Source organism: Humulus lupulus, chromosome 7 (assembly GCF_963169125.1).
Source record: "Humulus lupulus chromosome 7, drHumLupu1.1, whole genome shotgun sequence".
Taxonomy (NCBI): Eukaryota; Viridiplantae; Streptophyta; class Magnoliopsida; order Rosales; family Cannabaceae; genus Humulus; species Humulus lupulus.
Window position 1 is genome coordinate 13,910,874 of NC_084799.1, and position 72,089 is coordinate 13,982,962.

The 72,089-nt window shown below is 39.6% G+C and overlaps 1 protein-coding gene, 1 long non-coding RNA gene and 1 pseudogene across 2 annotated transcripts; 1 reads left to right on the plus strand and 2 right to left on the minus strand.

The window, feature by feature from the left end:
- Window positions 1–11,695: 11,695 nt before the first annotated feature.
- Window positions 11,696–12,788, minus strand: LOC133789471 (uncharacterized). Its single transcript, XR_009873565.1, has 2 exons — window positions 12,660–12,788; window positions 11,696–11,954 (listed from the first exon to the last, which is right to left on the minus strand). It is a non-coding gene; the product is annotated as an uncharacterized LOC133789471 (long non-coding RNA).
- Window positions 12,789–50,304: 37,516 nt separating this feature from the next.
- On the plus strand, window positions 50,305–52,738 carry LOC133791399 (germin-like protein subfamily 1 member 15; annotated as a pseudogene).
- Window positions 52,739–55,584: 2,846 nt separating this feature from the next.
- Window positions 55,585–57,410, minus strand: LOC133789472 (zinc finger CCCH domain-containing protein 48-like). The gene is made up of 4 exons (XM_062227323.1): window positions 57,213–57,410; window positions 56,419–56,978; window positions 56,132–56,308; window positions 55,585–56,040 (listed from the first exon to the last, which is right to left on the minus strand). Exons 2-4 carry the CDS (start codon window positions 56,611–56,613, stop codon window positions 55,801–55,803), a joined length of 612 nt encoding a protein of 203 aa, XP_062083307.1. The 5' UTR covers window positions 56,614–56,978; window positions 57,213–57,410; the 3' UTR covers window positions 55,585–55,800.
- Between the last annotated feature and the right edge of the window lie 14,679 nt (window positions 57,411–72,089).

Consider the following 72,089-nt stretch of genomic DNA (forward strand, 5'->3'; position numbering starts at 1 on the left):
CCAAACAAATAATGAGATAAAACATATTGTCCAGAAAAAAAATATAAACACCTTATAATATGAGTTTATAGTCATGGATGAAAGACCAGTGTACACGTTATCAATTATTGTAGTTCTGCCACGGCTTAATGCGCTACAAATAACATATGATGATTAAAAGGGTCGACAAAATAAACATTTTTAGATCAATCCAACACGAAACAGTTTTTGCTTTCCAGCTTTCCAATCAGAGAGACAGATATATAAGAATAGAAGTATAATAGATCAGCAAGTAAACTAACTAATTTCACAAGTCCTCGTCAAAGCAGATTTCTTTTCTACGAAGAAAGGTACTAGAATTAGAATTACTTGACGTATAACGATATGACATGACACACATTTATAATCAAAACGTACATGAATGTATTAGCGTGGAATAGCACGTATATATTATTTTTGAGATATTTTACTCTAATAATTATTTAAAAAATATAAGATTATATATTTTATCACTTAAATAAAATTTAATTAAATTTAAACTTAATATTATATTAAATATATAATATATAATATTTTATTATCACTGTCAAATTAAAAAATTAAAATACATATAACTTAAACAAAGATAAATAAATAAATAAATTAATTAAAAATAATAATATTTTTATAATATTTTATGATAATTTAAATAATTAAATCATATTTATTTAAAAATAATAAATGCATATATCATTTTTTTTATCTTATAAATTTGCGTGATAGTTTGTATTAAGTGATTTGTGCTATTTTTTATCATCAAATTCACCAAAGGACTTTGTGAGATATATTAGAAATTAAAAATAGTTGATGCATGAATACTACTGTATACACTATGACTTTCTCTATTCTTATTTGATTTCTATTATTAATTTCTTTTTAAATATTATTGTATTTTATATATATGATATTGTAAAATACATTAGAACATTGTGAGATATATTAAAAACTAAAAATAGTTGATGCATGTATACTACTGTATACACTATGCATTTCTCTATTCTTATTTTATTTCTATTATTAATTTATTTTTAAATATTATTGTATTTTATATATATGTCATGTAGCCATGTAAATATATATTTATGTCAACGTTGTGTTTAGATGTCATATATGTAGAGATTATTGATATAAATATATATATATATATATACTATAAATTTTAATTCATTCTATTGTATATATATATTTAAAAAAAAAACAGTGAACTCGTTTTTATTAAAATTATAGACAATGTTTACAACTTTAAAATGAAGCAAACATACATTACATATTGCTTCTACGTAGTATATATATATATATGATATAATAATTGGAATGAAAAAAAAAAGAAAGACACTTATTTGTGAATTTCAGTTATTTTTGCAAGGAAGGTTCCTTTTCAAAATCCTATATTTTTTTTATGTGATTACTTCAAACCAAATGGCTTATAGGAAAAAAAAAGAGCATTATCACTACAAAAAACTGGACCTATACTGAGAACAAAAGTCGTCAGTAGAAGCCCGAATGTTCTCGGTACATTTTCTAACGAGAACATGTTATCGGTGGAAGGTTCTCGGTACATCCTCGTCGGTAGAGGAAAACTTCTACTGAGGACATTGAATATGTTCTCGCTATAGGTTGTATTGAAGATAATTGTTCTCGGTATAGAGTTGACAATATCGTCGGTGAAACTTGTCCAATTTTTTCATCTGGATGGGCTATACCGAGGACACTATCCTCGATATAGACGGAACTGATATTTTTTTTATATGTGCAATGCTTATTCATTTGTATATTATGTTACACCCAGATTTCAAGACCCGAGATTGTGACCTCGAAAGCTGGACTCAGCAAGTGTGAGCTCGAGATATCTAAAATGCATGTTCGTGGCCCAGATGTCGAACCCTCGAATCAAGATGACAACCTCGAAGACATTTAACCTCGAAGTTCTCTCTGAGATCAAAAGAACTTAGCATCGGGGTATATCCGTTGTTGGGTGTCTTCAAATCAAGTAGCCCAAGCTTAGCAGGAGTACAAGCTCGGAGAGTAACAACCTCGATGGTATCTACCCGCTCCGAGTTGGTCTTGGAGTAAGGCGGTTAGCTCGTAACCTATCTATAGACCTGAACCGACATGATGCTGACTGCCGACCTCAAAAGATTTAATGGGTCGTCTGATGTAACGCGTTCCATGCATTTACATATATTTATTGTTGTAACATCCCAACATTATTGGGATATTAACAAATCTGTTATTCGCCCCTGGTCTTCAGGGGACGTTTCCTTGTATATAGGAGTTACAATATTTAATATCATTATTTTAATTGATAAGCAGAAGTATCTTCCCGAAATATGTGTGAATGATTTCTGAAAACTCTCTATAAATAGAGAGTTCATGAACATTTGTAGAAGGCGGATCTTTGGATATACGGAGAGAAATTTTGGAGAATTCATCCCTGAAGGATTTCTAGAAAACTCCAAGTCTTAATAAAATAGACTCGTGGACTAGGCAGAGTTAACTGCTGAACCACGTAAAATTCTTATTGTTTTGCCATCTTATTTGTAATGCCCCAAATTTCCTAACAAGGGTTAGGACTTTGATTAGGAGGCCGAGAGGGCCATAATTGATTTATTATGGTATTTAATGATTATATGCATGTTTACGTGAATTATATTATTATATGATGGTAAATGCATGCATATGGGAGTATTTATTATTATAAGGGTATTTTGGTAATTTGGCCGATGTGGGCGTAATTGTGTATTTTGGGTGCATGGTGGTGATTAATTAATATAGCCATATTATAAGGTGGATTGGTTCGAGCTATTTGGCATGAGACGATCATGAGATGTAAGTATTCGGTCTAGTCATAACGGGTTTAAGTTCGAGGCTCGGGGTGAGTCTCGGGGTCATTTTGATGACTAGAACATTACCGGGAATTAAAGGGTAATGGGATATGATTTGTTGGTATTTGATAATTTTGAGATTAGCGGGAATTGGAGAGCGTTAATTATAATTAACGAGATAGGCAGGAAATGATGGTTTTGCCCTTGGGGTGGCTTTAGAAACCTTAAGTGACCTAAGGGCATTTAGGTCATTTGGCAAAGGATATGTATCATTTAGATGGCTGTAGAAAACAGAAAAAACAGGGCATCATCATCCTCATCCTTCTCTCTCTGCCGTACACCATTTCTCCTTCATCTTCCTTTCAATTTTTGAGAGCCATCTTGAGGTATCAAGCTAGGAGATCAAAGGTGGGGGCTTAGGACTTTGGTTCAATCATTGAACAGGACTCAAATCAAGCTTGAGGTAAGGAAATTCAGTCATGAAAATCTTATATACCCTGTTTTTCTATTAAGTTTTCAGTTGAGGATTTTGATGTGTTAGTTGAGAATTAATGGAAGTTCTTGAGTTTGGTAACTTGGGTTTTGATGAGGGTGAGTTGTTGATGATGTTTAGGGGTTGAATTGGGTGTTAGGTTGGTGTTTTGGATTGGTTTGAAGGGCTGGTTTCAAGGGAAAATGCAGGGGAAGTCGAGCTGGTGCGTGTTGGATTTTTGGCTGAATTGGGTAATGAGCTGTGGCATGGCTGTGGTGCGCCGCGGCCCATGGCGTTTGACAGGGAAGGCCACCTCTGTTTGAGGGGCGCGCCACGGCGCAGCTAGGGAGGGCCGCGGCCCTTGGTGGCTTTTTGGCCAGAATGGTGTTTTTAGCTTGGGGATGCTACCCTTAGGCCTCGGGGTCAATCCTACTACCCGGTTAAGAGTGGATTGATGTCCCGGAGGCTAGATATTGGTTTGGGAACCTATGTTAATCATTTTTATTGATGGTATCTTATATTTGGTTATGACTAGGTGATCGCCAAAGGATTAAAGGTTGATCGTTCTCAAGGGTCGTTCTTTAAATCATTCTAGCTCGAATCTGAGGTAAGAAAACTGCACCATGTGTAAATGTGACATGCATGACTATTATTGATGCATGTTGGTTGATTATTATATGTGACATGCATGGCTATTCTTGATGCATGTTGGTTGATTATTATATGTGACATGCATGGCTATTATTGATGCATGTTGGTTGATTATTATATGTGACATGCATGGCTATTCTTGATGCATGTTGGTTGATTATTAAACGTGACATGCATGGCTGTTATTGGTGCATGTTGGATTGTTGAATATTATGCATATGATGCATGAGAAACATGTGATTAGGACATGCTTTGTATACTGAGTGTGATATCGTTCAGAGCTTGAGCCTCTGTGTTTATGCATGATCCTAATTGTACTAGTACCTGTTTAGTAAGCATGTCGAATACCTTGTTTATGGATGTTGAATATGTGATATATGTTTGGTGGCATGGCTTACTTGTGTATGGCACTGACTAGTCAGGGATTCTGACCTAAGAGTCAGAAATGGCATGGCGTCATGAACGCGGGGCCAAATGAAGATTAGATCTAATCAATATCAACATTGAATGGCTCTATGGCATTAATGCTGGACCGACCCTAAAGTCGATGAACTTATAAGCGCTTGCCTGGTCTAAGACCAGATGTTCATAGCCAGGGCATATGGGCCCGGTGACTGTTTGTCACATGGCTAGGGGACACTGTCCATAGTTACGACTCTAGAATCGGGAGGAAGGTTATGTTGGTGACCAATCACCATGCACCTATCCTGCTAGAGCTAGTGAGATGCTCACTTATTTATTTAGCCTGGTGATCCTATCATCACATGGATAAAGGGTGTTGTGCCCAGGTTATGACTCTATGGTCATGAGGAAGGTTATGTTGGTGACCATTCACCATGCACCTATCCTGATCGAACTTATGAAAGGATAGCCTACCAGTTAAGCCCTGGTGACCCTATCGTCACATGGCTAAAGGGTGCTGTCCCCACATTTGTGACTCTTGAGTTAGTCACCTATTTGTTTGGACTGTTGGTCCTGAATAATCATTACAATTATTGTTGATATTATATCATGTTATATTGTGTTTTCTTGCTGGGCTTCGGCTCACGGGTGCTATGTGGTGCAGGTAAAGGCAAAAGGAAGCTGTACCATCCTTGAGTTGGAGAGCTTAGGTGATGACGTGTACATATGCAGCTACTCGTCCACCACGGCCGAGGTTTAAAGAGGAACTAGGGTTGAACCCTGTTTTGCCGCTTAGATCGGCCTGTTGTAAATATCTTTCTGTAATAGACTCTGAAATTATATTTTTGGGATCCCAATGTATATACTAAACGTTCTAGTGAAACGTTACATCTTAACCAAAATTCTTAATCCCTAAATCGCTAATCATACTTAGTTCACGATTTTTGCCAAGTGACTCGATTAGCGAGTTTAGCACTGTTTACAAGGCACATCGTAACGGTCCTTGGAGTTGGGGCGTTACATTATTTATCTGCGCCATAGTTCTTATTGTTTAATTGATCTACATTTTAAGTTGACAAAAAACGGCGTCAACAGTTTGGTGCTTTCATTGAGAGCCTTAAGCAGTACAATCCCTAATTAGCTATGGCCGCAAATGATCAGAATGTTCCTGGAAAAAACTATCCACGACGCCCTGAGAAGCAGCCAATGATGAATCCAGAACTAGAAGAGAGAAGTGAGTCCTCTCATTCTCGAGGACCTCCGGCAACTCTGGCTCCCAGGGATGATGAGGACATGTATTATAATCCCGAGCGGTACGTCCCCATTGTGGAACTCGAAAATTGACAGTTAAGAAAACAGTTGGCTGAGGCCAAAAAGCGGAATGAGGAGCTGGCCAGGTTAGCTGCGGAGGTGTAGGCTGCTCAGCCTCAACCTCCGCTTGAGAACCAAGCCCCACCTCCGCGGGACGTTCATGTTCCTCCCCACAGGCCTCGTGGGCGACCTCTCAAATACGCTGCCACAAGAAGAACGAAGCAACCTCCGCCACCGGCAGAGCAACCTGCTCTCTTGAGGCCCCGAAGAAACACTTGGCCTAGAGCTTCGGTTAACTCAACTGCTGAGTTACCAGCTGAAACTGGGAATAACCGAGCCCCTGTAGAGGCTCGAACTCATAATCCTGGTAACAGGCAGAATGTTATCGAGCCGGCATAGGCGAACTCGGGGCCATCCAGACCCCGAAATGGGTGGCAGCCACCGTCACCCATACGGTTCCCTCCATTGCCAATAAGATATCCCTCACCGCCTCGGAAGAACACACAACCGACTCAGGGTGATAGGGAAAGGCGGGCTGGATGAAAGCAGGGGAATGGAGAAGTGACTAGAGAATGGAGAGGCGCCCAGCCTACGAGAAGCCAAATGTCTCGGTCTCGCACTGCAGAGACGAGGCAGCCTGAAAGGAATCCATCTCGAAACAACCATGCGACGAGCTTCGCCAGTGACAACTCAGGGGACACCAGATCAGTCAGTATGTATGATCAATGACGTAGAAATACTGGGAGCCAAAGGAACCACCCTGACCTGCGGGAACACCTGAATCAGAATCGGGGTAGTGGTAATCCCTCAAACTCAGATATGAGAGATCGCCTAAATGGGCGCAAGGATCCCCTGCGAAGGTGTGAGCCTGGAATTGTGATAAATGATAACCAATTTTAGGAGAGACCCCCTGTAGACCCAGTTCAAGATAGAATTGACCAACTGGAAAGAGCATTTAAGATCTTACAGAATGAGCAAGGTCGGAATCGGGACGAAGATTCTGATGAGGAGCTCGAGCCATTCGCTCCCCACATTTCCAACACTCCGTTTTCTCAAGGGTTTTTGATTCCTCATGTCCCACCTTTTGAAGGGAAGTCCGACCTGTATAGTCATTTGAGTACATTTATATGTGCAATGCTTATTCATTTATATATTAATTTATTGATTTAATTTGAATTAAATATAAAACAATAGATTAAAATTAAAACACTTATATTAAACATATAAATAAAAACATAAGAGTATGTTTGCTCAATCAAAATAAAGAGTTGTCCTAAACATGAAAATATAATAGTCTATAGTAATAAAACTCATACATAAGTCCTACCGAATCGATGCTCCAACATCGGGACCATAAGGTGGTAGTGGGGCACATTGAGATCTCGAGGTGATATAATGAGTCCGGATGTGCTCCTCTAATTTTCGAACACGCTCTCTCATCTCAATCATCTCTAGTTTGTGGAGGATCAATAGTAAATGGAGTTCGGTCCCTCATGTTAAGGATACGTCCATATCCTTTCTGGTGGCCACGTCATTTTCCGAAGACAGTTTGTACCAAAGATAAGTCGTCATCTTCAGGTGTGGTGTGGAACTCTCATTATCAGTTGTCTGTGTCTGTTGTGTGTCGCGATATGCACACAATTCATCCTATGATACAATATATAATGTAATTATGTATTGTAAACAAATAATTACAAATTTGAAAAATGTTTAAAAAAACTTAACGTACCCAAGTTTTTTTTGCCTGTTTCTGTCACCCACCTTGTGCCTGATTTATGGTGAGTATCTATCCAGCTATCCAGGATCGGCTCAAGTTGCCCAGTCTCTAAATTGCGCTGTCACGTACATATTTAAAAAAAAAAAAAAATTAAACGTAAATAAGAAAAACAAACTTAAAAAGAATTAATTAACTAACTTTTTTATAGCGCAACGCTGAGATTGACCAAGAACCTCTGTAGCTAAGCTCTTTTAGTTCCTTCCTATTTTTCTTGTTGACCACAAAAGGTTTCTGTAAAAATTTTATGTTAGTAATTTATTTAATTAAGAGAGTTAAGTTTAGCAAGAAATTAATATCATAATTTTTGGGCATTGGAAAAATTAAATGACTTTTTGCCACTGCGTATCTGTGCAACTACCATAACGATTTTTTGGCCCATTAATTGTTAAATGTTCTTTAATATCGTACTTCCAATCAGAATAATTTTCAGCACATGATGTATCAATGCCTCTCAAGATCCCAGGCATGTGTTGTAACGCCCCAACTCCAGGGACCGCTACAGTGCACATTCCAAACAGTGCTAAACTCGCTAATTGAGTCGTTTGGCCATAAACGTGTAACTAAGTATGATTAGCGGTTTAGGGATTAAAAATTTTGGTTAAGATATAACGTTTCACTAGAACGTTTACTGTATATAATGGGATCCCATAAATATAATTTCAGAGTCTATTACAAGAGACTATTTACAACAGGCCGTTCTAAGTGGAAAAACAGGGTTTAACCCTAGTTCCTCTTTCAAACCTCGCCCAAGTATTGGTCGAGCAGCTGCATATGTACACGTCATCACCTAAGCTCTCCAACTCAAGGATGGTCCAGCTTCCTTTTGCCTTTACCTGCACCACAAAGCACCCATGAGCCGAAGCCCAACAAGAAAACTCATATGCTCATAAACAGTTATATCGTGATATCAAATCATATCTGGCATGCCTAGCAAACATAGCTTTATTCAAGCATGCAAATGAATTCAAACAATGCTGGGGCATCCAGGATAAGAAATCCTGCCCTTCTGATTGGATGACTGTCAAGTCAATCCTAATCAGATGAGTGTCTCAACACTTGAGGTTTTAGTAAACCATGCCGAGTGACCAACAAGCAAGTCACTACGGGGCTCAACACCCAAAGCCATGCATATGATGATCAAAATGATCATACAGAGCTCATAGCTCTGATCAGATGAGTGATTATCACTTGAGGTTCTGGTAAACCATACTGAGTGACTGACAAGCAGGTCACTAATTCAAATGGAAGAGTGGGTGTTGGGTAAGCCACTAGCCTTCAACAAATGAGAGACTGATGGGTAAGTCTCTATTTTAACAAATGAGTAACTGATGGGTAAGCCACACAAGTGCTTATAATATTCATCGAACTTGAGGTTGGTCCGGCATTAATGCTCTTTGAGTCATCTAATGTAGATTGTCGATTAGATCTAATCTTTGTTGGCTTGTGTTGAACACGCTAAGGCCGTCCTAACTAATGAGTCAGCACAATGTGACCAGTGCCCAGTACCACTGCCGAACCTGACTAATGAGTCACAGCTTCACAGTTGATACTAACACCTTTGCCAATTCTGACTAATGAGTCAATACCATGCACAAGTAAGCATTGCTACCAAACATATATCATATGTCACACATCCAAAGATGACATTTAACATGCTTACTTAACAATTGCGAGCATATCAATGATCATGCACAAACACAGAGACTCAAGCTCTGACCAATCTCATATTCATCATTCATGGCATGCCCTAATCACATGTTTCTCGTGCATCACATGCATCACGCTTAATCATCTAGCATGCCTCGGTAGTAATCATATGCAAATGAGCAAGATTGCTAAGCATTCAATATGCTATCAATGTTTACATTTAAACATCCAACATGCATCAAACATAACCATGCATGTCACATATGAGGTGCAGTTTTCTTACCTTCGGTCCAAGCATAGGTTACCAACAAATGAGCCACAAACACGACCTGATTCCAAGCCCTCTAGTGATAACCTCCGATTGAGTTGTTTCCAACTAAATCCTCCGACTAATAAGCTTCTAATTCTCCTTAGGATTGCTATGCCTCGATCCTAGCTTGATTCCGAGTCCTAGAACTCAAGTTATCTTTAAAAACGCGATCGGGAGACGAAAAGGAAACTTTTAGGGAGAAAGAACGTACTGAACGTTCTTTTTATTTTCTTAAAAGGTTACTTCAAGCTTAAGTAGCTTCCAATAAAACCTAATGCTCGGAGTCCCAAAAACACCCCTGGGGACATTATAGTCAAAACTTTCAGAATTTCCCCCTGATATTACTAACTCCCAATTTATTACCAAATAATAATTCTCATTACCCAATAACTCGGTAATGCTCTAAATACCCCTTGACTTACTCCAAGTCAAGCTTAAATCCCGTTGTGACTTTTCCACTAGCTTACCTCCTAGAATCGTCTTGTGCTGGGTAACCCTGGCATAACCAAATAATAACAAAGCACCACGCCTATTTCACATATATGCCAAAAATGCCCGAAATGGCCAAAATATGAAAATCGCCCAATTAATCACAAATGGGTTCACATGCATATTTAATACACCTAAACATGCATATTATCATTAAATAGCATAATAAAGCAATTATGACCCTCCCGGCCTCCTAATCAAGGTCTTAAACCTTATTAGGAAATTTGGGGCATTACATGTGCCCTTATCCATATCTGGTACGCCCGATATCAAACAAATCATTCTAAATTACAAACATTTATTAGTAAATATGATATATAATTAAATAGAATTAACATAAATACATAAATTACTTACCTCCAGATGTGCAAGTATTATTTGTTTCGAGGCATTTGGTACTTTTGACCATTGAGGACAATCTGGATCTGTGTACTGCCAAACAAGTAATCCTAGCTCTCTTGAGAAATTTGAGCTGTAATCTTCGATCTCTTTATATGTTCTCCCTCGCACGTCCCACTAGAGAGATAGAGGACGCCCCAACTCTTCCATTTTTTCTCGCGTGTTCAATCCTTTGTGGCGTCCACGCTTGTTTAGATGTGCTATTGTATGCAAATTTAATATTTTAAAATTAATATGTATTAACTGTTAAAATTTAAGGAGTGTATCACTGTGTAATGTATTACCTCGTTCACAATCAGTTGGGATATCTGACGGTCCACGTGGAGGATCGCATCCTCCACCATCACCCCCGTGAGATCGAGCAATAACGTCAGCCATATCTGTCAAATTAATCAATATTAAATTACATATCTTACTTATGCTTTATTGAATAGTTTTATTAATTTACACAAAAATTCTATGATTAGGTAAAAAATTATTTAATTAATTTTGGATTTATTACTGAAATGATTTAATTAATATTCAAGATTAATATTTATTTTTATTAAAATTTGGTTGCATAATGTTATTGTTAATTTTATTTAATCTTAATTAAAAATATATTATTTTACTGATCAATTCACTATTTATTAAATTAGAAATTTTATTGAGTACTTTTAATTCTATAAAATTTTTGGCAGCATAACAATTGTATTTTCATCTATTTCAAAATTTAAAAACCTGCAAATAATATATAAAAAAATATCCAGTCCCAATTCATACACAGAGCAATACATATACATTGCAAACAACTATATAATTTATAAATATTAGTCTTAATTTTATTAATTATTCAATATTATTTTATTCAAAATATCATAATTTTACTAAAAATTAACAACAAAAACAACAAAGTATCAATATTCATCAACACTAAGATTGAAAAAAAAAATAACAACAACAACAAAATTCAATTTAAAGAAACAAAATCCACTCTAATAATCAACTTTATTAACCCAATCTAATAATCTAACACTCAAATTATTTAACCCAATCTAAAAAATTAACACTTAAATATTATATTTCCATTAATAATTATTCAACACATTTTCAAACATACACACACATATATATATATATATATTATTTAACCTCAAATCTGACATTCATTATAATTATTTAATTAACAAAATACTATATATATACTAAGCATGTCACGACCCGAGCCCTAGGCCGTGGCAGATTTGTAATATCCATAACTTGGGTGGTCAAATGTCAAACTTTGACCCTCGGTGGAAAATAGTCTTTATAAATGATCCTTTAATTTATATTAAATATTACTATAATTATAAGTCGAAATAATGGAATAACTCCTATAATTATATATGAAAATATTACGGATAAAAGTAAGATCATTTATCTTAATACATAGAATAATAATATCCCCACAGTTATGTAGTCACCAAACAGTTAAATTTAATAAGTCATAAAATACCCAAAATAATACTTAGCATCCACCATTCCTCATTTCTAACTAGGACATAATTAATTTAGATGTACAGACCGATAGGTTCCAAATTAAATACATACAATGTTCAAAAGATAAGACTATGGCACTAAACACATTGGCTTCAACAATAATTCATACTTTTCCACGTTCGCGTCACTAGGCTCCTGGAATGGGAGAGATAGGGGTGAGCTTATAAAGCCCAGTAGGAAAGCAACTAACAACATATGACTCAAAAGTTCAATAAAAACCCCTGCATGGTTAGCTTTTTAAAACAAAACATACATCATCATGTATAAACCAAAATAGAGAGAAGCCACAAATAATCATAAGAGCATAGCTACCAGTGCACATCACACCGTCCACTAGACCCCTAGTTCCCGTTACCCACTATAGAAAATCCGACATCCTAAACCGGGTAGCCGGACCTGATAACCACCACAAGGGGAGGCTCAGAACACTTCCTGTATACAGATGCTAGGTCTTTACACCTATAGGTGAGTGGACACCTGATCTACCTATGATGACACAGAGACTAGGTCGTGAAACAACAACGTGCACCAATCATGATCACTATGGCTCTCATCGGTATAACCAAATGCAGGTAAACATGAAAAGAAAGAAACATATTCCCTTTATATTTTAGAAAATTGGGCAGCATAACAGCTACATTTGAATAAACCCAAAATCATAACCTGCATAAATAAGTGAACAAAAATATATATTTGGCACTCAGTGCCCTCAGAACAGATCAGAAAATATGCAGGTTAAGTTTTCAATTTTTCAAACATTTTATAAATATCAAAATTGGAATATGTTGAATGCAATTTAATACGAGTAAAATAAGTCTAATAGTCTAGTTGAGTCCCTACCTCTTTAGATACCTCCTTAGAATTTAATCCGAGCCCAAAGCAACGCTCCTAAGCTTATCGATGATCTTAGAATGATTTAGTTCGATTTTAATATCACGCTTTTCCTACGTGCACCAAATGAGCAAACGATTATCATCATAACATTCCTTATTAAAAATCGTGTCCAATGACATATAATATGACCATATTTAAAACATCAAGTTTCGGAACCTCACCCACGCGGTGCACAATAGCGGTTGGAGGCGGTACCGGAAACGTCAACGAATATATGCATGGCATATATCAAAACGATCATCTCGATGAGTACATCACAAAAGTACAACTCCTTCGCCCAAATGACCACCGGTGTCGCCGGAAAATGCTTCCAAAGGGGCGGTGATAACCAAAATCTCGCCGGAGAAAAATGGCGAGTTGACCGGAATGACTTAGTGGGCGATGCTCCTTTTGCGACGCTGATTCCAATGGTACCAACCACTCGTCAAATGGAGGTCGGACCTGGCCGGAATGTCGCCTCAAAGTTTCGACGGTGAAACTTCGGAGTGACTGTACGAGCACGTCCTTGATCCGATGGTCACCAAACTTTGGGGTTGTCGTCGTCGTCAGCCGGGGAAGCTGCAGCACTGGCGCGTGTCGGAAATGGAGCACCGACGAGGTCTGTTTGGGTTGTGGTCGTGGCTGGTTTTGAAGAGAACGAAAGAGAAAAAAAAATGAAGAAGAAGAAGAAGAAGAGGAAGAAGAGGAATAAGCTCAGCACGTGGGAGGGAGAAGAAGAAAACAATTTGAATATATATATACATATATATATTTTTTTGACCGAGTCAAACCCCTTTTATTTTTAAAAAAATATTATAAAATATTATTAAAAAATATATGGGTTTTACATTCTTCCCTCCTAAAAGAAATTTCGTCCCAAAATTTTCAAAGTACAACCTCAAGCCGAAAATTATACAAATGTGGATACTTCTCATACATCTCTGACTCTAACTCCCAAGTAGCCTCGTCTTCTATATGGTTCCGCCATAAGACCTTGACTACGGGAATCTCTCTATTCCTTAGCTCCTTTGACTTTCTCGCTAAAATTCTGATAAGTTGTTCTTCACATGTCACGTCCTCTTGAAGAGAGATAGCCTCATACTCAATGATGTGCGATGGGTTTGGAGTATACTTCCTCAGCATCGACACATGGAACACATTGTGAACATGCCCCAACCGCGCTGGTAAGTTCAATCGATAAGCGACCTCCCCATCCCTCTCGATAACCTCGAAAGGTCCAATATACCTCGGGGCTAGCTTACCCTTCACTCCAAATCTCGCCACACCAAGCATGGGCGTAACTTTCAAGAAGACATAGTCACCAACCTCAAACTGAACTTCTCATCGGAGGAGATCGGCATAACTCTTCTGACGACTTTGAACAACCTTAAGTCTTTCTTGGAGAAAAAAAAATTTCTCTGATCTTCCCAGTAGTACTAGCAATTTGAGATCCAATTGTGACATGCTAATCTGGTTCTGCCTAACACAAATGTGATCTCCATGGCCTCCCATACAAGGCATTATAAGGAGCCATGCCTATACTGGCCTGGTAGCTGTTATTATAAGTGGATTCCACCAATGACAAGTGTTCTCCCTAGCTACCCCCAAAATCCAAAATACAAGAACGAAGCATGTCCTCCAAAGTTTGGATAGTCCTCTCAGACTGTCCATCTGTCTAAGGGTGGCGAGCGGTGCTCAAGTTAAGTTCAGTTCCTAAAGCTTCTTGCAATGCTCGCCAAAACTTTGATGTAAATCGAGGATCTCTCTCAGAAACAATGCTGGAAGGCAACCCATGCAGTCGAAGTATATTACCCACATGAAGTCGAGCTAGTTCACAAACCTTACAATCCTTCCTAATTTGAATGAAATGAGCAGATTTGGTCAAACGATCGACAATCACCCAGACAGTGTCATGCTTTAATGGTGTTAATGGTAATCCCATTGCAAAGTCCATCGTGATCTAGTCCCACTTCCATTCTGGTATAGGTAAAGGTTGAAGCAACCCTGAAGGTCTCTGGTGCTCAGCTTTAACCTGTTGGCAAACCATACACTTAGCTACAAAGTTAGTCGCGTCTCTCTTCATACCTTCCCATCAATATTGTCTTTTCAAATCTTGGTACATCTTTGTGCTTCCAGGATGTACAACAAACTTAGACCTATGGGCCTCAATCATAACAGACTCTCTAAGATCATGGATATTTGCAATGACTATTCTTCCCTTATGGTATAAGAATCCTTCAGCATTTACTGTCCATCCATCTAACTGCTCACCGTTTTGGATTCGATTCTAGATAAGTCTCAATTTTTCATCTTGCCACTGACATTGCTTAACTTGTTGAAGTAGCACTGTGTAGCAACCACATTTGCTTTTCCATGAGGGTATCTCAAAGTGAAATCATAATTTGCCCTGTACTCGACCCTTCTTCTTTGCCTCAAATTCAAGTCTCTTTGAGTAACGAGATACTTTAAACTCTTATGATCAGATTCTAATTCAAACTTTTCCCCATATAAGTAACATCTCCACATTTTCAAGGCAAAAAAATCATTGCTGCAAGTTCCAAGTCATGTGTAGGGTAGTTCTTCTCATGTATCTTCAATTGGCGTGAAACATAGGCAACAACCTTGCGATTTAGCATGAGAACTCCACCTAAACCAGTACCAGAAGCATCAGTAAATACCACAAACGGTTCATCACTTAGTAGGCACAGTGAGAATAGTCGCCGTAGTCAATCTTGGCTTAAGTTATCTGAAAGCTTCTTCACAACTGTCATCCCACACGAACTTTAAATCCTTTCTTGTTAGCTTTTTCAAAGGCATAGCAATTCGAGAAAAAAATTCTCCACAAAGCGACGATAGTAACCTACTAACCCAAGAAAACTTCGAGTCTTAGTAACGTTCTTTGATTTTTCCCACTGTAGGATAGAATCTATCTTCGCATGAATCACAGTAATGCCTCTTGATATTTTACATGCCCTAAGTGTAACGCCCTGGATAACCAAGACCGTTACACTGTGTGTTTAAAATAGTGCAAGACTTGCTAATCAAGTCATTCAGACAAAGTGTAAACTCTATACCATTATCAGAGTAAGAATAAAAAGATTTTGGTCACAAACAGGCTATTTTCATTAAAAATGACGGTTTAATACATGGAGACTCAAAACAGGGTTAAGATGTCTTAGTTACAACAAATTCTAGAAGTTACAAATAGTTCAAGCCACTCTAATGGCAAAATATACATTTTAGGTTTCCGTTCCTGTTTAATTTCTCGACCGTGGCGGCCGAGCAGCTGACGATGTACACCTCGCCCCCAGAGCTCTCTAACTCATGGTTGATTCAACCTACCTTTGCCTTTACCTGCACCACGTAGCACCCGTGAGCCAAGGCCCAGCAAGAAAGCATAATAACATAGCAAGATCAGCAACACTTATCAAATATTTCACAATGCTCAACTAAGAATTCAATATTTCATAACATTTATCCAATCAGTAATAACAGTTTGTCATCCAAACAATCAACCAACTATATTCATAACACAATATTCACATTCATAATCAATAGATTGTCATATCCATCAAATAACATTCAGGGTTGGCGCCCTTAGTCGCACCCTCTATTTAACACACTGTCTTTGGCTCATTAGGGCCGCCCCCAGTGTAATACTCACTGACTCCGGCCAGCTTAACCGAGCTCAGTGATAAATAAGCTGCCTCAGCTACCAGTGGCCGAGCCGCGCCCCAGTGCGCAAATATTGATTCCGACACCCTTAGGCCGGTAATCGCATGTCCCATGGCATAATAACACCATCTCACGACATGATATACAAATGTAGGGAGCTCTTAGTCCCATCGTGTCCACATGGTTAATCACATTCACATAACAATGCATACAAACGTAGGGAACACTTAGTCCCAACCTAACCACATACTCAGGTGCAGCCTTCTTACCTGTATCCCGAGCTTCCGATGCCCCAACGCCGCGAGCACGGTCCTCTATCCCGAGCCTCACCAAAGACCTAGTCACAACACAAATGAAACATCCTTTATCACTAACCAATCCAAATCTACTTCCCGGAACCAATCCCACACTCTCTGAATGCCCCAAATCCCTAAAACAATGCACCAAAGACATCCCCCGAATCCCCGGAGCAAAGGCTCAAAATTGCAAAATATCACATTCTGAAAATGGCCTAGCGCCGCGGCGCCCAGAAAGACAGAGAGCACACGCACCGCCCAGAAACAGCCTTGCGCCGCGGCGCTCCTTCGCGAGCCCAGAATTCTGGGTTTTTCCCCTGCGTTTTCCCGAACCCATAACACTCCAAATCACCCCAAACTTATACCTAAGCCTCAAAATCAATTCAGAACCCCAAATGAACCCCTTTTAACAACCTATAAACATCACAAACAACCCTAATCACACAAACACACCCCAAAATCCTATCTTGAGTTTCAAATTCCTAAAACTTTAACCATGGCTTCCAAAACTACAAATCATGCTTCAAAAGTCTTAAGCCACACCAATTACGAAATTAAACATGCTAAAGATTCTTACCTCAATCAAACTCAGCTTGAACTCCTCCCAATTCCAGCTCCCAACCTCTTTGCTCTTGATTACCCTAATTGAATTTCAAAGTAAAACCAGCCATATTCCCTTTAAGTTTTCTCACTTAATCTCTGAAAATTCAGACTTAAATTCAACTTAAACAGAGCACAATTCTTACCTTTGAGAAATCCTAGCTTAAACCTGGTTTTGATTGCCTCAAACTCCCTTTGAGTCTCCTCCTAGGTCCCAAGTTCAGCCCCTTCTTCATTTCCCTTTTCTTTCTAGCCCTTTCTTTCAAATTCAGCATAAACCAAAAATATAACAAAGTGTAATACGTATTCCCTTTTCCTACAGCTGAAGTAATCCTAATCCTTGTCTAATGACCATTTTACCCTTCCATCTAACTCCCATTCCAACTAAACCTCAAGGCCCTTCTTGTCATTCCTACTTCCTTACAATTCTACCACTTCTTTTAACCAATCTTGTTACTCTCTATGGTTACTAGCAGTTACACAAGTTACCAAATTACCAGTTACCATTATCTCACAAGAGCTAACTTACAAAATCCCCAAAATACCCCTAGACTCCTCCCGAGCCGGGTATAAAATCCCCGTTGTGACTTCTGAGTTATCTAGCTCTCTAGGACCGTCTCGGCACGTGCATCGCATTGATATCACCACACCCACGTGGTACAAATTACATCACATAATTATCACACTTATGCCCTCAACGGGCTAAAATTATCACATATCATAATACACATAGTCATGCATCTTAATCATTGAATTCACGCATACTTCCCATTATGCCCTCCAGGCACGCTAATCAAGGCCCTTAAGCCTTATTAGTGAATTTGGGTCGTTACAACTATCCCCCCCTTAAGCCGATCGAAACTCAAATAGCATTTGTTCGGCCCCCGAAGAAACCTTCTACCTCCAAGGTTCAGCTGCCGACGGCCCGAACTCATATTGAGGAGTTCATGCTCGATGGCGCCGCTGGGACAGATGGGGCTGTGTTTAGCTCGGATGTCCTTTCTCGAGTGGGTCAGAGCTTTTCTGGCTTCGGCGCCGAGCACTGGGACCTCGTGCGCAAGGCCTCGGATTGCAATACTCTTTACGACAAGAGTATCGAGCTTACTGCTGCGGTAACCTTCGTAACTCTCCTTTAAATGTTTGTACCTCAACCCGCGATATAATTCGTTCTTTGCGTTTCAGCCCTTGTCGTTTCGGCACAGCTCAACTATAAGCTGACCAACGAGGTCCAAACGAGCATGTCTCTGGCCCAGAAATCGAAGGATCTCGAGCTTAAGATGGCTGACGAGCTCAAAGACTCAAAGTCTGAACTTGAAAAAATGAAGACCCGTCTCGAGGAGCTGGAAAAGTCGAATGCCGAGCTCGAGAAGGCCAATGCCAAGCTTGAAGAGGAGAAATCTGTCACCTTCGACTTCATGGAGAGCGAGAAGGCCCGCCTCCTGGACAAGTATAAGGAGCAGAAGGAGAAAGCGGTCGACCAGGCCATGTACAAGCTTTGGGCTGATAATGCCGACCTTGATACCAGCTTCCTGGGCCCTCTCGAGGCCACATATGTTGAGCGGTGGAATGCCCGTCTCGAGGCCAGCAAAGCTGCTCGAGAAGCGGCTCAGAAGGATAGTCATGCTATTCGTCCTGGGGGGTCCGATGCTACTGATGCTGAGAAGGCCAAAGATACTGTAACGCCCCAACTCCAGGGACCGCTACAATGCACATTGCAAACAGTGCTAAACTCGCTAATCGAGTCATTTGGCCATAAACGTGTAACTAAGTGTGATTAGCGGTTTAGGGGTTAAAAACTTTGGTTAAGATATAACGTTTCACTAGAACGTTTACTGTATACATTGGGATCCCAAAAATATAATTTCAGAGTTTATTACAAAAGATTATTTACAACAAGCCGTACTAAGCGGCAAAACAGGGTTCAGCCCTAGTTCCACTTTCAAACCTCGCCCAAGTATTGGTCGAGCAGCTGCATATGTACACGTCATCACCTAAGCTCTCCAACTCAAGGATGGTCCAGCTTCCTTTTGCCTTTACCTGCACCACAAAGCACCCGTGAGCCGAAGCCCAGCAAGAAAACTCATATGCTCATAAACAGTCATATCATGATATCAAATCATATCTGGCATGCCTAGCTATCATAGATCTATTCAGCATGCAAATGAGTTCAAACAGATGCTGGGGTATCCAGGATAAGAAATCCTAGCCTTCTGATTGGAGGACTATCAAGTCAATCCTAATCAGATGAGTGACTGCCAAACAAGTCACTAACCAGATGGAAGAGTGGCTGCTAGGTTAGCCACTAGCCTTCAAGTGCTTATAATATTCATCAATTGAGTGTCGCAACACTTGAGGTTCCGATAAACCACGCTGAGTGACCGACAAGCGAGTCACTAATTCAAATGGGAGAGTGGCTGCTGAGTAAGCCACTAGCCTCCAAGCACTTATTTCATTCATCGACCCTCGGGGTCGGTCTGGCATTAATGCTCTTTGAGCCATTCAATGCTGATAATCGATTTGATCAAATCTTGTTGGCTTGCGTGACACACGCTAAGGCCGTCCTGACTAATAAGTCAGCTCAACATGATCAGTGCCCAGTACCACTGCCGAACCTGACTAATAAGTCACAGCTTCACAGTTGATACTAACACCTTTGCCAAACCTGACTAATAAGTCAGTACCATGCACAAGTAAGCAATGCTATCAATGTATAACATATGCCAATTATCCAAGGACAGGGCATTCAGCATGCTTACTAAACAGTTGCTAGCATAATTATGATCATGCACAAACTCAGAGACTCAAGATCTGACCAATCTCATATTCATCATTCATGGCATGCCCTAATCACATGTTTCTTGTGCATCACATGCATCACATTTAATCATCCAGCATGCCTTGACAATAATCATATGCAAATGGGCAAGATTGCCAAGCATTCGTTATGCTATCAATGTTTACATTTAAACATTCAACATGCATCAATCATAACCATGCATGTCACATATGGGGTGCAGTTTTCTTACCTTAGATCCAAGCACAGGTTACCAACAAATGAGCCACAAGCACGATCCTGATCCAAGCCTCTAGTGAAAACCTAGTCACAACCACAAATGGTGATCCAATGAGTTCAAGTTCCAAAACCAACCCTTGAACTAACACTTAGCCTCCAAGACATCAATCCTCACTAATCCGGGTAGTAGGAATGATCCCGAGGCCCAAAACCATGTTTCCGGGGTCAAAACGAGCAAACGGGGTGAAAACAGGGCAAGGGCTGCGGCCCTAGCACCTTGGGCCGCGGCCCCCAGGGTTCTCTGAGGCAAGGGCCGCGGCGCCCACCATCAAGGGCCGCGGCGCCCAGCAAGGCCAAATCCTGGCACCTGCTTCTTCGAGCAAGGGTCGCGGCGCCCAAGAACAGGGCCGCAGCCCAACTTCGGGGCAGCCATTTTTCCTTCGTTTTAACCTTTTAAAACCTTCTAAAAACATGTCTAAACATTCCCAAATCATTAAATCAAAGTTCCCAAACTCCCCAATGGTCCAAAACCACCAAAACCCGAGGTTCAAACAACCTAAAAGCTCAACGATTCACAAAGCTCAATTCAAGCTTAAAAACTTTTAAAAACTTAAAACTTAAACTTGAATTACCTCCGATTGAGTTGTTTCCAACTAAATCCTCCGGCTAATAAGCTTCCAATAAAACCTAATGCTCGGGGTCCCGAAAACACCCCCGGGGACATTATAGTCAAAACTTCCAGAATTTCCCCCTGGTCTTACTAACTCCCAATTTATCACCAAATGTTAATTCCCATTACCCAATAACCCGGTAATGCTATAAATACCCCTTGACTTACTCCAAGTCAAGCTTAAATCCCATTGTGAATTTCCCACTAGCTTACCTCCTAGGATCTTCTTGTGCTGGGTAACCCTGGCATAACCAGATAATAACAAAGCACCACGCCCATTTCACATATATGCCAAAAATGCCCGAAATGGCCAAAATATGAAAATCACCAAATCAATCACAAATGGGTTCACATGCATATTTAATACACCTAAACATGCATATTATCATTAAATAGCATAATAAAGCAATTATGGCCCTCCCGGCCTCCTAATCAAGGTCTTAAACCTTATTAGGGAATTTGGGGCATTACAGATACTCCTCTTCCTTAAATCTGATCTCGGGGAAATCATTTATTGGGGCTGCGTCCCCCTATTTTTGTAAATATCTTAATTTATGCCCACGGGGTTGATACAATTTCTTTAAATATTACTTACATGTGCTTTACATTTCTTGGTTCGAAATATTTTGCACATTTTTTATATGGATGAATCAGCTATGTTTATTTATTCTTACAAACATAGTTTGGATTTTAGGCTCAAAACTCGATGCTTTCATGCATAGTTTGTTCGAATTATCCGCTTCCGACCTCGTTATTTATCAAGGTCGGATATTACTTTAACCATGAACCCGGAAGTACTTATATCGTATGTAACGTATATGATTTGGTTATATCTTTTTTGTTTAGTCACTTTTCCTCACCCTCAGTTTTTGCTCCGAGGTTGAGTTCGAAACTATTTTTCTTTAAGATATTCCAGCCTCGATCTCGACTTATCTCGAAGTAGGTTTAGGTTCCTACTTATTATCGATAAATTTTTTGGCCAGTTTGTTCCAAACCTGTTAAGTTTGCACATCTGGTTAACTCCAAATGTTTTAGGTTTTTGATGGTTCGGTTATGTCCAAACTACCTAAGCTCGCGTACTTGGTTATATCCAAATACTTTTTTATAATTCGGTTGTCCGAACTATCTAAGCTCGCGTACTTGGTTATATCCAAATACTTTTTTATAATTCGGTTGTCCGAACTATCTAAGCTCGCGTACTTGGTTATATCCAAATACTTTTTTATAATTCGGTTGTCCGAACTATCTAAGCTCGCGTACTTGGTTATATCCAAATACTTTTTTATAATCCGGTAATGTCCGAAATATCTAAGCTCGCGTACTTGGTTATATCCAAATACTTTTTTATAATCCGGTAATGTCCGAACTATCTAAGCTCGCGTACTTGGTTATATCCAAATACTTTTGTATATTTTATTTTTTATTTTTTAAGCTGATGGTATGTATACCAATGATGCCCCCTTAATATCCAATGAGTGTGACCATAGGTTATTAAATTAAGAGAGATTGCAAAAATAATAAAAAAAACTAAAAGAGATTACGTATTGAACAAAATAGATCTTTTATTTGATGAAATTCAAAAACAGACAAGCTAATACATATAGAAAATCATGGTTACAGGCAGCACACTTCCTATACTACTGATAGTAAGGTCTAAGGTGTTCGCCATTCCATGCTCGCGGCACTAGGTTCCCGTCCAATCTCGCAAGTTTGTATACGCCGAGTCGGATTACTGACTCTATCTGGTATGGTCCTTCCCAGTTCGGCCCGAGCACTCCAGCTGCTGGATCTCGGGTTGCTAAGAATACGCGCCTTAACACCAGATCTCCCATTCCGAACTTTCAACTTCGAACTCTCTTGTTGAAGTATCTGATAGTGCGTTGCTGGTAATCGGCGTTTCTCAGCTGAGCCTCTTCTCTTCTTTCTTCCATCAAGTCTAGGGCTTCTTCGAGCTGAGTGTGATTTGAATTCTGATTGTAATTTTGAGTTCGGATCGTTGGGATTTCGACCTCGATAGGCAACATTGCCTCGCAGCCGTATGCTAGAGAGAACGGGGTATGTCCTGTTGATGTCCGAGCTGTGGTCCTATACCCCCAAAGGACTTGGGGCAATTCCTCGGGCCATCTTCCCTTTGCTTCCTCCAACTTTTTCTTTAGTGAACTCTTGAGAGTTTTGTTAACGACATCGACCTGACCATTCGCTTGAGGGTGAGCCACTGATGAAAAACTCTTTATTATGCCGTTCTTTTCACAAAAGTTGGTGAATAAATCACAATCGAACTGGGTCCCGTTGTCAGATACGATCTTCCTCGGTACTCCGTATCGGCATACGATGTTTTTTACCACGAAATCAAGGATCTTTTTCGAAGTTATGGTCGCCAATGGTTCAGCCTCCGTCCATTTTGTGAAGTAATCTACGGCGACTACAACATATTTTACTCCTCCTTTGCCAGTTGGGAGTGAGCCTATGAGGTCGATGCCCCATACCGCGAAAGGCCATGGGGATGTCAACATGGTCAGCTCGGATGGTGGGGCTCGGGGTATCGTGGCGAATCTCTGGCATTTGTCGCATTTCTTCACATAATCGAAAGAATCCGTTTTAATGGTTGGCCAGAAATATCCCTGGCGTATTATCTTCTTCGATAGGCTATGCCCCCCGGTGTGATCTCCGCAGAATCCTTCATGGATCTCTTTAATGATTTTCTTAGCTTCGGGAGGGGTTACGCACCTGAGTAACGACATGGAATATCCTCTTCGGTATAGCCTTCCATCCATAATTGTGTAACGGGGAAGTTGATACATCAACTTTCGAGCTCGGCTCCGATCTTTTGGAAGAACTTCGTTTTCGAGATAATCAACTATGGGGGTCATCCAGGTCGGCTCTGTTTCAATCATACACACATCTTTCTCTTCTGGCTCGTTGATGCTAGGTGTTGATAAATGTTCTACGGGCACAACATTCAGCTCTTCATTTTCGAGGGACGTGGCGAGTCGAGCTAAGGCATCTGCATTCGAGTTCTGCTCGCGAGGAACTTGTTCGATTGTATAGAATTCGAAACACTCTAACGTGGATTTTGCCTTTTCCAAATAAGCTGCCATTCTCGTGCCACGAGCCTGATATTCTCCCAAGATTTGATTAACCACGAGCTGGGAGTCACTATAGCAATGTATAGCTTTAGCTTTGAGTTCGTTAGCTATACGAAGTCCCGCGAGTAAAGCCTCGTATTCGGCCTCGTTATTCGATGCTTTAAAATCAAATCTTAGGGCGGAATGAAATCTGCTTCCCGCGGGGGTAACCAAAATGACCCCTGCCCCTGCTCCATTTTCATTTGACGAACCATCGACGTAAAGTTTCCACAGCTCGTGGGCCGTGGTTATTACCTCGTCGTCGGCTATACCCGTGCATTCCACTATAAAGTCCGCCAATGCCTGTGCTTTAATGGTCGTTCTCGGGTGGTAGGTGATCTCGAACTGTCCGAGCTCAACAACCCATTTAAGAAGTCGACCTGAAGCTTCTGGTTTAGATAGTATTGTCTAAATGGTTGACCAGTCGGCACATGGATGGGATGTGCCTGGAAGTAGGGGCGGAGCTTCCGAGATGAATGAATTAGACTGAGCGCGAGTTTTTCCATCAATGGATATCTTGACTCTGCTCCCAGTAATTTTTTACTGATGTAGTAAACGGGTCTCTGCACCCCCTCTTCTTCTCGGACGAGCACTGCGCTTATTACGTGTTCGGTAGTTGAAAGGTATAGGTACAGTATTTCTCCCGTTTCAGGTTTTGACAGGATGGGTGGTTCCGCAAGGTGCTTTTTGAGCTCCTGAAAGGCCAGCTCGCATTCCTCCGTCCATTCAAACTTCTTACCTCCTCTTAATAAGTTGAAAAATGGAAGACCCGATCTGTAGATTTCGAGATGAATCTGCTTAGGGCCGCCATCCTGCCAGTCAGACTTTGGACATCCTTATGCCTTCGAGGTGAGGGCATATCAATTAGGGCCTTGATCTTGTCGGGGTTAGCCTCAATTCCACGAGAGTTTACAATAAAGCCCAGAAACTTTCCCGAAGATACCCCAAAAGTGCACTTCTGAGGATTTAGCTTCATGTTATACTTCTTGAGCACGCTGAAGCACTCTTCGAGGTCATCAACATGGTTCTTGTTAAGTTGAGACTTGACTAGCATGTCATCAACGTAAACCTCCATGTTGTTCCCAATTTGTTATGAAAACATCATGTTTACGAACCGCTGGTATGTGGCTCCAGCATTCTTGAGCCCGAATGTCATGACATTATAACAATATAGCCCTTTATCCGTGATGAAGCTCGTATGTTCTTGGTCTGGGGCACGCATGGGAATCTGGTTATATCCATAATAGGCATCCATGAACGACATCAGGCCATGCCCCGCTGTGGCATCCACGAGCTGGTCAATCCTTGGTAACGGAAAACAATCTTTTGGGCAAGCTTTGTTGAGGTCTGAGTAGTCAATACAGGTTCTCCACGTCCCATTGGTCTTTGGGACCAACACCGGATTGGCTACCCAGTTAGGGTAAAAGGCGTCCCTAATGAAATGGTTTGCCTTTAACTTGTCAACCTCCTCCTTTAGTGCCTTCTTCCTGTTTTCGTCCAGCTGCCTTTGCTTTTGTTGCTTCGGGGGGAAGCTCTTATCTATGTTTAGAGCATGGCTTGCTACATTCGGGCTTATCCCCACCATGTCTGAGTGTGACCATGCAAAGACATCCTGGTTCTTCTTCAGGAAGCAAATTAATTGCTATTTTGTCTCATCTGGGAGGTGTTTCCCGACCTTCACCTTTCTCAAGGGTTCAGCTTCCTCGAGCTGATGAGCGCTCGTTTGCTTCTTTCTCAAAGAGATGCTATAGCACTCTCTCCCTGCCAGCTGGTCTCCTTTTAATGTCCCGATTCCGCTAGGGTCGTGAACTTAAGGGCCAGATGCCTTACAGATGAAATTGCCCCCAGCTCGACCAGGGTGGGTCTCCCGAGCAGCACATTGTAGGCAGATGGTAAATCTACTACTACAAACTCCATTATCTTGGTTACCGAGACTGGGTAGTCTCCCAAGGTCACAGGGAGCTCAATGGATCCCATGCAGGCAGTTCCTTCTCCTGAAAAGCTGTACAAAGTAGTTGCACATGCCTTTAGGTCGCGAAGGGAGAGTCCCATTTTCTCAAGGGTTGCTTTGTAAAGAATGTTGACTGAGCTCCCATTATCTATGAGAACTCGGCGGACTCTTTTTTTGGCGAGCTGAAGAGTAATAACTAGCGGGTCATGATGTGGGAACTGAACATGGGAAGCGTCCTCCTCAGTGAAGGTTATGGGTTGTGATTCAACCCTCTGGCTTTTAGGTGCCCTAGGTTCGGGTTCATAAGGAGACCCGTCCCCTGTCTTAAGCTCGTTAACATATCTCTTTTGGGCATTCCTGCCTCCTCCTGCGAGATGAGGCCTTCCCGAGATGGTTATTACATCCTCTCCATCTATCGGGGGGGGGGGGGGGGGCTGTCCTCTTCCCAAGATCGAGAGTTATTATTTTGCGTCGTCGGAGGCGCGGCTACTTTCTGGCTTGCGGCCGTCAGACCAGAATTCTGGTTTTTGACATACTGCCGGAAGTAACCTCTCGAGATCAACCCTTCGATCTCGTCCTTCAGTTGTCGACATTCATCAGTTGTGTGTCTGGTGTCTCTGTGGAACCGGAAATACTTACTAGAATCCCTCTTGGACTTTTGATTTCTCATTGGGTTCGAACGCCTGAAGGGGACCTGGTTTTCATTAGCCAGGTATATGTTTTCCCGAGACTCGTTGAGCTCGATGTGCACTTTATACATAGAGAAATACCTCTTTCCTTTCTTTTTCTTTCCTCCCCCAGCTTCGGGATTACTTCCTTCGTTCTTTTTTCTCTTGGATGGGTTCTCCGAGGCAGGCTTTGATGCCGCTGGGTTCACTGATGTTGAGGCAAAGTTGATGTTTATCGTTGTAGTTTCGGACTGGGAGGTCGCTTTGAGCGTCGATCTCGCTTCCTCTACATTGACAAACCTCTGCGCTCGTCTGTTAAACTCGGTTATCGACCTTACCGGTTTCCCTTGCATATCTTCCCAAAGGGCACTTCCCGGTAATACGCTAGCTCGGATAGCCATGAGGTGTCCGCTGTCATCCACATCCCGAGCTCGGGCTACTTCCAGATTAAATCTTGTCAAGTAACTCTTCAATGTTTCACCCGGTTGCTGCCGGACGTTAGTTAAGGTGGATGCTTCTGGTATGACCCCTACCATTGCTCTGAACTGCTTCTTAAAGTCTTTGGACAACTGCTCCCATGAGGTTATCGAGTGTCTCTTGTACTTTTCGAACCAAATTTTGGCCGGACATGCCAATGTTGTTGGAAACAACATGCACCTGAGCTCGTAACCTACATTACTGGCTCTCATGATAGTGTTGAACGTGCTCAGGTGACTACATGGGTCGGTCTTTCCCTCAAACGTAGGGACGTGAGGAATCTGAAACCCTTGAGGAAATTGAGTGTCAGAAATATGAGGAGCAAACGGCTCGAGCTCCTCATCAGAGTCCTCATATCGACCATTTCCTCGTTCGTTCTTTAAAAGCCTAAAAGCTCTTTCGAGCTGATCGATTCTTTCTTGGACTGGATCAGTAGGAGGTACTGTTTGGAATTGACTGTCATTGATCGTAATTCCAGGCTCGCGTCTCCGCGAGGGATCTCTACGCCTATTCAAGCGATCCCTCAGGTCCGGATTTGTTTGATCTCCATTCCCACGACTCTGATTCAGATGATTGCACAGGTCGGGGCGATTCTTGCGACTTCCAGTGTTCTTACGACCTCGGTCATGCTTACTGACCGACCCGGTATCTCCGGAATCTTCACTGGTAAAACTCATTGCGCAGTTATTTTGAGATGGATTCTTTCCGCGTCGCCTCGTCTCCGCGGTTCGAGACCGAGACGTCTGACTTTTCTCAGATGGAGCGCCTCTCCGCTCCCGGAAAGTCTCCCTGTTCCCTTGTCCACCCCCTGCACGCCCTTGATCCTGATCTCGAGCAGGTTGAGCGTTTCTGCGGGGCGGCGAAGGATACCTTATGGGTGACAGAGGGAACCGTATTGGCGACGGTGGCTGCCACCCTTGCCGCGGTCTAGAGGGTCCTGAATTTGCCCGAGACGGGTCAGTCACGTTTGGTGCGCTACCAGGTACCTGAGTCCGCGCCTCTGCAGGGGTTCGGTTATTCTCAGTTCCTGTAGGCACTTCTATCGGCGGGTTAGGCGGGACCCGAGCTCGGGTACTCCTTTGAGGCCTAGGAGGAGCAGATGGTTCTGCTAGCGTCGAAGGTTGAGTTGGCCTCCTTGTGGCAGCATCCTTTCGTGGACGTCCACGGGGCCTCCGGGGAGGAACATGCACGTCCCTTGGAGGAGGGACTTGGTTTTCGCGCGGAGGCGGGGGCTGAGCCACCTGCGCCTCTGCGGCTATCCTAGTCAACTCCTCATTCCGTTTGTTGGCCTCTGCCAACAGCTGTTTCAACTGTCGGTTTTCCAGTTCTACAATAGGAACGTAACGTTCGGGATTGTAGTGCATGTCCTCATCCTTTGGCGGAGGCGGTGGTCCCCGGGAATCAGAGGACCCACTTCTCTCCTCAGCATCCGGGTTCTCCATTGGTTGTTTTCCAGGATGCCTTGGGTAGTTTTCATCAGGGGTGTTCTGATTGTTTGCGGCCATGATTTTTTCAGGGATGAACGCTTAAGGCTCTCAATGAAAGCACCAAACTGTTGACGCCGTTTTTCATCAACAGTGAAAGAAGAGCACGTAAACGATAACTGAAAATGGCCAATTCAAATAAAACAATATAAACACACGATTTTTACGTGGTTCAGCAGTTAAATCTGCCTAGTCCACGAGTCTTTATTATTAAACTCAAGATTATCTCTAGGAATTCTTCAAGAATGAATTCTCCAGAGTTTTCTCTCAAGGATCAGAATTTCAGTCCCTTACAATGGTGCATGCCTTCTCTATTTATAGAGAAGGCTAAAGAATACTATCCCACATATTTTGGGTAGTTACTCTTTTTGTATAAATAAAATTAATGGCTTTAAATGCCTATAATCAGATATACAAGGAAACGTCCCCTGAAGACCAGGAGACGTATGATACCAAATAATATCCCACGATTCTAAGGGATTTACAATAATAAATGAGGATTACATCTCATATTTATAACACTTGCAGATATTCAAGGTGGTTATCGCGTATCTCTAAGGTTTTTAACCTCTCAGGTCTCCCGTCATCTATCGAGCTAGGAATATCTCCCGAGGCCACACGACTTTCAAGATCGTACGTGCGTCGAGCTCGGGACCCCAGATCCGAAGTCGTCCCTGAAGATGAGTGTGTTCCCGGAGCTATCTTTCGAGATCATGAATACTTTGAGGTCACCATACTCGGGGTCGTCTATATCTTGCAAGCTTGACATACAATCCTGGAGCACGTTTCCAACCTTATGAGTCCACTGATTTGCGGATCCAACTTTCGAGATCATAATTAACATAGCTCGAAATCTGGGTATAACAATAATATTGTCTGAATGAACAAACAATAGCCATGGAGAAACAATTGCAACACATTTGTGGCGGAAAAGAGTTTGCTCTCCAAATATAAGTTAAAAATTGAGCGTTAGTAATTATTGTATAAAAAAAGTAATGATTAAGACATACTCAAAATACATACTCAATTCAGTGCGTTGTTATTAATTTCTAGTCACAAATTTCCAATGATGGGCGACACATGAAAATATTTAAATAGTTAGTTAAGATTGATGACACATGATGTAAATTAAGGGTTTGTAGCTTTTAGTGTGTGTCTAGTTGTTCTTGTTTAAAATTAGGAGTTCTCTAAATGATTCAATAAAATATAAGGATTATGCATTTTTAGACCCTGTGTTTTGGTTCATTAATTGTTTGGACCCTGTGTTTTGATAAATTACTTTTTGGATCCTGTATTTTCTAAAATAGTTCAAATAGATCCCTAAACTCGATTTTGATCAAAGTTTTTTTAACTAAAATAAAAAATAATTCATCAAACTAACAACTCACAGAACAAAAATACAGTCATTCTGCTTAAGAACTGTGCTGTTATATTCAATTTTTTGTTAATCAAAATCAGGTTTAGGAGCCTACTTGAACCATTTTACAAAACACGGGGTCCAAAAAATAATTTTTCAAAACACAGGGTCCAAACAGGTAATGAGGCAAAACACAGAGTCTAAAATTATATAAACCCTAAAATATATACAATTAGACATGGATCCCACCTTCTACAAAAGAACACAAAATATATAGGACACACATATTCAATAATAATGAATGAAATTAGTTTATGAGACTTTAATGACTTACTAAATTAGTGTTATACAGTGTAATTTTTTTTTTGGTCGGGATTATAGTGTAATGTGTTGCTGACACAAAATTGTAAAAATACAGTTATGTGTAATAAAGTCGTAACCCAATTGTCACATTTTTTTTCCTTTTTAAACAGACAAAAGTTAGAAAGATTTAAAACAATCGATTTTTCTTTTCAAATATTATTAGCTATCGAGAGAATGATAATTAATAGCAATTAATTATAAACAACCTAACTAATTTTTTTCTTCTTCTCACTTTCTAAATAACAAAGGGTAATTGTTGACGCTGTTTTTCGTCAACGGTGAAATAAGAGGACGAAAACAATAATCAGTTATGGCCAATAAAAATATGATAATACAAACGAGATTTTTTACGTGGTTCAGCAGTTAAATCTGCCTAGTCCACGAGTCTTTGTTATTAAACTTAAGATGATCTCTGAAAATTCTTCAAGGATGAATTCTCCAGAGTTTCTCTCAAGATCACAAAAATTCGGTCCTTTACAATGGTGCATGACCTCTCTATTTATAGAGAAGATTTCAGAATACTATCCCACATATTTCAGGAAGTTATTCTGTATATGCAAATAAATTTAATGGCATTCAAAGCCTGTAATCCTATATACAAGGAAACGTCCCCTGAAGATCAGGGGGCGTATAACTGAACAATTAATATTCCTTGATTATAGGGGATATATAGCAATCAATGTAGACCGCGTCTCTCATTGATGATTCACTAAGATATTCAAAGTTATTATCTTATATTGCCAAGGCCCTATTCACCCAGGTCTCTTATTGACTTTCGAGCTATAGCATCTTCCCGAGATCACATGACTTTGAGCTCATACTTGTGTCAGGCTCGGAGTCCCTGATCCGAGGCCCTCCTGAGAACAGACGTACTTCGGTGTCTGTCTTTCGAGCTCATGAGGATCTCGAGGCTACCATCTTCGAAGTCGTCTCTGCTTCGCAGGGTTGATGCCTAGGCTGCAGACACGTTCCAAACATTACGAGTCCATTCATTGCGAATCCAGCTTTCGAGATCACAATCCTAATGGCTCGAAATCTGGGTGTAACATTTTGCCCTCTCAAAAGTATTTGTTCGAATCCTATGAGAAGGAAACTTTTGAACTACTTTCTTCGGGAACCGCACCGCCACACACTTGAAAATGGACACGTGTTAGTTGGGGATTGCTCATTCAAGGTACTCGAGTACCTTGGAAATCTGCCCATGATCGTTCGTCTGCCACCTTTTCGGTACCATCATGTCATCAATCCTTGACCATTGGATTTTATGAGAATTCTGGCCAATGGCTCAGATTAATCCTTTTTTTCAATCTATATATAAGACCCCAGTCATCGTCTTCCTCTTATTTTACATGCATCAGAGACAAAAGAAAGGAGGCAAAACCAAAAACTATCCCTGAGAACTTTTTGCTTGTGCATGTTCTCTCAGCCGAAGAAACAAAGGACAGCTAGTTTGTTCGAGACCGTGAGCTCATACCTGTAGCCTCTCCTTCAATCAACGATTTCTCTGCAATCGCCGTCAGTGTGTAAGTATCCGATGATCTTTTTATTTTCCATTATGCCAGCTTTTGTCTATGTTGTTCTTGTTATTTCTGGGAATGCACTAGTTTATTTTCTTAGTATGATACACTAGGAAACTTTTGATCGATAGGCTTTCACGTTTAAGTCTCCATGCTAGGTTTAAATCACTGGTTCCAAATCCAGTTTTGGTGTAGAACAAGGTCTCTTTTTTCTGGGTTTCAAAATTTAAAAGATATCTTGCACACCAAGATATCGGGTACAAAATCTTGGTTTTAAAGAACGCACGATACCCAAGATTACCATTTCTGAATAACCGCCACCCTTTTTCCCTGATATTTCGGGATTTTTCAAAAAAATTTATCCACTCTCCTCCTTTTACTTGTAGAATACACGTTCCGACTCTTTAAACGAGTTTTAAGTATCGAGCTCGTTTCGTACCCAAGCATTCTACGAGCTTGTCCTGTCAAGCCTGCTATTCTTGAAACCTTGCATGCATGGCCCTCACCATTTTTTCTTTCTCGCTAGATGTCACAGAATCTGGAAAGACGGTGGGGGTCGTTGCTGGCAATTCCTTACTCGCCAAAAACCCCGAGCCTAGAGTCGCTGTTTGCTCAGAATCAACGTCTGGTTCGCGAATACGATCTCGCGCGCGAACAAGAGGAGACCCGAGCTCACTATCGCCGCCAAATCGTTGAGGTCATAGAAAAGAAGAGGAGAACTCTTCGGGAGGCTATTTATCCGAAATCTGATTCAGGACCCAGGACGATCCCCCTCGACCCTAAATTAAAATTCACCATCGCGTATAGTCCGGGAGAGCTCCAATTTTCGTTGATGGGTGAGCCTTCTACCTCGCAACTGAGGAGAGAATTCTTCGAGGCCGAGCACTACTGGAGCTCGGTTACCTCGATAAATCAGGTAACTGATATCTTGGCCTTCCATGGTCTCAGGTTGTCAAGCTCCTTAAGGTGTCGAGCTCCAACCTCTAGTGAACGAAGCTGCTATGCTCCAGGAAATGGAAACCCTGACAACAGGCTGAGGTATGCGGCATGGAGCTAGGAGCACATGAAGGCTGGAGCGTTACTGCCTTTGAAGTTATTTTTCAAGGACTTCACGGACTTTGTGTTGGGTTTTATGCCCTTATAAAACCATGTCGGACATGTAGCACAATTTCATATTATCAATAAAAGTAGTAGAAATCATTTAGTTTGACAATTGTGTTGCTTGCTTGTTTTATTACATGATTATTGAAATAATACAAACATTTATAAAATCCCAAACATATGGATAGTTACAATTATAGTGACTAGGTCACAGTGGATTATAGTTGTAATTATATGTTCAAAAGAACGAGTCCTAAGATTAGATCACTGCATTGGATTTTCACTGATTAGGCAATCTACGATATGATCTACTTACACATTTAGGGTGTGATGTCTTGTCCAAGGCTTCGACCAAGTAGATAAGATCGGATGTATTTAGTTACATCGGACTAGGACCGATATTGATTATTGATTGATAAATAAGTATCGTTGTTATCAAATCTAATCAATGTCACAACGTTGACCATATATTAAGTCGATCTTAATTCTGAGTGATAATGTTTAGCTAATTATATTATTTAAATCTTTTGACTTGTTCGTTACCAGCTTACCCTACGGTCTAGCCCATACTTACATCTTGGAGATTTATTAGTGTAATTGAGTTGGAGTATTATTCATAGATACGAAATCTATAACTTCTGTATGAGAAGTGAAAAGATGATTTCCTTAATTGCTTTGTTCAAAAGGTTAAATGATTGAGATCTCATTTCTGTGATTAAGTTCACAGAAATATCATTTATAAGGAACTTAGTGGGAGTTAAGGATAAAATACTGATGAGGGGTAAAACGGTAATTTGCACCTAGCTCGTTAGTAAGTCATCGATAGAGGATTGACTGATTGTAATGGTTATAACAATGGATAACGTATTTATGGTTTTGAAAATACGTTCTATGAATTCAAGAGTTCAATTCCGAGTCTATAGTGGAGTCACGAGGAATTAATAAGGTAGTGAAATTATTCGTAAATAAATTCACGATAACTTGTTGGAGCTTGATTTCATGGATCCATGGTCCCCGCATCACCTTTGAGTAAATCATCTAGAATGTCTCAATTAATTGATTTAATTATCAATTTGGATTTTTAAAGTTGACTAGGTCAATTTTGGAAAATTTACAGAGATATGAGATTTAGAGAATAAAAGAGAATCTTTGGGTAAATTTATTAATATTGATAAATTGGTATCAATATAAATAAATAATATTAAATCAAGGTTTTGATAAATTAATTAAAAATAAATAAATAAATAAAAGGTTTTGAATTTAGGCCCGATTGGGATTTAAATTCAAAACAAAGAGAATGGGCCCAAGTCCATTTATGGCAGCCCAAGGCTTTTATTTTTGTTTATTATTTTTAATTAATTTAAATTTAAATAAATCCCATTAAGTTGCCTATATAAGGAATATGATATATAGGGTTTTGATAAGCAAGTCAGTCTCAGTTGATTTGGGTAAGTGAAAACCTAGACACTCTAATCCTTTCTTAGCCACAATCTCTTCTTCTTTTCTAGATCTCTATCTCATGTATTGAGAACCAGCCCACACTAGTTCTAGGTTGATCAAAGGCTTGGTGAGGAAGACTGTGTTGCTGATCTTGTTCAATCTCTTGATAATACTCTGCTACAGAAAGGAATCAAGGATTAGAGAGATTGAAGGATGGAGTTGTTCCAGTTCCGCTGCGTAATGTAAGTTTTTACTTTACTTTGTATTTGTATCAATTTCATAGGAGCATGTTCTAGGAATTTACATGTTTGTTTGATAATATGTAAATTGCATGAAAATAAATAAAGATCCTGCAATGAGTTTTTCTAACACTTTGTTGGGTTGGCCCCGTTCCAGCTCAACACTAATTCTTACAGGGTTCTGTCTGCCCTGAGGTCGTTATACCACGAGCTGAAGTGGAAAGGACCTTCACCACAGGAGATTTTGTATCTCTTCTGTCTGAAAAGCAACCCCTCCCGAGCTCGGGGAGGAGACGGCTTCAACTATCTCTCAAGCTATCCCAAAGAGAAAAAGGTGTTTGAGGACCTTCCTAACCATCCACCTGACTTTAAGAAAGCCTTCTTCTGGACAGATGGCTTGTCCTCGTCTCGATGCTACTCATTCAGACGGATTCGTAAGTACTCCAACCTTCTTTATCTCTGTGCTCGGGCTTTTGTTTGTAGGTTTGTACTTAGTTGAAATGTGTCTTATTTTCCAGCCAATTTTCACCGTCCTACTCCCGACGACACGATGAAGGAGCATAGAGAGACTCTGCTCCAACTCCCTTATGGTAGGAGGTCTCTCTCATACCTTTTGCATGAGAGTAAGTTCCGAGCTCGCGGGCTTTTGGGAGATGGCCAGTCCACCTCAGATTGGTCCAACAAAAAGTACGACCACTGGGAGCTCGTGCCTTTGCCTACAGGCATCCTCCCTCCAAGGAGAGAGATGAGGCCCCTGCCTCCAGCTCGCCGAAGAGGCCCGCCATCGGGGAATGAGGCTAATGATGAAGCCTCGAGCTCGGACTCGGATGATCAAGGTAAAGTCATCCTTAGCTCGAAAATGTGGTCCCCTACCTTACTAAAACACAGACCCGATAGGTTAGTCTTGTGCCCGGATGATAGGGACCACTTCTATATATGGACATGGGTAGATGACCGAGTTCATAGGTTTGATAGTTGGCTCGGGAAGTATGACATTATGTACAGTCTGAACGAGGTGTGGGACAGGATAGCCGTCCAATATGGGACCAATGACTATAGGGACCTTTCGAGGTTGACGTCCACCTATAGGGAAGGTACTCCCCCCGCCTCTTCTGAAGATGGGGGAATTTCATGGTCTCTGAGTTCGAGCTCGGAGGAGAGTTCCAGTTAGGTTCCTTCTATCATCATTTTTTATATCTACGCGATGCTGAATCACTTTATATACTTTTTCTTTTTGTTATGATTCACATTGTGGCGTGACTGTGTAGGCAAGATGGATTCCGACCTTGACAACATCCTCGAGAGTGGCGGTGCCAAGAGGAGCAAGCGTCCCAGGACGGGGTCGCGAAAGGTTGACCGGCCTGCCAAAGTCCCCAAGAGGACCGAGAAAACACCTCCTCTCCCGACTCCGCCTGTTACGAGCTCCATCGTGGCGCCGAATTTGCAGGTCGGTGCCTCCACCGTGGCGCCGACTTCACAGGTCGGTGCCTCCATTATGGCCAAGCCCCAACTTCCTGTAGTGGTCCAACCGACACTTGGTCCACCTCCCGGAAAGCCTTCTGCTTCTCGAACTCACAAGCTGTCAGTTTCTACTCACGCTGAGGAGTAAGTAATTGACAATGCGGCTGGATCCCATGGGTCTATGCTGGGCTCAGATGTTATGTCCCGAATCGACTAGAGCTTTAGCAGTTTCGACGCTCCTCAATGGCAATTTTTGAACAATGCTCGAGACTGCACTGCCCTCTATGAGAAGAGTATCGAGCTTGCCGCCGCGGTATTTTTTCTTCTACTTCTTAGTTATATTTATACAGTCTTGGTGTTAATGACGATTTTTTCTTTTGTCAGACTCTTGCTGTTACTGCCCAACTTAACTATAAGTTGAATAACGAGATCCATTCGAGAAAGTCTTATGCTCAGGAGGCGAAGGATCTTCAACTCAAAGCAAGTGATGACCTGAAGGCAGCAAATACAAAGCTTGAGGCAGGAGCCGAGGAGCTTAAGGCCAAGGCATCCAAGCTTGAGAAGCTGAATGCTAGGCTCGCGGAGCTCGAGAAAGAGAATGCCAAGCTCGTGGAGCTTGAGAAGGAGAACACTCGGCTCCAAGAGGCTAACAAAAAGCTCGAAGAGGACCAGGCGGCTACTTTTGATATAATTGAGGGTGAAAAGGCTCGCCTCCTTGCTGAGTATAAAGAGAAGAAGGACCAGGCGATTGATTTGGCCATGTACAGAATGTGGGCCAACAACGAAGACCTCGATATCAGCTTCCTAGGTCCTCATGAGGCGAAGCTTCTAGATAAGTGGAATACTCGGCTTGAGGCGGAAGAGGCTGCTTAGGAAGCCGCCTCCGAGGGTGCTCAGAAGGATAGTCATGCTATTCGTCCTGAGGGGTCCGGTGCTGCTGACGCTGAGAAGGCCAAGGAGGGTGCTTCTTCTTGAATCTGATTTCGGGGGAAATCTCATCTCGGGGCTGCGTCCCCTTATTTTTGTAATTACTTTAATTAATGCCCGTAGGGCTGATACAATTTTTTTATTTTTATTTTAATACATATGCTTTACATTTCTTGGTAAGAAATATTTTTCACATTTTATATTAATGAATCGTTTATGTTTATTTATTCATACAAACATAGTTTGGATTTAGGCTCAAGGCTCAACGCATTCATGCATCGTTTGCTCGAATTATCCGCTTCCGATCTCGTTATTTATCAAGGTCGGATATTACTTTAACCATGAACCCGAAAGTACTTGTATGGTGTGTAATACAAATGGTTTAGTTATATCCTATTGCTTAGTTACTTTTTCTCGTCCTCGGTTATTTCTCCGAGGTTATGAGTTTGAAACTATTTTTCCATAATATATTCCAGCCTCGATCTCGACTTATCTCGAAGAAGGTTCAGGTTCCAACTTATCGTCGATTAGTTTTAGCTGGTTTGCTCCAAACCTATTAAGGTTGTGTTTGGTTTGTAATCCATACACTTATATTTTTAACCTTGTTCGTATATTTGGTTGTATCCAAACATTTTTATCTTTTGATAATTTGGTTACATCCAAACTAACTAAACTCGCGCATCTGGTTACATCCAAACACTTGTATGTATTTTGTGCATGTGATTTTATTTTTCAAGCTGATGGTATATATACCAATGATGCCCCCTTAATATCCTATGAGTGTGACCATAGGTTATTAAATTAAGAGAGATTGCAAAAATAAAGAGAAATATAACATGTTGATCGAAATAGATCTTTATTTGATGGAGTTCAAAAGTAGACAAAGTAGTACAGATAAATAATCATGGTTACATACAGGCAACACTCTTCCTATACTATTGGTAGTAAGGTCTTAGGTGTTTGCCATTCCATGCTCGCGGTACCAGGCTCCCATCCAATCTCGCTAGCTTGTAAACACTAGGCCAGATGACTGACTCTATCTGGTATGGTCCTTCCCAATTTTGCCCAAGCACACCAGCTGCTGGATCTCGTGTTGCCAAAAATACGCGTCTCAACACCAGATCTCCCACGCCAAACTTTCGATCTCGAACCCTCTTGTTGAAATATCTGGTAGCTTGTTACTGGTAAGCAGCGTTCCTCAACTGAGCTTCGTTTCTTTTTTCTTTAATCATGTCTAAGGTTTCTTCGAGCTGAGTGTGGTTCGAGTTTTGGTCATAAATATGAGTTCGGATTGTAGGGATTTCGACCTCGATAGGCAACATTGCCTCGCAACCGTATGCTAGAGAGAACGGGGTATGCCCCGTTGATGTTCGAGCTGTGGTCCTATATCCCCATAGGACTTGGGGAAATTCTTTGGGCCATCGTCCCTTTGCTTCCTCCAACTTTTTCTTTAGTGAACTCTTGAGAGTTTTGTTTACAGCCTGCCATTCGCCTGAGGATGAGCTACTGACGAAAAACTCCTTATTATTCCATTCTTTTCACAAAAGTTGGTAAACAAGTCGCTATCAAACTGGGTTCCGTTGTCGGATACAATCTTCCTCGGCATCCCATATCGGCATACGATGTTTTTTACCACGAAGTCAAGGACCTTTTTGGAAGTTATTGTTGCCAATGGTTCAGCCTCCGTCCACTTCGTGAAGTAATCCACAGCGACGACAACATATTTCACACAACCCTTGCCAGTCGGGAGAGAGCCTATGAGGTCGATTCCCCATACCGCGAATGGCCATGGGGAAGTCAACATGGTTAGCTCGGATGGTGGAGCTCGAGGAATCATGGTGAATCTCTGGCATTTGTCGTATTTCTTCACGTACTCGAAAGAATCCGTTTTAATGGTAGGCCAGAAATATCCTTGGCGTATGATTTTCTTGGATAGGCTATGCCCCCCGGTGTGATCTCCGCAGAATCCTTCATGAATTTCTTCAATGATCTTCTTAGCTTCGAGTGGAGTTACACACCGAAGTAATGGCATGGAAAACCCCCTTCTGTACAGCTTTCCGTCCAAAATGGTGTAACGGGGAAGTTGATACATTAACTTTCGAGCCTGGTTCCGGTCTTTTGGAAGGACACTGGTCTCGAGATATTCAACTATCGGGGTCATCCAGGTAGGCTCGGACTCAATCATACACACGTCTTCCTCCTCTGGCTCGTTAATGCTAGGGGCCGAGAGGTGTTCTATGGGCACAACGTTTAGTTCATCATTCTCAGCGGAGGTGGCGAGCCGAGTTAAGGCATCTGCATTTGAATTCCGTTCTCGGGGAACCTGATCGATTGCATAAAATTTGAAATGTTCCAATGCGGACTTTGCCTTCTCTAAATAAGTTGCCATTCTCGTGCCACGAGCCTGGTATTCTCCCAAGATTTGATTAACCACGAGCTGAGAGTCGCTGTAGCAATGTATTGCTTTGGCTTTGAGCTCTTTGGCTATACGAAGTCCTGCCAGTAAAGCCTCGTATTTGGCCTCATTATTCGACGCCTTGAAGTCAAATCTTAAGGCAGAATGAAATCTACTCCCTGCGGGGGTAACCAAAATGACCCTTGCCCCCGATCCAATTTCATTAGATGAGCCATCGACGTAAAGTTTCCACAGCTCGTGGGCCGGGGTTATAACTTCATCATTAGTCATGCCAGTACATTCCATTATAAAGTCTGCCAATGCCTGTGCCCTAATGGTCGTCCTCGGGTGGTAGGTTCTCGAACTGTCCGAGTTCAATCGCCCATTTAAGAAGTCGACCATAAGCCTCTGGTTTAGACAAGACTTGCCTAAGTGGTTGATCAGTCAGCACATGGATGGGATGCGCCTGAAAGTAGGGTCGAAGTTTATGAGATGAATGAATTAAGCTGAGAGCCAGCTTCTCCATCAAGGGGTATCTCGATTCTGCCCCCAGTAACCTTTTACTGATGTAATAAACGGGTCTCTGTACCTTCTCTTCTTCTCACACGAGCACTGCACTTATCGCGTGTTCGGTGGTGGAAAGGTATAGGTACATTACTTCTCCCGTAACAGGTTTTGACAAGATGGGGGGTTCTGCGAGGTGCTTTTTAATCTCCTGGAAAGCCAGCTCGCACTCCTCCGTCCATTCAAATTTCTTACCTCCCCTCAAAAGGTTGAAAAACGGAAGACAACGGTCCGTAGATTTTGAAATGAACCTCCTTAGGGCCGCCATCCTGCCGGTAAAACTTTGGACATCCTTGTGTCTTCGAGGTGAGGGCATGTCAATCAGAGCCTGGATCTTGTCGGGGTTGGCTTCTATTCCACGAGCGTTCACGATAAAGCCCAGGAATTTTCCTAAAGATACTCCGAAAGTACACTTCTAGGGATTTAGTTTCATGTTATACTTTTGGAGCACGCCAAAGCACTCTTCGAGGTCATCAACATGGTTATTGTTAAGTTGAGACTTGACAAGCATGTCGTCAACATAAACTTCCATGTTGTTTCCTATCTGTTTTGAAAACATCATGTTCACGAGCCCCTGGTATGTGGCCCCAGCATTTTTGAGCCCGAATGTCATGACATTATAACAGTATAGCCCCTTATCTGTTATGAAGCTCGTATGTTCCTGGTCGGGGGCATGCATGGGAATTTGGTTATATCTAGAATAGGCATCCATGAACGACATCAGGCCATGCCCCGCCGTGGCATCCACGAGCTGGTCAATCCTTGGTAATGGAAAACAGTCTTTCGGGCAAGCTTTGTTGAGGTCCGAATAGCCAATACAGGTCTGCCACGTCCCATTAGGTTTTGGGACCAACACCAGATTGGCTACCCAGTCAGGGTAAAAGGCATCCCTAATGAATCGGTTTGCTTTTAACCTGTCAACCTCCTCCTTCAGTGCCTTCTTTCTGTCATCATCCAACTGTCTTCACTTTTGTTGCTTCGGAGGGAAGCTTTTGTCTATATTTAGCGTGTGGCTTGCTATATTCGGACTTATCCCTACCATGTCCGAATGTGACCATGCGAAGACATCCTGGTTTTTCTTCAAAAAGCAAATTAGTTGCTATTTTATCTCTTCCTAGAGGTGTTTTCCAACCTTTACCTTTTTCGAGGGATCGGTTTCCTCGAGCTGAATTTCTTCGAGCTCTTCTAAGGGTTCGAGGTCAGATTTCTTCTCAACTCTTGGATCGATCTCTTCATCAATCTCTAAGACCGTCCCGTATTTACTTTGAATAATGACGAGTGCTTGTGCGCTCGTTTGTTTCTTTCTTCTTAAGGAAATGCTGTAGCATTCTCTTCCAGCTAACTGATCTCCCTTCAATGTACCGACGCCGCTAGGGGTCGGGAACTTAAGGGCCAGATCCCTTACTGATGTGACTGCCCCCAGCCCAACCAGGGCGGGTCTCCCGAGCAGCACATTGTAGGCTGAAGGTAGATCCTCTACCACGAACTCCATCATCTCGGTTGCTGAGACCGGGTAGTCTCTCAAGGTTACGGGGAGCTCGATGGATCCCATGAAGGCGGTCCCTTCTCCTGAAAAGCCGTATAAAGTAGTCGCACACGCTTTCAGGTCGCGAAGGGAGAGTCCCATCTTTTCGAGGGTTGCTCTATAGAGAATGTTAACTGAGCTCCCATTGTCTATGAGAACTCGGTGGACCCTTTTATTTTCCAGCTGGAGAGTGATGACCAGCGGATCATGGTGAGGAAACTGAACGTGGGATGCGTCTTCCTCAGTGAAGGTTATTGGTTGGGATTCAATCCTCTGATTTTTTGGAGCTCTGGGTTCGGGTTCATAGGGAGACCCGTCCCCAGTCTTCAGCTCGTTAACGTATCTCTTTTGGGCATTTCTGCCCGTGCCTACAGGATGAGGCCGTCCCGAGATGGTTATCATGTCTTCTCCATCTATCGGTGGGGGCCTATCTTCTTCCCGAGCTCGGGAATTATTGTTTTGTGTGGGCTGCGACGCGGCTGCTTTCTGGCTCGCGGTCGCCTAATTAGTACTTTGGTTCTTGACATATTGTCTGAAGTAAGCCCTCGAGATCAATCCTTCGATCTTGTCTTTCAGCTGTCGACATTCATCGATAGTATGCCCGGTGTCTCTGTGAAATCGGCAATACTTGCTGGAGTCCCTCTTGGACTTCTGATTTCTCATTGGGTCCGGATGCCTAAAGAGGACCTGGTTTTCATTAGCCAGGTATATGTTCTCCTAAGACTTGTTGAGCTCGGTGTACACTCTGTACACGGAGAAATATCTCTCCCCCTTCTTTTTCTTTCCTCCTTCGGCCTCGAGGTTACTCCCTTCGTTCTTTTTTCTCTTGGAAGGGTTTTCCGCAGCGGGCTTTGAAGCTGGTGGGTCCGCTGACGTTGAGGCAGAGTTTACGTTTATCGTTGTAGTTGCGGGCTGGGAAGTCACATTAAGTGTCGACCTCGCTTCCTCTACATTGACAAACCTCTGTGCCCGCTTGTTAAACTCAGTTAGGGAACTCACAGGTTTCCTCTGCATGTCATCCCAGAGAGCACTCCCTGGCATAACTCCAGCTTGGACAGCCATTAGGTGACCGCTGTCATCCACGTTCCGAGCTCGGGAAACTTCCAAATTTAACCTTGTAAGGTAACTTTTTAATGTCTCACCTGACTGTTGCCGAACATTAGTTAGGGTTGACGCCTCAGGTCTAACCCCCATCATGGCTCTGAACTGCTTCTTGAAGTCTTTAGACAGCTGCTCCCAATAAGTTATTGAGTGTCTCTTATATTTTTCGAACCAGCTTTTGGCTGGTCCTGTCAATGATGCTGGAAATAACATGCATCTGAGCACGTAACCCACATTACTGGCTTTCATTATGGGGTTGAACGTACTCAAATGGCTATATGGGTCGGTCTTTCCCTCAAACGTTGGGACGTGAGGGATCCGAAACCCTTGGGGAAATGGAGTGTTGGAAATATGGGGAGCAAACGGTTCAAGCTCCTCATGAGAATCTTCATATTGATCCTGACCTTGCTCATTTTTCAAAAGCCTAAAGGCCTTTTCCAACTGATCAATTCTTTCCTGGACTAGGTCGGCGAGGGGTACTGTCTGGAATCGGTTGTCGTCGATCACAATTCCAGGCTCGCGCCTCCGTAGGGGATCTTTACGCCTATTCAAGCGATCCCTCAGGTCCGGGTTTATCGGGTTAACATTACCCCGACTTTGATTCAAATGTTCTTGTAGGTCGAAGCGATTCCTGCGGCCCCCAGTATTCTTACGACCTCGATCATGCATTCTGACCGATCTGGTATCTCCAGAGTCGTCACTAGTAAAACTTGTACCATGGTTATTTCGAGATGGGTCTTTTCCATGCCGCTTCGTTTCCGTCGTGCGAGACCGAGATGTTTGACTCCTTTCAGATAGGGCACCTCTCCGCTCCTGAAAAGTTCCCCTGTTTCCTTGTCTCCTCTCCGCACGCCTTTCGTCCTGATCTCGAACTGGTTGAGTATTCCTGCGAGGAGGTGAAGGATATCTTATAGGCGATGGAGGGAACCGTATGGGTGACGGTGGCTGCCACCCACTTCGCGGCCTAGATTGTCCGGAGTTTGCCCGAGATGGGTTGGTTGCATTTGCTGCGCTCCCAGGGACTTGAGTTCGAACCTCTGCAGGGGCTCGGTTGTTCTCAGTTCCCGTAGGTACTTCCACAGGTGGATTAACCGGGGCCCTAGCCCGGGTACTTCTTTTGGGGCCTAGGGGGAGCGGATGGCTCTGCTGGTGTCGGAGGTTGTGCCGGCCTTTTTGTGGCAGCATTCTTTCGCGGACGCCCACGGGGCCTGCGGGGAGGGACATGCACGTCCCTAGGAGGAGGAGCTTGGTTTTCACGCGGAGGCGGGGGCTGAGCCATCTGCGCCTCTGCGGCTATCCTCGCTAACTCCTCATTTCTCTTGTTGGCTTCTGCCAACTGCTGTTTCAACTGCCGGTTCTCAAGTTCCACAATGGGAACATATCGCTCAGGATTGTAATACATATCCTCATCTCTTGGTGGAGCGGGTGGTCCCCGAGAATCGGAGGATCCACTTATTTCTTCAACATCTGGGTTTTCCATCGGCTGTTTCCCAGGACGTCTTGGATAATTTTCTTCAGGAACATTCTGATTATTATCGGCCATAACTTGTTCAGGGACTGAATACTTAAGGCTCTCAATGAAAGCACCAAACTGTTGACGCCGTTTTTCGTCAACAGTGACATGAGAGCACGAAAACAATAATCAGTTATGGCCAATAAAAATATGATAATACAAACGAGATTTTTTACGTGGTTCAGCAGTTAAATCTGCCTAGTCCACGAGTCTTTGTTATTAAACTTAAGATGATCTCTGAAAATTCTTCAAGGATGAATTCTCCAGAGTTTCTCTCAAGATCACAAAAATTCGGTCCTTTACAATGGTGCATGACCTCTCTATTTATAGAGAAGATTTCAGAATACTATCCCACATATTTCGGGAAGTTATTCTGTATATGCAAATAAATTTAATGGCATTCAAAGCCTGTAATCCTATATACAAGGAAACGTCCCCTGAAGATCAAGGGGCGTATAACTGAACAATTAATATCCCTTGATTATAGGGGATATATAGCAATCAATGTAGACCGCGTCTCTCATTGATGATTCACTAAGATATTCAAAGTTATTATCTTATATCGCCAAGGCCCTATTCACCCAGGTCTCTTATTGACTTTCGAGCTATAGCATCTTCCCGAGATCACATGACTTCGAGCTCATACTTGTGTCAGGCTCGGAGTCCCTGATCCGAGGCCCTCCTGAGAACAGACGTACTTCGGTGTCTGTCTTTCGAGCTCGTGAGGATCTCGAGGCTACCATCTTCGAAGTCGTCTCTGCTTCGCAGGGTTGATGCCTAGGCTGCGGACACGTTCCAAACATTACGAGTCCATTCATTGCGAATCCAGCTTTCGAGATCACAATCCTAATGGCTCGAAATCTGGGTGTAACATTAATGTATAGTTAAAAATAATCTATATATTCAACATGAATATATAGATCATAGGAGATGAGGGAGCAATAGGATATTAATTTGTAATTGCCCCTTTTATGCTTTCAAATCTCAATATTATATACTTATGTAAAGTTGCATGCATGCAATTTATAATCCCAAAGTTGTTAAAAAAAATTATAATCCCAAAGTTGTTAAAAAAAATTATAACCTCATTTTGTAAAGAATTATTAAAATTAAGTTAGAGTGCAAAATGATTTTAAAAAACTGTCCATTTTGCCAAAAGACTATTATAAAATATCATTATTATAATAATATTTAATATAAAGCTATATATATAATAATTATATTAATATAAATTCAAATGTTATAAAATATCATTATTATAATAATATATAATATAAAATTAGATATTTAATAATTACATTTATATAAATTTAGAAGTTATAAAATATTATTATGATAATATTATATAATCCTAATTTTTTACTAATTATATTAATATGAATTCAAATATTATAAAATATTATTATTATCATAATATTTAAAACAAAATTAGAAATTTAATACTTATATTAATATAAATTTAAATATTATAAAATATCATTATAATAATAATATATAATACATAATCTTAATTTTTATTAAAAAAATTATCATTTATGTTGAAAAAATTATCATATTATATATATATTTAAAAAATATTATAAATAATGTTTTTGTTTAATAAATAAAACTAAGCAAACATGTGTTGCACGTTGTTTGTATCTAGTATATATATAGATACTAGATACATACAACGACCAATGTACGTTTGCTTAGTTTTATTTATAGAATTTATTAATTTTGTATCATTGTCATATAAATTTCAAATAAATAAACAATATTATATAGAATGACATAAACATATTAAAATAAAATTAAACCAAAACATTGTTTATGATTTTAAAATATATATATATAATATGTTAACCTTTTTAAATATAAATGATAATTTTTTTAATAAAAATTAACATTAGGTATTATATATTATTGTTATAATGATATTTTTATAATATTGAAATTTATATTAATTTAAGTATTAAATATCTAGTCTTGTATTAAAAATTATTATAATAATAATATTTTATAACATTTAAATTTATATTAATATAATTATTAAATATTTCATTTTGTATTACACATTATTATAATTATAATATTTTATAACATTTGAATTTGAATTTGAATTTATATTAATATAATTAATAAATATATATTTCTATTAGTTTTAAAGGTATATTCCGTAAAATATTTAGAATATTCCGTTAAAACTAACAAAAAAATATCTAAAACAAAAAAATTTCGTTATCTACACACTTTTATATAGAAGATATATATATATCTACACACACAACAAGAAATAAAGTTATTAGCGGCGGAATGGTTCGCTGCTAATAAGTGTTGGATCCGCCGCTGATAACCCGCTGCCAATTGTTGGTCGCTAATAAGGGATATTAGCGGCGGATTGACACACGAAATATTTAACCTGACTCGCAAGATGATGGTAAGGATTTGGTGGGTCTTGACCACCACCATCTCCACCGTGATAGGTTGCTATATCAGCTGAGATTATAATTCACTTTAAAATTTATTAGTTAGTAATTAGCATCAAATTAAATTAGAAGTATATCACATTCAACTCGTATTAATATTAATTACAAAAAACTTTATTATATTTCAATATATAGTTCTGTTACACAAATAGAAAAACTAAACAGAGTAATCACTATAATTTCCATCAGTAATCGGAGACACATTTTCATTTTCACAAATCTCAACTAGCAATTCATCCTCTGCATATGCGACTTCCTCATGTTCTGGCATATCACATTCGTAGTCACCCACTTCATTAGCCCCAACATATGCAGCAGGTTGATCATATTGCATAATCAACTCTTCGAGGTCCACAGTCAACACAAAATTTGATGAGCTTGTTTCATGTACAACATCAATAGCATCATTAACCTCATCAAAATTGTCCTTAATATCCCAAATTTGTCGATGAAACAACTGAGAAATCCATCTGGGTATTGTCAAGCAACTTCCAAAACTAAACCAAAGCATAACACTCAAAGAAATATCATAACTCAAAAGAGTTCATTACAACAAATGTCTACACATGATATCCGATAATAGTCTTAAATATCTCAGGCCAATGATTCATCAACAAACATTCAGAATATTGAGGATTTGATATCAACATAAATCATAAAAAAATATCTCTGAGCTACCAAGCCAATAGTCCGAAATTCCTAAAACCACCAAGCCTAATCCGAAAAAATAAGCCACCAAGACCAATCACACACTATAGTCACTGCCGTGGCCCATGGAGAAGAGTAGTTGGCCATCAATATATATATATATATATATATATATATATATGTATATATTAATATATTTATATATGACAGAGTCACAAAACCAACACAATTTTAAATCATATTCCCCATTGCACATGATATTCCCAATTAAACAAGCAATCCAAAAACGGATACAAGTCCCAAGCAAGAAACCAACATTCACATTTAAATTATATAAATAAAAAAAAACAATAGAGAATTAAAAGCAAACTACACATAACTCACTAATCCAAAATACAGCAAAGAAAGACGAGAGGGAAACGATTATATATTTATATGTGAGGATTTGTGAGGGTGAACCTCAATAACTCACTAACCCGATATGCAATCTGTGGCTTTGAACCTCAATAACCAAATTGAAAAAAAACATTTCAAATACAAACATTTGGATATGCAATCTGTAGATTGTTCATAAACTTCCAAAAAAAATGAAAAATAAAATAAAAACATCTGCAGATTGTGAAAAATTGTATTTCGGAAATAGCTACCGCACCTGCTAGCTCCCAAAGCCCATTACCAGCAACTTCTCCAGCTGTGCATCCCAATTGCAAAAGAAAATACAAAAACAAAAAAGTGCTTCTGTGGAATGGAAGAGACGCTGCGCAAACGGTGTGCAATGGAAGGTCTGTAGTTTTCCTTCGGAGAAGAAAGGGGTTGTGCCAATTTTTAACTTCTTCATAAGTATTAGCAGCGGCCCCACTGCTATTATTAGTTTACTGCTGCTACTAATGGTTTCTACCCACCTCAAATACTATTAGCGGCGGATAATGCGCTTCTAATAAAAGTAATTATCTCCGTCGCTAATAAAACTTAAAAAAATTTCTCAGGCTTTTTATTACGTATATTAGCGGCAGACTATCTGTCGCTAATAGTGGTAAGTCCGCTACTAATATATATTTTTATTTTTTTTAAAATACTCGTACATTATTAGCGGCATACCACCTAGTCCGCCGCTAATAGCCTATACAATATAGGTGGACTGAGCCCGCCACTAATACTCACGCCGCAAATGACTGTAATTGTTGTAGTGATATATACACATGCACACACATATCTATATAATCACAAATTGAATAAAAGAAATATATTTTTGCATAAAGAAGATGAGAAATAATGTTATTAGTCAATATTATATACTAATATAAAATTATACAATTTATGCTAATAAAATTCACAAAATAAAGATTTTGATAAGTTTATATCTTTTTACATGAATGGTACTATTTGTACATGTACACTTGTACATGAATGGTAATATATTGCTAATCAACGTTACATTGTAACATTTGTGTATAATTTTTTTTTTGAAGAGTACAAAGAGATACAAAAGCATTTACCTATTATAATTAACCAAAAAATAAAAAATCCAAAGAAAAAAGAGAGCTTTTCATCTGCTTCTCCCATTATTATTAGTGCAACCAAATTAAATTTAAGTTCACAATCATCAAAGATCTATCGATTTGAATATATTGATGGGTAGACAGAGAGAAATAAGCGAGGAGATTTAGGGCAAGGGTCCAAGTCCCATTTTCACACTAGTTCATGAACTATAAATTATTTAATTAATGTGATAATTAAACATAATTTGTAGATCAGTTATACTTATATATTCACTACTAAAAAAGCGAGCCCTAAAAAAGTTTTTAGATCTCGCGCACCATTTGAGAGCCTTAAAAAGTCGCGAGTCCTAAAAAAATTTAAATTTCATTTTTAAAAAATTAATTGGTAGCCAAAGCTCTGCTGGAGCTCTGACGTTGATGGCGGCGCCACCAACCCACAGTGGTGGTTCGGGAAAACGATGACTGGGCATCAAAGCCCAAGTCTCGGTAGCATCAGGGTGGTTCTTCTTGGAAAGGCCTAGAATGGCTAGATTTGCACTATGATTTCTCATACCTCCATGGATTCCAGCGAATGTCGACTTCCAATTCCAATGGCCGTTGAGTTCAATCCTTTAGTGAGTTTTGATGTCCAAAACGTAAGGAATGCAATGATGGTGGTCGTTTGGGTCGGGGTGGCTTGAGGCGGTCGTAAAACACTTGGAAGTGTTTGGGAAACTTAGCACCATTGCGACTTCGAATGGCTCCAGGCGGCAGAGGGCGCGGCGTGTGGGGCTTGGCTCGCGGGGGTTGAAGGTCAGCAACCACCACTTATATTATACACTTAAATTTTCTATTCAGGTTTTTTAGGACTCATTTTTAGGACACTCATTGCGAGTCCTAAAATATGTTTTTTAAGGACTATCAATGACCAGTGTCCTAAAAAGTACATGAACTTTTGTTAAAATAAAATTCAAAACTTTTAGGACACATCAGTTTTAGGGCTCATACTACGTGTCCTAATTTATTTTTTAAAAAACTCTCAATGAGTGTTCTAAAAAGTTCAGAAACTGTGTTTAGAGGGCTCACATCTAAGTGACTAGTATTATTTCACAAGAATCACTACTAGTCCATTAATGAATTAATAGTTTAATATAATTGATATTATAAGTAATAACTATAGCTAGCAAGCTAGCTATGAATACCAAATAATAAATCAAAATAATGTTCATATATAGAGACTAGTCATTGCTGGGAGTCCCCGGCCGTTAATAATCGATCCATCTTTTTCAGAAACAGTAGTGAGAAAATGAAAATAAAATAATCATTAAAAAAAAAAGATTGATCATCACGCTCGTATATACGTCTTACATGCCCTTCTATATATATAGTCATAAATCCACATACGTTCGGCCACCAAAGATTTCTAAGGCAGCAAGCATATTATATATATATATATATATATATTATAGCAGAGATATAGATATCGAGAGATTAAAATCATTAACATTATATATATTTATATAAAGAAAGAAAGAAAGAAAAAAATTATAAGTGTTATGGATATGATGAGGAGTAGTACTTTCCATTTCATCTTCTGGGCACTCACTGTTTTGGGTTGGGCAACTCACATTGCATGCGCATTCGATCCCAGTCCTCTTCAGGACTTTTGCGTAGCAATTGATGATCCCAAAGATACGTGTACGTTTTCTGCATATATACATTTTTTCTGATTATTCTCCAAAATATATATATATATATATTTGTTAGAGAACTAACTTATAATTCACGTTTTAAAATTTAAAGTTGTAAACAAACTTATTTATGTATTTATTTTTATTATAGATTTTTTAATTATTATATAAAATTTAAATAAATAAACAATATCATATAAATAAATAAAAGATATTTAATATAATGTATGACATAAATATATTAAAAAAATTAAAGTAAAATATTGTCTATAATTTTAATAAATATTGGTTCACTTTTTAAAAATAAAAATAATAGAATAAATTATATCAGTTCTATAGTATATATAAATATTTATATCAATAATATATATATATGACATCTAAACACAACATTGACATAGATATATATTTACATGGCTACATGACACCATATATATAAATTACAATAATATTTAAAAAAAAATTAATAATAGAATAAAATAAGAATAGAAAAAGTCATAGTGTAGAGTAGTATATGTACATGCATCAACTATTTTTGGTTTCTAATATATCTCACTATGTCATTTGGTGAATTTGATGAAGAAAAATAGATATAATCACTTGATAAAAAAAAAAAACTATCACACAAATTTGTAAGATAAAAAAATGATACGCATGACTTTATTATTTCTAAATAAATATGATTTAATTATTTAAATTATCATAAAATATCCTATTTTAATTAATTATTTGATTTATTTTTGTTTAAGTTTATGTATGTTGTAGTTTTTTAATTTGGCAATGACAACAAGAGATTATATATTATATGGTTAATATAATATTAATATTATACTTGTAATTTAGATTTAAGTTTGTGCTAGTTTTTTTTAAAAGAAGTTTGTTGCTACTTAATAGTAGATTATATATATTATATGTTTAATATGATATTATTCTAATAATTCATCAACTTTAAATTTAAGTTTAATTAAATTTTATATAAGTTATAAAACATATAATTTTATTATTTTTAAATAATTATTATTGTAAAATATCTTATTTTTATATATTTTTAATTATTTATATATTTAATTTTATTTAAGTTTAAGTAATATTTACAATCTAACGTTAAATATAAGAATAATCTGTTAAAGTTAATAATAAGAATAAAAGACCGTTAAAATTAAGAATTTCTGTTTTTTTACACACTTTTTATATAGAAGAGATATTCTCTCATCACTTAATTAACCACTAATATGTTTTTTATAAAATAAAAACCACTCATATGTTTGTATGTTATAAGGTCCAAAAATTATATAGCTATTATTTATAGTAATATTACACATTATTATTAACAAAGTAAATTATAGTATACAAAATTGTTTATTCAAATTTGCTCATATATGACTCAATTCCACTAGATAATTTTTATGATATGATTTGATTAATATTAACATATATTAAAAAATTAATCCAAAAACAGCCTAATAAATACATTTATTATTTATTATACAATAATTTACTCTCATGTATAATTTTAGAAATTTTGGATAGTTTTAGCTATATTTTATCATGAAGAATTATATTATTGACAGATTATCAACTCTCTAATATTATATTTTTTTTGAAGGACACTAATATATTTTTACTTATTCTAATAAAACTACATTGATAAGTACTATAGATATATATATTAAAGAATATATATGAAAGTTAGATTAACATTTTTTTTTATATATTGTTTGAATTAATATTTAAAAAGTATTCGTGAACGGGAGATTCTGCAAGAAGCCGGAGCTGGTAAAAGCAGACGACTTTTTCTTCTCAGGAATCAACATTCCGGCAAACACAGACAACGCTGTCGGGTCCAACGTCACGAACGTGTTCGTTGAAACCCTACCGGGGCTCAACACTCTGGGAGTATCCATAGCACGTATCGACTACGCCCCGTACGGAACGAACCCACCTCACACTCACCCTCGGGCCTCGGAGATTCTGTTCGTTGCGGAGGGAACACTCTACGCGGGGTTCGTTTCGTCGAACATAGACGGAACCAAGGTTCTCCACAAGGGAGACGTCTTTGTGTTCCCCATCGGAATGATTCATTTCCAGTACAACATCGGAAAGACTCCAGCCGTAGCCTTCGCCAGCTTGGGGAGCCAGAATGCCGGAATCATTACCATTGCTGACACTGTTTGGATCCGCCCCTCCCATTAAGCCTGATGTTCTTGCTAAGGCATTCATGTTGGACAAGGATGTGGTTAAGGATCTACAGAAGCGATTTGGGGCTTGACATATATCGTCCTAAATTATTTATGATCGAGCAAGCATAATTAAATTAATCGTACTGTACGTTGCCATGCAAATAATAAATACGACCAATATATATAGTCGTAATACTAAATAAATAAAAACAATGGTATTCTTCTTCTTCTATTTTTATCAATATATATCTATATATATATATACTAGATACAAACAAAACAACGTGAGGTTTGTTCAGTTTTATTTATAAAATTTATTATTTATTTTTATTAAATTTATATTAATGTCATATAAATTTTAAATAAATATTTTATTTTAATTAAATAATTTATTTATTTTTGTTTAAGTTTATTTTTGTTCTAGTTTTTGAATTTGAAAGTCACAAACAAGAGATTATATATTATATGTTTAATGTAATATTAAATATTATACGTGAATTTTAAATTTAAGTTTCGTACTAGTTTTTTTTTTAAAAAAACAATTTGTTGCTATTAACCGAGATTTTCGGCAACTATATTAATATCTATTATCTATATGATAAGTATAATGAAAGCAGAGGATTAATACGGGGTTTTTACGTGGTTGGGGCATTAACTAGCCTTAGTCCATGAGTCTGTATTATTAGAGCTTGAAGAACCTTTTACAATGGAGTTTCCCTCTATATTTTGACAGAGTTACTGTATATTTTTTTTTGTGAAGAGAGACTCCTTTCACAGTGTTCTGTAGCTTATATTTATAGGCTTATGGGAACACCGGGTCTGGGCCGGGTACGACCCGGACCCGTAAAAGATAGGGATATTCCTGGCCTTTCTAGTGGAGGTCCAATACAAAAGGTACAAAATACATGAATTCCAAACCAGCTAAGGCCCAACAGGTTGACCTTAGAGCTACATCTCGCCCGACAAAACAGTGCTTTTGGTCTGGACACTTCGAGTTACGAGGCAGATTCAGGAGACAAGATCAGTCAGAGTACTTGACAGCGTAGACCTGAAACAACGGCGTGCAATCCCGAGGTGTCCTTTTCTACAGGTGAAAAGTGGGGACGACGCCCACGCGGAGTGAGGCGGCTTCAGGGTCCTGGACGCTTGACCCCTTCAACCGGGGGTGAGGTGATCCGGGTCTGTTTACCTTTGTTCCGCTTCGTTTACCACATGCCCGGACCGTATCAGGGTCTGGGACCTGGACACGTAGGCCGCGGGGGTCCGAACGCTCTGTACATCGCCCGGACTATTATCCCGGAGGACGGACCCGGAGGGACATGCCGGACCCCTCTAATGGGCCCAAACATGCATCCCTGGTCCATATCCCTCCCCTTGGACGTTCTCCGTACCAAGAGGCCTTGGGCCGGGCCCGCATGCTCACATGGCCTCTGACAATGGGCCTGGACGAAGGCCTTGAGCCCATGCAGGAAATGGGGATAACAGTTGCTAAGTCAATGTAGATTATATTATATGTTTAATATGATATTATTATAATAAGTAAGTTTAAGTTTAATTTAAATTATATTTAAGTTAGAAAATGTTAGCTTTTATTATTTTTAAATAATTATTATTGTAAAATATCTAAAAAATATCATATTTTAATTTGTTTAATTATCTATTATTTTAAAATAATTATCATTGTAAAATATTTCAAAATTATAGTATTTTAATTTTTTTAATTATCTATTATTTTAAAATAATTATCATTGTAAAATATCTCAAAAATATCTTATTTTAATTTTTTTAATTATTTATTTTATTTAAGTTTAAGTGTTTACAAACTACTATTAAATATAAGAATATTCCGTTAAATATAAGAATATTCTGTTAAAGTTAACATTAAAAAAAATAAAAAACCGTTAAAACCATGAATTTCTGTTATCTACACACTTATTATATAGAAGAGATATACATGACAATTCTTCAACAGCGGCTTCACTTGAAGCCCTATTGGTGGGGCTCTCAGCGTTTCTTGACCCGTGAATAATTTTCGGCGCGATTTTTTTTATGGCCGGATATATTGTAGCTATTCAAAGTTTTGTGAAAATTTGGAGATGTTCTAAATAGCTACAATATACACGGTCATAAAAAAAATTGCGCCGAAAACTGTGCACGGGTTGTAAACACTGAGAGCCCTACCGGTAGGGCTTAAAGTGAAGCCCATATAGGAGAATTCTCCTATATATATATATGTACTATGCACATTTTTTATTTATAAAATTTGTATAATTATCATATAAATTTCAAATAAATAAAAATTGCATATACATATTAAAAAGTAATTAAACCAAAACATTGTTTATTTCATTTTTGTTATATGCACATTATATTTTTATACAATGTAGTATTATTTAATATGAATATATATTTATATTAGTTAGAGTAAGTAATAAAAAAATGTATTATTTTTAAATATAAATGATAGAAATTTTAATAAAAATTAAGATTATGTATTATATATGATTATAATAATGATGTTTAATAATATTTGATTTTATATTATTATAATTAATAAACATATATTTTTAATTAATTTTAAAAATATATTATGTTAAATATTTAAAATATTCTCTTAAAATTAACAATTAAAATCGTTAAAACATGGAAAAAAAACCACTATATATTAAGTTGGAATTTTAAACTAAGACCTATAAAGATAACTTATGTGGCAGTTCTAGAGAATGAATACGATAATGCAGTTCTAGTGTAGCAATTATATGCAGAGAAAATTTGGACATATGATGGAAAGAAGTCCTCAATACATTAAATTGAATCGAATCACTACTACAATCACAACGAATCAAAGGTAAATTACACGCACAAAAACAGCTCCATGCATGCAATTCACAATACATGAGTGTAAAATAAAGAACTAATACGTACAAAAAAAAATCAAATAGCTAATAAAATGACTAAAAAGATATATCATAAAATGGGATGGGATGGGAGGATTCCAAGCATCATCGCAGTCTTGAGCAAATCTCAACTATGTTGGCACTTACTCAAACCACCAATCATGTGCATAACCCCCCACCACTTATAATTCATTCATAAAAAACTTAAATTGTAAGAGTTGATACAAGAGTCAATAATGAATCAAAGTATCTAGCTATCAAAGCAAACACAAGAACAAAAAAACTTAGACATTCGTCTTCCACACAGTGGTACGACCAGCACCATCCCCAGTAAAAACCAGTCCTCCGGGACCCTTTTGAATTGTCCTCACTTCTTGTATTGTAAGGAATCTGCCCTTCTCTTCAAAACTTGGCAGCGTATACAGACGAACAGAGTTGTCATTACAAGAGCAAAGCAAAATATTTTGGTCAGCTTCTGCATCAGTCTTCTTAGGGAGTGTTATCCCATTAAGTGCAAGAACACCCTGAAACAGAGAAATATATGTTTTGGTTAATAAATCATATATTTTTGATGATGATGGTGGTGCACAGTCATAGCATATTAGATTAACATACATGCCCTTCCTTATGCGTATAGTTTTCCTCTATTTGGCCTCCTTGAGAGGTAGCCCAAATTTTGACAGTGCCATCCAATGAACATGACAATAAATAGTATCCCCAAAACACAAGCGACATCACCCCATCTGAATGCCCCTTCAAAGTGGCCACACATTGTAAATTCTCATCCCACACCTGGAATAGAAATAACATAATTGTAATGTAAGTAAGAAAGGGACAATATATAAGTGACTCTTGTTAAAATCAAGATAACATAACATAGTCTATTCAATAATATTTTATACCTTGATTGAACTGTCTAGAGAACCTGAAAATAGTCTGTTTCCACCATAACATAAACAGACTACTGCACCTTCATGTGTCACGGACGATGGGACACTAACAGGAATAAAAGGATTAGCTTCTTCAGAGGAAGCTTTCCATGCTAAGATCTGCCCACTCTGGGTACCAGCAAACAAAGTACCATTCACAAAAGTCATAGAGTTGACTTGACCCACAGGCCCCTCGAGAGTGAATGCGAATTCAGGTCCATTATTGTTCTGGGTGTTCCAAACCTTGATAAGATTTGGCAGACCAATGAAAAGCCAAGGCCCCTCATTTATCAAACAACCAATTGGGGCTCCAAAATTGATGATACGGGTAGTTTGACCGGTGTGGCAATCCCAAACGCATAGGGTACCATCGTAGCTGCTTGAGTAGAGTTTATCTCCAGATTCCGAATTAGGGAGCGCAAGCCCAGTCACCGCCTGTCATATCATATCATGTACTACTAGCGTCTCATCTCATCCGGAAGATCATAAAAAAAAACAGAGTAACAAACAAAAACAGAACCAGAAAAATCAACCTGAAACAAAACCAAAACCAATATCAGATAATCTGTAAACCAAATAGGGAAAACTTGGTTGCATTAGATTATATAGTCTTTTTTTTTATGACCCTTATTGTCATATTTATATTTTGTTTGGAACGAATCTTAACACTCGAATTCTTGGCAACAATAATGCAAGTTCAAATAGGAAATTCAAAATAAAAGTTTGGAAAGAAAGAAAGAAAGAAAGAAATGGCAATAGTAGAGTACCTTATTGTGACCTTGGAGATTGGCGAGGTGGGAGTAAAGATCACCACGGAACCAAGAATGCAGAAACTTGCACCGATCACCTCGCACACACCTTCCTTCTGCCCAGAATTTGCACACTTTTTCTATTGAACCAGGACGAACGAAAACTCTGTCTCCTTCCTAGAACACCCATCTCTCTCTCTCTTGCTTTCTTGCTCTCTTTCTCTTTCTCTCTCTCTCTTGCTCTCTTTCTCTGTTTTCTTTCTCTAATCTCACCTCTATTTATACATAAAATACTTTTTTTAACAAATTTTGAAAGATACTTTTAGGGGCATTTGGTAAGTAGAGTTCAAAATTTTCATTTGCTGGGAAAGCTTAACAAGGTCATTTGATTGTCTGGGAAGCTACATTACTGTGTTTGGTTGTGTACTGAAATCATGTCCTGATTTCTGGGAATATTAGTTTTATGTGTTTGGTTTATGCACTGGAATGTTACCTTGATTTTTAATGATATTTGATTTTTTTATGTTTTGTTAGACAAAATAATTAAATTTATAAAATTTGTACAAAATTAATAATAGATATAATAGTAAGATTAAATTTTATTTTTACAATATTATAAAATACATTATTTAATCTAATGATAACTTTTTATTTTTATAAAAGTTGTATTCCATGTTTATTTATATAAAATTAGTTACTATAAACACTGATATTATATAGTTGATGATATAAGACTACACCCAAAATATATATATATTTATATATATATAAACAAAATAATAACTTGTGATATTTCATAACAACCTACCAAACGTCATTCATAAGGGTACTTTATAACATATAGTTCACCCAAACCATACATATAACAAAATGAATCACAAAATATTTCCTAGCTAGGCCGCCATTCATTTGGCAAAGTAGTTTCTAAAGCATGTGGAAGTATGATAAAGTGCTATACAAAAAGTGTCCTAGCTAACACACCATTCATTTCGCAAAGTAATTCGAAATGAATATGAAAAAATGCTACACAAAAAATTTCATATACGTAGCCCACAGTCAGCTAGTTCAGAATCATTCTAGCAGCCCCAAAAGGAATCCTGTAATGACCCAAATTTGCTAATAAGGCTTAAGGGCCTTGATTAGCGTGCCTGGAGGGCATAATGGGAAGTATGCGTGAATTTAATGATTAAGACGCATGATTGTGATTTTAAGCATGTTATATGACTATTTGAGTATTTGAGATGCATGACTATGTGTACTATGATATGTGATAATTCTAGCCCGTTGAGGGCATAAGTGTGATAATTATGTGATGTGATTTGTACCACGTGGGTGTGGTGATATCAATGCGATGCACGTGCCGAGACGGTCCTAGAGAGCTAGATAACTCAAAAGTCACAACGGGATTTCATACCCGGCTCGGGAGGAGTCTCGGGGTATTTTGGGGATTTTGTAAGTTAGCTCTTGTGAGATAATGGTAACTGGTAATTTGGTAACTTGTATATCTGCTAGTAACCATAGAGAGTAACAAGATTGGTTAAAGAAGTGGTAGAATTGTAAGGAGGTAGGAATGACAAGAAGGGCCTTGAGGTTTAGTTGGAATGGGAGTTAGATGGAAGGGTAAAATGGTCATTAGGCAAGGATGAGGATTACTTCAGCTGTAGGAAAAGGGAATACGTATTATACTTTGTGATATTTTGGTTTATGCTGAAATTGAAAGAAAGGGCTAGAAAGAAAAGGGAAATGAAGAAGGGGCTGGACTTGGGACCTAGGAGGAGACTCAAAGGGAGTTTGAGGCAATCAAAACCAGGTTTAAGCTAGGACTTCTCAAAGGTAAGAATTGTGCTCTGTTTAAGTTGAATTTAAGTTTGAATTTTCAGAGAATAGGTGAGAAAACTTAAAGGGAATATGACTGGTTTTACTTTGAAACTCAATTAGGGTAATCAAGAGCAAAGAGGTTGGGAGCTGGGAATTGGGAGGAGTTCAAGCTGAGTTTGATTGAGGTAAGAATTTTTAGCATGTTTAATTTCGTAATTGGTGTGGCTTAAGACTTTTGAAGCACGATTTGTAGTTTTGGAAGCCATGGTTAAAGTTTTAGGAATTTGAAACTCAAGATAGGATTTTGGGGTGTGTTTGTGTGATTGGGGTTGTTTGTGATGTTTATAGGTTGTTAAAGGGGTTCATTTGGGGTTCTGAATTGATTTTGAGGCTTAGGTATAAGTTTGGGGTGATTTGGAGTGTTTTGGGTTCGGGAAAACGCAGGGGAAAAACCCAGAATTCTGGGCTCGCGAAGGAGCGCCGCGGCGCGCAAGGCTGTTTCAGGGAAGGGGCGAGCTCTCTGACTTGCTGGGCGCCGCGGCCCTATAGGGCAGCGCCGCGGCGCTAGGCCATTTTCAGAATGTGATATTTTTCAATTTTGAGCCTTTGCTCCGGGGATTCGGGGGATGTCTTCGGTGCATTGTTTTAGGGATTTGGAGCATTCCGAGAGTGTGGGATTGGTTCCGGGGAGTAGATTTGGATTGGTTAGTGATAAAGGATGTTTCGTTTGTGTTGTGACTAGGTCTTTGGTGAGGCTCGGGATAGAGGACCGTGCTCGCGGCTTTGGGGCATCGGAAGCTCGGGATACAGGTAAGAAAGCTGGACCTGAGTATGTGGTTAGGTTGGGACTAAGTGTTCCCTATGTTGTATGCATTGTTTTGCGAATGTGATTAACCATGTGGTCACGATGGGACTAAGAGTTCCCAATATTTGTATATCATGTCATGAGATGGTGTTATTACACCATGAGACATGCGATTACCGGCCTAAGGGTGTCGGAATCATTATTTGCGCACTGGGGCGCGGCTCAGCCACTGGGAGCTGAGGCAGCTTATTTATCACTGAGCTCGGTTAAGCTGGCCGGAGTCAGTGAGTATTACACTGGGGGCGGCCCTATTGAGCCGAATACAGTGTGTTAAATAGAGGGTGCGACTAAGGGCGCCAACCCTGAATGTTATTTGATGGATATGGCAATCTATTAGTTATGAACGTGAATATTGTGCTATGAATATAGTTGATTGACTGTCTGGATGACAAATGTTATCATTACGTGGATAGGTGTTATGAACTGATGAATTTCTGATTATGCACTGTGGAATATTTGATTGTTGATGTTAATCTTGCTATGTTATTATGCTTTCTTGCTGGGCCCTGGCTCACGGGTGCTACGTGGTGCAGGTAAAGGCAAGGGTAGGCTGAATCAACCATGAGTTGGAGAGCTCTGGGGGCGAGGTGTACATTGTCAGCTGCTCGGCCGCCACGGTCGACACATTGTACAGGACGGAAACCTAAAATGTATATTTTGCCATTAGAGTGGCTTGAACTATTTGTAACTTCTAGAATTTGTTGTAACAAAGACATCTTAACCCGGTTTTGAGTCTCCATGTATTAAACCGTCATTTTTAATGAAAATAGCCTGTTTGTGATCAAAATCTTTTTATTCTTACTCTGATAATGGTATAGAGTTTACACTTTGTCTGAATGACTTGATTAGCAAGTCTTGCACTATTTTAAACACACAGTGTAACGGTCTTGGTTATCCAGGGCGTTACAAATCCAAGCTTGAATTCTTCATCTAAAGTGAAGAAGTAGTCAGTATTAGCTTGATTTTGGACAAGAATTCTTCCACAAGTAACTCGTTGTTCATTTGTTAGCCCATCAACCTTTTTAAGTTCATAAAAAACTGACATCCTTCTAGCAGCACCATCAGCCTCAAATTGAAAACAATCAGCAAGTCTTTTCATGTTCTCACCATTTTTAGCTTGCAAGGTAGTAAATTGCTTTATTGTATTAGTCAGTACATCAATCAATGGATCTTCAGTCCTAGCCCTCTTTTTACCTCTTTTACCTATTTGTGTTGTAGAAGTTGGAGTGTTTGTGCAACTTGTATTGCCAAGCAACTCATCTAATGGATTGAAAGGATCAAAGTCATCATTCTGATCATTCATAGTCTCTGTCTCAATCTCTTCAACTGTTTCATAGAATCCCATTGCACCTTGACCAGTAGCTCGATCCTTCCCAAAAACTTGGCCCAAATCATCATAATGAGGAAATGGTTTGTTTCTTAAGCCTCTTGCTGTTGGGTGGCTCTACAATATTGAGATAACATGATTCAAATGTAACAATAAAATAAACTAAATTATTGATTAGTAATAAAATCAAAATAGAGATATAGAGATACTAACCTTCACCCATTCATCATAGACAGATTTTTCAGCCACAACACATTTGTCTACTTCATTCCACCCAAATCCACTAGTATTAGGTCCTAACATTTCAGCAATCGCATGGTATTGCTTCTTCAATATCTTAACACGTGAATCAATATGTGGTTGTGCTTTAAGTCCACAACCATGAATCTTTTCAGCCATCATTTTCTCTAACTGTTGTAAGTATCCAGGCTTGAATGTACCATTATCTGCTTTCCACCTTCCACCATTAGTCAATTCCATTAAGCACTCTACCAACTTAGAGTCCTCAACGGTGGTCCATTGATGCTTTTTCCCACCAATTGATATCGACTGGGAACTAGCATCCATTTTTTCCTAAAAAATATCAAACACAATTATGAATGCATATCCAACTTAAACAAGCAAGCATAGATTAATAATCCATCAACCAATCAATTGTAAATAAATTTAAACTTAACCATAAATAAATTCAAATATGTATGTTTACATTATCATAAATAATAACTCAGCGAAGTTATACAACTCCATATAACCATATTACACATGATGAAAAATATCCTCATAGTTCAAACTTAATCATGAAATAAGTTCAACATAATCAAACATTTCAGAAAATAAGATCTAGGCACATCGAGTTCCGCGCCATTGCTCAAACATTTCTTTTGCCAAGTTTTCCCTCCAAGTCGTCCACGCACTTGATGTTTCAATATGCCGATAACAACCATCACCTATATCATCACTATCATCACCAATGTTACTTTCCTCAATAGGAGAATGTTCCAAAGGATCCAGAGGCATTTCTCTTATAATCAAGTTATGGAGAAGACAACATGCTAAAATAATTCGACATTGTATCTTCACAGGATAATATGATCGACCTCTAAGAATTGTCCATCATCCTTTCAATAATCCAAATGCTCTCTCTACTATATTCCTAGCAGATGAGTGTTTCATGTTAAAAAATTCTTGGGGAGTATTTGGTGGGATATCCCAATCGTTTAAATGATATCATTGACCTCTATATGGTGTTCAAAATCCTTCACCGTTGGGATATCCAGCATCACATAAATAATAATATCCTACAAGTCATTTAACAAAACAATTTAGAACAATAATCTATATGGTGTATAAATATAAAAAGTAGAACTATACTTATTTAATTACCTTGTGGAACCTTAAGACCGTTTGTCCTAGATATAGCATCTCTCAAGACTCTTGAGTCAGCTGCTGAACCCTCCCATCCAGGCAGAACATAAATAAATTGCATATCTTGTGACACCACCCCTAATACATTAGTGGCAATTTCGTTCTTTCTGGTCCTATATCTAGGTCTATCTGATGATAAAACATTGACCTTGATGTATGTACCGTCAAGTGCTCCCAGACAATTCTTAAACCATTTCCACCTTTCATCTGTTGAATTATCAAGAATTAACTCTGGTTTTTTTAGCAATACATCATGGAGACGTAACAAAGCACCTAATACAAGATTGAATTGCCTACTTATTGTTTCACCTGAACGTGCAAATTGATGTCTTATAATTCTATTCTTCACATCATCAGATATGATATGTAAAAATATAGCTACCATTTCTTCAACATCCATATTTTTAGTTCCCTTTAAACCCACATTAGTTCTAAGAAGGTGGCATAAAATGGCAAATGTTCTCCTATCCATACGAGTGCTTTCTAAACATGCTAAATCACTATCATGTATCATTCGATGATAGTTTAGTTGGCGTATATGATGCCTTTGAAAAGAAGTTTCACCCCATATTATTTTTCTTCGTAAACCCCTTTTAGTAATGATGATAAATAGTATCAAAATAAACACACACATCATATCATTTAACATCTCCATTTCTTGTATCAATTTTGCCACCAATCTTTTTTTTGTAACCAATGGAAGACGAGCCATATCTGCACTTTCAACCAATATAAATGTATTTAAGTCATCTATTCTAAAAACATTACTTTTGCACCAAAGCCATAACCTTACACAAATATTTCATAATCAAGTGATTAAAGAATCAAAATACTTGTAAAAAAGCCTATATATAGAAGGAAAGCCTAATACAATGCTCACACACTAACTCATATATATATATGTGTGTGTGTGATTTTTATTGGGCAATATGCATGTGTCTGTTTTGATTGAAAAATTGGATAAAATCTACACTACACACAATATGCTAAAAAGAGTGATTGATTGGCAATATCTTATTTGTGTAGATAAAATAAAATAAAGCAAAAATTCATTCAATTAATATTTTTTGTTTTTACTATAGTGAACTTTTGTTTTATCATCATTAGTTTTAATAGTTATAATAAAAAATTTATGTGAAATATTTGAACAAACACCTTATATGCATATAAATCCACAATAAATATTGAACAGAGAAATAATAACAATATGTATATTTATATAATAACCCATATTTTGTATCAAAGATAGACAAAGTCATTGCATTTGCCTTTCATTGGATGTTAAGTATAATTAAGTTAATATAATGATAGAATATAAATGGGTGCTAACTGCTACTATCTGCTAATAATGCTCTTTATCTCACTTCTCCTTTTATGCTTATGCCTTATTAATTAATAACATTAACAGCAACAATAATTAGCAGCTCATAATGCTTCATTGCTTTGGTAATGATAATCATCAAGCAAATGAATTAAAGGAACACTCTTTGTTTCCTGGTCACAAGTTCATGGCATAATGCTTCATTGAAGATTTTAAGGACTGAAAAGAGAAAAACCCTCTCAGATCTGATTCTTACCGTGGTTCAGTTCCAAGTGAGATCATAGCTACGACGCCGACGACGAGGAAAGAGATGGACGCCGGCGAGAAGAATGGCAAACGGGAGAAAGAAAACTCCACACCACTGTAAATATGAGTGTATATATATATGTATATATATAGTCTTAACAAAATTTGTATTTCTTGAAAAAAAATCACAGAACGCCAGAAAAAAAAATCAAACATATACCATATATATATATTCTCTACAAATTTCACAGATTTAGAAAGAAAAAAAAAAAAGAAATCTACTCACCTAAATATGCTGATTTTTTTTTTTAAATCAACCAGATCTTGAGGAATAGAAGCCTAGGGAATAGAAGCCACAAATGTTGTTGAGCAAAAAAAAGATGAGAAATTTTTTTTTTTGAAACAGATGGAATCGTTGATGAAGAAGAAAAAAAAAGTTCTCACCTTTGAAAAGGTGATAAGAGAAGGAGAAAGAGAGAATTGGATTCCTAAGCATTTAAAACCCACTCTTCATAATGTTTTTACTTTACCCTATAAAAGAAAGACTGGAGTTTACTTTCCCAATTTTAAAAAATCTAAAAAGTGTACCAAACAAAGTATTGTTAACCACTTTACCATTCCCACTCACCTACTACTATAACAAACAGGCCCATATCCCTAACAAAACTAAAAAAAAAGTCAAATTTAAAATTGAAATAAAATTATATTTTAAAAAATATATCATTAATATTAAAACTAATTCATTTTGAATAAAAATCTTAATTAAACTCATTTTTTTATTTAAAATAAAAACCTAAACATCGTTTTATGTTCAACTTAATAACAAAATTTATATAGCTTTAAAAAAACATTAAAAAAATAATAAGTAAAATTACATAATTCCTGGTATTTTATATATATACTAGATACAAAGAACGTGCAATATGCACGTTTGCTTAGTTTTATTTATAGAATTTATTAATTATTTTTATTAAACTTATATTAATGTTATATAAATTTTGAAATAAATATCCTATTTTAATTAAATAATTTAGTTATTTTTGTTTAAGTTTATGTTTGTTTTTAGTTTTTGAATTTGTGACTGACAACATAAGATTATATATTATATGTTTAATGTAATATTAAATATTATACGTGATTTTAAATTTAAATTTCTTGCTAGTTTTTTTTTTAAAAATAATTTGTTGCTAATTTACAGTAGATTATATTATATGTTTAAGTTCAATTAAATTTTATTTAAGTTATAAAATGTGTGATTTTATTATTTTTAAATAATTATCATTGTTGTTATCCATAAAATTAGCATTGGTGACGTGGCAAGTGATCCCTGGACACGTGGCTGACACCTGGAAACGTCCTGCTAGAGTATCGACCAGAGGACACATTAGAAGCAGTGCAAGCCTGTCTTACCTGTGACCAGTCTGGTCGATAGTTCCGTGTACAAGGCAACATTAATGGGAAGATCTTTATGAATCCCGAATTTATCTCACACAATCTCCTGAGTATCTGATTATTCAGGAAAGAATATTTGTAACAATCTTTTGTAATCCCCCTTGAACCTATAAATAGCAAGAGATAGCTCAAGGGAGAGGACTTTTGGCTTTTGAATCATTTGAGACTATAGTAATTCTCCTAGGAATATTGTATTGTTCTTCAGAGATCAGTGAAACTCATTGAACCCTAGTTCTTTGATCACTCATCTCATTTTTATATCAATATCAGTCTAAGTGGACGTAGGTCATTACCATATCCTAGGGCCGAACCACTATAAAATAATGTGTCTTATTTACTTTTGTCATTACGTTCTTCTCATACATTCATTCATATCAAGCATATTCTGACACCGTGTCAGTTGGCCAAATCTTGGGTCAATATTCTGGTGCTCTCATTGAGAGCTTGATTTATCGATTGTTGAGAAAACTAAAGGCGAAAGCTGGAAAGAAAACTGGACAAGCAGCTGCCGCTGCACCATCAAACCAGCCACCTCCTCCTCCTCCTGCAAGCATGGCAGAGGATGAGCCACAATTGGATTTTAAGGAGGATGAAATGGATAATGCAACGTTGAAGAGTACCCTGGGCGCGTTGCAGGAAGAACTGGCTAGTCTGAGAGCCAGTCAGGAGACTGCCGCTGAAGTGATGGCGCGGCAGCAGCAGGAGATTGAACGGCAGCGCGCAGAATTGAGCGAAAGGCAGGCGGAGGTGGACCACCGCCAGAACGAAGCCATGGCAGCCCTCGAAGCAGCCTTGCTATTGGCTAGAAATCAGGCTGCACCTGCCTCGCAGCCTGACCAACCTGTGAATGGGCCGCCCCAGAGGGGTCCTAACCCGAGCCCACCGATCCAGCCTTCGAGTCCGCAAAGACCCGAACAGCCTCAGATGCCCCATGACGATGTCCCACTGGAGCCTGAGGTACAACCACCGTCCCAAGCTGCTCGGGGTAATCCCCCGCGACAGAGGCAGAATAGGACCGAGCATCAGCCTCGCAGCCCTAGACGCCGTAGGGATGATGGGCCGAATCTACCGAACAGAGGACAGTACCCTCCTAGTAACAGGAGGGACTCCGAGTTAGGCTCTGCGGTCCGAGGCCCCCCACGGCACGATGATGCACGGGGACACCACGACCAGCGCAGGCCACCCTCTAACGCTCGGGACGGTTCAGCCAGGAACAGACATCGAGGGAACAGTTGATCTCACCATAGCCAGTCAAGGTTCAGAGATGGCCACAGATATAATGAGGCCGACTCAGGCAAAGGAAATGCCGGTGAGAGGAATGAAGAAAGAGGTAAAGGCAGGAGCCAGGTACCTCAAGATGACCAACCAAATAGACAGGATGTTGGGGGGCAGCCCAGACAAAATAATGTCTTCAACCGGCTTGGGGGAAGCGAGCAGCGGAGAAGAGAAGAGGACCTGAGAGATGTACTCAATGATCGCCGTGAGAGGCATGGCGAGAACGTCCCCCTGGAAACGGAGGCCACAGCGATTCCTGCCGCTGTACAGGCCCAGATGGACGCCCTCAACTAGGCAGTACAACAGCTGGTCGGGGGAAGGACTTCTTACATCGACCACGATAGGAGGAAAGACACTCCATTCGTACAAAGGATAGCTAACGCCGAAACTCCCAGAAAATTCAAGATTCCTACGCTTCCAAACTTTGACGGATATGGAGACCCAGTCTCGCATGTCAATAAGTTTGAAATTCAAATGGACATTCAGAAAGTGTCCGAAGACGCTCGGTGCAGGATCTTCCCTGCAACACTTTCTGAAGCTACGCAGGAGTGGTTCTTCAAATTCCCTCCCGCAAGCATTGTTTCCTGGGAGATGTTCGTACGGGAATTCTACGGACAGTTCTATGCTGGTCGTGTACACCCGACCGAAGCAAACCAGCTAGTCGAAATTCGCCAGCAGGATGGGGAGTCAGTGAAAGACTACATCCAACGTTTTATGCGAGCCGCAGCTGGAGCGAAGACGGTCGGGGACGAAGGGAAGATGATGGCCATAACCGCAGGAGTAAAACGTCGTTCTCCCCTCTGGAAGAGTCTCCGAAAGGAAGGGGTGAGAACTACCCAAGAATTTTTGGATCGGGCTGATCGCCACATCAAGCTCGAAGAAGCCATTGCCGACGATGGAAAGCCCTCGGGCAAGGATAAGAAGGCTTCCGAACCCGCCAAAGCCGCCAATGGGCCCAAACCTAATGGCAACGACAAAGGCAATGGGAACGGCAACGGTAATGGCAAGAATGGTGGAAAACGACCGTATAACGAGCCTTCCACCTCCGACAACAAACGAGCCAAGGGTAATCGTTATGAACCTCGGTTCACTAACTATACTGCCCTCGTTGAGTCTCGGGGAGAGGTGTATCAGGCCACAAGTTCGAGTGTGCCTTACAAGAAACCTGGCCCCATTCGAAAAGATATTTTGAAAAGAGACACCACCAAGTTCTGTCGTTACCATAACGACTACGGACATGACACTAATGAATGCAACCAGTTGAAAGATGAAATTGAGTTCCTTATTAGACAAGGACACTTAAGAAGGTTGGGAAATTCCCAACGAGAAGCTCCGGGTGGCAATGAGCAGGCGCCCACACGCCAATGCTTGCCACCATTACAGCATGCCCCCATGAGTGGAACACTCTTAACCATCTGTGGAGGCCCGCACCTCGCGGGAAATAGCGGAAAGGCCAGAGAACGATATGCTCGGACTCTGCGCCACGACCAGGACATCCAGATGATGGTTGTGGAGGACCGTGCACCAAAAAAGGCTCGTTCAGAGGGAGAAGAGATAACCTTCTCTGATGATAATGCCCAACACGTCAAGTTCCCACATTCCGATCCGCTGGTCGTGGACATCCAGATGGCCAATATGATGGTGAAGAGGGTACTGGTCGATACAGGAAGTTCAGTGAATATCCTGTATAAATCAACACTGGAACGCATGAAATTGTCCGTGAAGGACTTGGAGCCCTGCAATCAAACGATATACGACTTCTCTGGAGAAGGACTCGCCTCAGCCGGATTGATCAAACTCCCAGTAACGACGGGTACAGCGCCTGCAACAAGGACATTACTCGCCACTTTTGTAGTGGTCGATTGTCCTTCGGCGTACAACGCCGTTATTGGAAGGCCCATACTGGTTGATCTACGGGCCGTCATCTCTATGTGGCACCTAGCCATGAAGTTCCCAACAGACGTGGGGGTAGGACGCGTTTTGGGAAACCAAAGGCAAGCCAGAGAGTGCTACAACCCCTCGATCACAAAGGCGAAAAGTGGAACGTCGAGGAGCACTGCCCCAGATAGATTGCAGATGGCAGTTGATACGCAAGCCCATTCAAGTGATGAAGTCACCAAATAGGGTGTTGCCCAAAGTGAGGATGGAGATTTGGATCCTCGCTTTGGGGATTTTGAAGAAAATGTTGGACCCGTCGAGAACCTGGAGGAGGTCCAACTCGACAAAGAAGACCCAACCAGAGTCATAAAGGTTGGGAAAAACTTAGAGCCTACCACGAAGCACGCACTGGTGGAATTCTTGCGAGAGAACCAGGAGGTTTTCGCCTGGTCGCATAAAGACATGGTTGGGATAGATCCTGCAGTAATCAGCCATGTCCTGAATATAGACAAGACCTTTCCACCAATGCAACAAAAAAGGAGGCTGCTCGATAAAGATAGATCACGAGCCTTAAAAGAAGAAATCGAAAGGTTAAAGGAGAACGGATTCATAAGGGTGGCTTTTTATCCGTCGTGGGTCTCCAATCCGGTACTAGTCCCCAAGCCTAATGGCAAGTGGCAGATCTGTGTGGATTTTACAGACCTCAATAAAGCCTGCCCAAAGGACTGCTTCCCACTCCCAAGGATCGACCAGCTGGTCGATGCTACTGCAGGACATGAGATCCTCTCATTCATGGATGCATATTCAGGCTACAATCAGATTAGCATGCATCCCCCTGATGAGGATCACACCAGCTTTCGGACCGATATGGGCTTGTATTGCTACAGAGTAATGCCCTTCGGACTGAAAAACACAGGTGCGACTTACCAACGGCTAGTCAACCACATGTTCAAGGAGAAAATTGGTGTAAACATGGAGGTATATGTGGATGACATGCTGGTAAAGTATAAGAAGGCAGAAGGGCATGTGAGGGATTTACAAGAGTGCTTTGATGTGTTAAACAAGTACCAAATGAAATTAAATCCCCTCAAGTGTTCCTTTGGAGTCGGATCATGGAAGTTTTTAGGGTTTATCGTAAATTCAAGAGGAATCGAGGCCAACCCCGACAAGATAAAAGCCTTGATCGACATGAAGTCGCCAGAAAGGATTAAAGATGTACAAAGTTTAACCGGGAGGATCGCATCCCTAAGTAGATTCATTTTGAAGTCAACAAACAAGTGCGTCCCATTCTTCAATCTACTTAGGGGGAATAAGAAGATTGAATGGACGGAAGACTGCGAGCAAGCATTTCAGGCGTTGAAAGCTCATATGGCACAACCTCCCATCTTGTCAAAGCCGATCGAAGGAGAAACTTTGTTTATTTACCTGGCGACTACCGAAGTTGCTGCTGGCGCGGTACTTTTACGGGAGGAAGAAGGCGTACAGAAAGCAGTCTACTATATCAGCAAGAGAATGATCGGGGCAGAATTGAGATATCCGCCAATCGAAAGGTTAGCATATTGCCTAATTCTAGCCTCTAGAAAGTTACGTCCTTACTTCCAAGCCCATCCTATCACAGTTCTAACTGACCAGCCCCTTCGGCAAGTCCTCCAAAAACCTGAGGCGGCTAGGCGATTGTTAAAATGGGCAATCGAGCTAGGACAGTTCAATATAACCTATTCACCGCGAGCAGCAGTTAAGGGACAAGTCTTGGCCGATCTTATTGCAGAGTTCATCGAACTCCCATACAGCGAGCAGTACGAACAGCCTGAAGCGCCCGTGCCTCAAGATAAAACTCCTTCGTGGAAGCTATTCACGGATGGTTCATCCAACGAATCCCACGCTGGAGCGGGAGTGATATTGATAACGCCAGAAGGGCATTGATTTCACTGCGCCATCAGGTTCAACTTCACTGCATCAAACAATGAAGCAGAATACGAAGCACTCCTCACTGGATTGAGAATGGCAAAGGAGATGAGCATAAAGGCGCTTGATATCTACAGTGATTCACAGCTAGTGGTGAATCAGGTCCTAGGAGAATATCAAGCACGAGGTTTGAAAATGGTGGCCTACTTAAATAAAACAAAGGACCTGCTAGCCCAGTTCACGAAGTACACCCTCCAGCAGATCCCGCGAGATTAGAATTCAAACGCGGACGCCTTAGCCAAACTTGCGAGCGCAAAGGATGCTGACACTTTGAACATTGTGCCAGTTGAAAAACTGAGTAAGCCGAGCATACAAGAAACTGAGTCCAGTATGGAGATTCGAATGGAGGATACGTGGATGGCACCTTACTTGGAATATCTGACAAATGGTGCGCTGCCAACAGATAGGAACAAAGCCAGAACTCTACAAAGACGGGCTGCTAGGTACATACTGGTCGATGGTGTTATGTACCGAAGAGGATACTCGATGCCACTACTCAGGTGCGTTACGCTAGAAAAGGCTAACGAGCTCATGAAGGAGGTGCATGAAGGCTTCTGCGGAGATCACGCTGGGGGGCAGAGTTTGGCAAAAAAGATTCTAAGGCAAGGCTACTTCTGGCCAACGATGAACGAGGATTCGATGGAGTATGTACGAAGATGTGATAAATGTCAAAGGTTCTCCAAGATTCCACGAGCAGCTCCAAACGAACTGAAGCAGATGCAGAGCCCTTGGCCTTTTGCAGTATGGGGGATAGATTTGATTGGATCCCTGCCTACAGGGAAAGGCTGAGTAAAGTACGCAGTTGTGGCAGTTGATTACTTCACCAAATGGGCCGAAGCTGAACCACTCGCAACCATCACGACCAAGAAAGTTCTTGATTTCGTCATCAAGAACATTGTATGCAGATATGGTTTCCCAGGGAAGATAGTTTCAGACAACGGGACCCAATTTGATAGCGACTTATTCACCGATTTTTGCGAGAGGCATGGAGTTATTAAAAGCTTTTCTTCAGTTGCACACCCCCAAGCAAACGGGCAGGTCGAAGCCGTAAACAAGACTCTTAAGGACACCCTACAGAAAAGACTTGAAGAAGCTAAAGGAGCATGGCCAGAATAGCTGCCTGAAGTCCTTTGGTCGTATAGAACGTCTCACCGAACAGCGACAGGACATACTCCATTTTCCTTAGCCTTTGGGTATGAGGCTATGTTGCCTGTTGAGTTAGATCCCCCCTCACATCGGCGCTTAACTTACGACTAGGATCAGAACAGCCAGCTAATGATGGAGTCCCTAGACTCAATCGATGAGATACGAGAGAAATCTCAA

What these genes read in the sequence shown, in the direction of transcription:
- LOC133789472 (XM_062227323.1), bottom strand. Translation starts at nt 56,613, where the DNA reads ATGACTTTTGTGAATGGTACTTTGTTTGCTGGTACCCAGAGTGGGCAG. An exon ending in CTCTAGACAGTTCAATCAAG is followed by an intron (nt 56,309 to 56,418) that starts GTATAAAATATT and finishes TTTCTATTCCAG; the next exon opens with GTGTGGGATGAGAATTTACA. An exon ending in ATACGCATAAGGAAGGGCAT is followed by an intron (nt 56,041 to 56,131) that starts GTATGTTAATCT and finishes TCTCTGTTTCAG; the next exon opens with GGTGTTCTTGCACTTAATGG.